Raw genomic sequence first — 72,089 nt, 5'->3', positions numbered from 1 at the left:
TGTACCACGGGAGGTATTTCAGAGACACTTCGCCCTTAGCCCGATCTCGTACACAGGTATCTAACTTCAGGGTTTGACATTCATTCCAGATTCTCCGAACGGATGCTTCAGGGAACTGCCCACCAGGTCCAATTTCAATCACCTGGCTACTGAGATCTTCTTCCTTCGGGATTACTTGGTATCGTCCCAACTGCCTCAACACCCTGCATGGTGCGTAGGGCTGGATACTTTGGAGACCCATCAACAGCAAATAAGATTCGGTGGCCGCCATGTGTATGACCTCATCTAGGGGTAGCCACTCGAATGCCCACTCTATCTGGTTTGCTGAAACAGAGCGCAGTAGCGTGACCCATTCGGCGACCCCTTCCGGCAATCTGAACCCGTCGATCCTGGTGGGAAACTCTTCTATACAAGTCTTTAGTGATGACCCATACTTCAGAAATTAAGGGCGATAACATAGATGCTCTATCATCCACATTTGTAGCAGTATATTACATCCTTCAAAGAAATTTCCTCCGGTTTTGCAAAAGGTGAGCGCGCGGAAAATTTCCGCAATTATCAGTGGTGCCAGCGTGCTATTTTCTTGTCTGATCAAAGTATTGACGACCCCAGCAATTTGTATGTTAATTTTTCCGTCTCTTTTAGGGAACACCAAAAATCCAGAAAGGCTATCATAAAAGTAATACATCTATGCTTCTCCCATTCCAACCGGTTCTCCCCACTACAGATCTTACTCTCGGGATTGTTGAACCCTCCCAGATGACCGTATCTGTCGTACAGAAATGCAAAACTACAAAACCCTTTTGATAACTCTGGGTTATGTACCATTCTGCGGATCTTTACAATATCCAGGAATTTGTGTATGGTTACGGCCCTTGGTGCAATGAGATACTGCTCTTTCATAGGGATGTTAGGACATCCAATGTACCCTTCCAACTCCTCCAGTGTCGAGGTGAGTTCGAAATCTGAGAAGTGAAATACGTTGTGGGTCGAGTCCCAAAATGAAATTAGAGCCCTGATAATGTCCCCTAGCGGATCGATGTCCAGCAATCCAACCAAATTTCCCAAGTATATTTTGATCGTATCTTGCCCTGATCCTCCCAAGTCGCTCCACCACATGCGTAAGCCCAGGGGAACTTTGTTTATAATGGCCTCAGATGAACTTCTCCTTGTGCTCATTCTGCACATTTATTAAGGTGTTTTTAGACAAGAAAGAAAAGATTTTTTTTTTTGAAAGAAATAATATGTGTATATACATACATGGGTATATGTATATATATATATAATTTTTGGTAAACAAAATCGGGGAGTTGGACCCGATAAGGGTTGCCTACGTATCCCACATCCGGTGGGAATCAAACCGACGTAGTTCGGGTAAAAAATTTATCTAAATCACGAGTTTTCTAAAAATGAAAAATATTTGGACATTGCTTTTTTTCATTTTTATTTATGCTATCGAAACTCTTGTTATCACCCGCCGGTCAACATGCAAAATTTGAAGCAAATTAAATGCGATAACAGACAAAATGCCACATGATGGTCTCTTTTTTTTGTTTCAGGTTGCTATTCCTGGACGAGCCCAACCCCTGTGTTAATCCCCCTAAGTCAAATGCAACGTGATGCAAATAAGCGTTTTCCTACCAGGGATCCGGCATGAAGTTATGTTTTACTAAGCTTCAAACTGGGCTTTGTTCTAGACCTGGCTTACACGAGCGGACAACTCGAGTCGAGGAGGGGGCTACGTACCGGGGACCCGCGGGGTCGTCCGGCTTTGTAACTTATCCGAGCCTCTTTCTACTTGGGATTGACACTAACAGAATAGGGAGTCTCGACCAGCGAGCTTCTCCCCGGAGGTAAGAAGAGAAGGGTTTCGGCACAGTTTATATGTACAGTTCAAATAATATCAAAGCAGTAAAAGCAGCATTTAACACATTAGGCTCAAACATGTAAAAATCAGATAAAACCAAATGTAACAATTTATCTAAGCTCGAATTTCTAACCCTGAACCAGTGGTTCTGGGTCTCGAATTCCCCAGCAGAGTCGCCAGAGCTGTCACACCTCCTTTTTCTGCACCCGTAGGAGTGAAGGGAGTTTTTCCAATTAAAGTACAATCGAGACGGGATTTGTTTATTTATTTCAGAGTCGCCACTTGGGAGATTTATGGTGTCCCAAGTCACCAATTTTAATCCCGAATCGAGGAAAAGAATGACTCCATATTACAGTCTACGTACCAGAAATCCGGATAAGGAATTCTGTTAACCCGGGAGAAGGTGTTAGGCATTCCCGAGTTCCATGGTTCTAGCACGGTCGCTCAACTGTTATATTCGGCTTGATTATCTGATTTTATACAAATATGAATTCATGTGCCAATCTTGTCTTTTAACCGCTTTTATCATTTAATGTTATTTTTTATCAAGAATTGCAACATCGTGGAAAACACACCTCGAACCACGTTACAATCAATGTACCCGTGGTTAGAGCTACGTTTCAATTCTGTTGAGATTGGGATTTGGGTCACATAAATGTGCACCCGGGTTTGGGAAGATAACATTATTAAATACGCACCTAAAGTGGCTAGCGTATTGTTATTTTGGGAAAAGGCCGTGAAATTCGCTAAACGGCCTGTCCCGAATTCTAAGTATTTTAATATATACATTTAGAGGGCCCCGCAACTTGTGCATTTTTGTTTGTCGAGGCTCGTCTCATTCATTATTTTTTTAAAAGGAATTTGCAACGTCATGGAAATACATCTCAGACCACGCCACAATCAATATACTCGTGATTAGCGACACATTTCGATTTCGTTGAGACTTGGATTTGGGTCACATAAATGTGCACCCAAGTTTAAGGAGATAATATTATTAATACGCGCCTAAAGAGACTAGCGTATTATTATTTTGGGTAGGACCGTGGAATTTGCTAAACGGTCCGCCCCAGAAACTGAATGCTTTGACATATACATTTAACGAGGGCCCCGCAGCTTGTGCGTTCTTTATTTGTCGAGGCTCATCTCGTCTTTATTTTTAAAGGATATCCTATAGCGGCTATGTTTTCTTGTCGCATTTGTCTCTACTAATTGAAAGTAAAAATTATCCTACTCAATTACATGCTTGCAGGTTATTTATAACGGAATTCCGAGTGCCTTTGCAGAATAAGAAAACATGGCCATGCACGTGGGCAGCTAATCGAACATTATGGGCCCAAACCCAGCCCACACAGTATCGGCTGGGCCTGGGCCACTGCCTTTCTGATGAAAGCCTGCTGGGTTCGTTTGATTCGGGCTCGACCTTCGTGAGGTTGAGAAGTGCATACTTGCCCTGTTTGTTTTAAAGCAATGGTTTGCCAATTATAAGGAGGCAATTTATCAAAAGGAAATGAAATTAACTAACATGGATAGTTTTATGCATTTAAGGACATGCTAAACGTAATTAGATAAAGTCTAATATACAACCTACTGCATTGGGAATACTTTTATCTATCAGCCTACATATACAAACTAACATTCAATCACCATACATTGATATCTACTAGGCATGCAGGCTACCTTCAGTATCTAAACAAGAATGTAAACTATTATACATTACATGAGGTTCAATATAACAGTCTATGTATGAAATAAACATCTTCAGCTCTTCTCTTTTATATTTATGCTCAACTTTCAAGTTACATTGACACTATTAATCGTGTACATGGTATAGCAAAGCAAAAGAAGAAGGAGAATGGTCAGCTGAGTAGTATGCAGCAAATACAGCAACAACAGATAAACATCAACAACACAGCAACAGCAACCAACCACAATGATGAAGCTCACAAGTGGTCGAGCAACAAACAAGCAGTCCCAGAAACAGAATGATGAACCAACAGAGAACCAGAGTATTCAATGTAACAGCACCAGCAGTTCAACAATCACAAACAGCTCGGCAAATAACCAACAACAATTAGCAAAGACAGCTTGGCCAACTTGAACTCCTAAGTAGTTTTCAGACAGTGTTTGGTTACAATATTCTGAAAATTTCTTTATGTTTCTTTCTTTCTCTGAAGACTAAAAAATGTCCAGCCCTTTTTCAGCTAAAAACAGCTCTATTTATAGTTTTTTCCAGAGAACCCCTAAGGTCTGCCTAGAACTTCACAGCCTCAGTGACTGCCCATCCCCTTCATTTCCCATGCCTAAGCATCTTCTTGATGCAAGTCATTTTGTTCCCCACGCCTGGCCTATTGCTCTATTCAAGAGTCATGGGTTCATTTAAGTATTAAACTCTCATGCTCTTATGTTTTGTCCCCAATAATACATTAGTTTAATCCTAATTCAGTACCCTATTTGTCAGCTCACTTAAACTAATTATTTCTGTTCTTGTTAACACCCAAACTACCCTTGTTAACCCTGGTTATTACTGTATTAACTCATTGCAACAGTAGGGCATTTTTGAACTTCTGAAAGTTCAAATTCAGAGCTGCCCTGGACTGAATCTTTTCAGTTGTTTTGCAATGCAAACAAACTAATTTCAAACAATGTCGGGCATCCAGTCAACAACAGGGTTTGATCAGTCATGTGAAGTTGTTAGACCATTTGATCATTCAGTCATAGAAAATTAATCGACGACGTTTATCAGGTCGACTATACTAATTATAACATGAGATAATCAGTCGATCAATCAAACAACACGAACAGGGCAATCGACTGCCTTCAACAACTTTGCACAACACAGAGAATCTATATGAATTATCTACTCGATGACTAATCTAATTGACAAACATGTACATCACAAGACGTGTTCAACATATATACAGAAGAACAAGCGACCAAATAAATGGTCTTTACAAAGACGGAAGAAATTGAAAGGAAAATATCAGAAATAACAAACAACTACAACAAAACATGCTAACAAATTCAGACAATACTCAAACAAAACTAAAAGGAAAAAGGAAAACTTACTGAAAAATGTTTAACTAAGAACAGGCCACGCCTGAATTAGATTTGATCATTTGAGGCCGAACAAACTTTAATCGAGGTATTCTCAACCGAGAACACCTTGATTAGAGTCTATTAGACCCCAAACCCCCTATGAAACCGGTCGGATTCCAAGGTTCTTTTTGTTCTAGGGTTCGAATTTTCAGATTTGGTTTTTTAGGACTTGTGGGTATATTCGGACCAAACCAAGCTTGGTTTGGTCACGAGGGAGGTCAGGGGGTTGTCTAGTGTGAATCTGGGGTGGTTTGGTGTAGATCGAGTTTTGTCTCGAATCTTCAAATCAAGATTCGAGATGATGGAGTGTGATTCGAGGCCAGGGGGTAGCATATTTGGGTTTGGGGTGGTGAGATGCATCAGGGGTGTTAAGGGGGTGGTCACCGGCGTCCTTGCCGCCGGCTTTACGGGGAAGGTGAAGGGGGCGGCTAGGGTTTGGGACATTAGGGTTGGGCTCTTGGGGACGATGGAACCGGGGGTGTTTGGATAGGGGGCGTGGGGTGTGATGGAGGGTTTATATATGGAAGGGGAAGATAGATCAGGGCCGTTAGATCAAGTGATCTCAACGGCTTGGATCTACTGGTGAGTGACAGGACGGGGTCGTTTGGTATGGGAATGGGGTATTTTTGGTTTAAGTGAGGGGTTGGGTTGACCGGGTAAGGGGGATGGACCGGGTCATGTTACATGGATCTGGGGTATGATCCTGGCCGTTGGATTGGACTGGTTGGAATGGCTGAGATGAACCGTCCCTGAAACGACGTAGTTTTGGGGTTAAACTACGTCGTTTTGGTGGCCTGAGGATGGGTCTTGGGCTGGCTGACTTGGGCTGCTTCTGGGCCTCAAAATTTTGAAACAAATAGGCCCAATCCGATTTTCTAAATAATTTGCACTCTTTTCTTTTGTTTTCTAATTTTAAAATACAACTAAATTAAAATGAATTTAAAACACCCATTAATCGACACTTAACACAATTATCACACACATATTAAAAAATTTTAAATGGTTAAATCACAGCCTAGAATAAAATATGCATATTTTTAGGAATTTTCTTTTAATGACCGAATTATGGCTCAAATACATGGCATACATTTTTTGTATTTTGTTCGATAAGATTCAATGAAAAATGGACATAAACACAAATGACTACCAGCACATCTCACGTAAAAATTGTACCGCGATGCCATTTATTATTATTTTTGATTTCTTTTGGAGTGATTGTTCGTGGAGCAAAAATCACGTGCTTACATTAATGACTCAAATGCTCCTGGCTACCAAACGTATAATGCTCAACCATCCCATTATCAATCACCCCCTACACGCCAAAATTTCCCTAGACCCCGACCTAATTTTGATCGCAGACCTCCAAAGCAATATACGGCCATCGCCGAACCCATCGACCAGCTGTATGAGAGGCTCAAAGCTGCTGGTTATGTCACCCCCATCCCTGTTGCAACCCCTGAGAATCCTTCTCAGTGGGTTAATCCAAACAAGTCCTGTGCATACCACTCCGGCATGAAAGGGCACACTATCGATGAATGTCGCTACTTGAAAGACAAGATACAGTCTTTGATTGATAACAAGATCATTGTGGAAAAGGAACCCACTCTAAACATCCACAACAACCCTCTGCCAGACCATAAGGGTGGAGGTATCCACATGATTGAAATACAAGATAATGGGGATCTGGAAGGATCAATCGGGTTGATCGCAGAAGGTGATGACCCAAAGAAACCAATAATTACTCTCAATCCAATCATAGTCCAGATCCAACCGTCTGAGGACGCTGAGGTGAATATGTCTATACCTCTTGAGTTTGAAGCAGCACCATCCGCAAAGGCACTGGCACCAATTGAGGTTGAATTCGTGTCTCCAACAAATGCACATGCATCATTTGAGGTTGCAGTCTTGCCACCCAAGGCACATGTTCCATTCGAAGTAAGGATAGCCGCGCTGGCCCCAGTAGCGATGTCAACCATGCCACCATTCTATACAAATGTTGTACCCTGGGACTATATAGCCGAGGCAAGAAGGAAAGGCAAGGTCAGGATTGAAGAAACTATCGCAGCACAGGGTATGACAAGAACTGGTAGAGTCTATACCCCTGAACATCTAGCTAAATCAAGCAAGTAGGCCTTCAATCAGCCACCCCTCATTGACACAAGTCCGGACAACCTTTAGAGGAAAATACAGGCCAAGGAATATTCGATCATCGACCAGTTAAACAAGACGCCAGCACAAATATAGATTCTCTCTTTGCTGCAAAATTATGAGACGCATAAAAATGCTCTGTTAAAGGTGCTACATGAAGCATACGTACCAAGTAACATCACTAGCGGGGAAGTGGCTAATATGGTAGGACAAGTGCTGGAAAGCCATAAGATCACCTTTTATGAGGACAAGCTGCCTCCTGAAGGGCTGGGGCACAACAAAGCACTGCACATCACCGTGCAATGTGAAGATTATTTCATCACCAAAATCTTGATCGATGGAGGTTCCAGTCTTAACATTTGTCCGCTGGAAACACTCAAGAAGTTGGGTAAAGGGCTACATGAGATAAAGGATGGAGCAATCAATGTGAAAGCCTTCGATGGTTCTTAGAGGTCCACCATTGGTGAGATTATTCTATGCTTGCCGATGGGACCAACCTGGTTTGAGGTCGATTTCCAGGTGATAGATGTACCAATGTCTTACAACTTGTTGTTGGGACGGCCATGGATTCATGTTGTTGGGGCCATAGCATCAACGCTTCATCAGGCAATAAAGTTCTAATTGAATCACCAGGAAGTGATCATTCACGGCGACGGTAGCAATCCTATACACAGCCGCCAGACCATTCCGACAATCGAGGGAAGAAGGAAGCTGGGTGGAGAAACTTATCACCACATTGAATGGGTCAATGCTATCGACAAAGACAAATGGTGGGATAGCAAAATTAAGAGTATACTAAGTTTGAGTGGGTACGAACTTGGCAAAAGGCTCGGAAAGAACCTCCAAGGGATCTCTAAACCCATAAAACTCAAGAAATATGGCACTACCTTCGGTTTGGGATATGAATAAGCCTGGGAAGAATTCGATAACTAGTCGCTACCATGGCGCGGTCTTTACTATCCACTAGAGCAGCCAATACCCCATCTAGAGTAGACCTTCCAACAGGCCGACACTATTTATAGGTCAGAAGAAGAAGAAGCACTTGCAGTAGTGAAGAATCTGTTTTAGAGGATAGTGATATGGACTGTTGCATTATTCTCGAGGAGGAGGGGGAGGAAGGCCCTTCCATACATGTTATGAGCAGAGGGGTACATCTCAAGAATTGGACAATCATGACAACCAAATCCCGACGTGCCTTGGGGTAGCAAGGATAAAACAAGCATTATTCACTGTTTTTACTAAATGAGTTTCTTTTCCATTTTTCAATTCCCACAATAAGATCTTCGATTTTCAAAACAGTTATTCAATCTACCAAAAGCATTTTTGATTTTTTCTTATCAATTAGTAATATTTATTGCTACCATTTTCTCTCCTTACCAATACAGCATTACTATTACTTATCTTGATGAACCAATGACTGTGACATGTAATGAGACAATGCAACAAACGAACATTGATTCAGAGAAAGATGACATACCTGATGAGATTGTCAAAGAAGTTGAGAACTTTGAGAACATACCTAAGTCCAACTTGTACGAGACCGAGATTGTCAATTTGGGAGATGCAGAAAACATCAAGGAAATGCGAATCAGCATTTACCTATCGCCATCGGAGAATAAAGAATACACAGAATTTCTAAAGGAGATGAGGACATATTCGTCTGGTCGTATGATGACATAACTGGTATGAGTACGTCTATTGTGGCTCACAAATTGCCAATCGATCCAATGTGTCCACTGGTAAAGCAAAAGCTCAGAAAGTTCCAGCCTGATATGAGTTTAAAAATCAAGGAACAAATCACCAAGCAGATCAAAGCTAAGGTTTTCAGGGTAATAGAATACCCAACGTGGTTAGCCAATATTGTGTCGGTGCCAAAGAAGGATGGGAAGGTCAGAGTTTGTGAACACTACCAGGACCCAACCGGGCCAGTCCGAAAGACAACTTTCCTTTGCCAAAAATACACATCCTAATTGACAATTGCGCCAAGCATGAGCTATAGTCATTCGTAGATTGCTTTGTTGGTTATCATCAGATCTGGTTGGATGAGGAAGATGCTGAGAAAATGGCTTTCATTACTCCGTGGGGAGTGTACAATTACAAGATGATGTCATTCGGCCTGAAGAATGCAGGGGCCACCTACATGAGAGCCATGACTACTATTTTCTATGATATGATACATAAGGAGATAAAGGTATATGTGGATGGTATTATTATCAAATACAAGAAGGTCACTGACCACATAGAAGATCTGAGGAAGTTCTTTAATAGACTGCGGAGATACAACCTGAAACTAAACCCCACAAAGTGTGCATTTGGGGTTCCTGCTGGGAAATTGCTTGGGTTTATTGTGATTCACCGAGGAATAGAATTGGATCCATCAAAAGTCAAAGCCATTCAAGAGCTACCACCGCCAAAGAACAAGAAGGATGTGATGAGTTTCTTGGGAAGGCTTAACTACATCAGCCGATTCATAGCATAGTCTACAGTTATCTGTGATCCAATCTTCAGGATGTTGAAGAAGGATACAGCCACCAAATGGACCGATGTCTGCCAAAAGGCCTTCGACAAAATCAAGGAGTACTTGTCAACACGACCAGTATTAGTCCCGCCCGAGCTAGGTAGACCCTTATTACTCTACCTTGTAGTGTTAGATGGTGCTTTCAGCTGCATTCTGGGGCAGCACAATGAAACAGGTAGAAAGGAACAAGCCATTTATTATCTCAGTAAGAAGTTCACCTCGTACGAGGCCCAGTATTCTCTATTGGAATGCACCTGTTGTGCATTAACTTGGGTAGCTTAGAAGATGAGACATTACTTCTGTGCATATACTACATATCTCATATCGAGAATGGATTCCTTAAAGTACATCTTACAGAAGCTCATGCCCACCGACAAGCTAGCCAAGTGGCAAATCCTGTTGAGTGAGTTCGCCATTGTTTACGTAACTCAGAAAGCGGTCAAGGGACAGGCACTGGCAGACCACCTTGTTAAAAATCCCGTGGATGGAGGATACAAACCCCTGAAAATGTATTTTCCTGATGAAGAGGTATCGTTCATAGGAGAAGACATTGCGGAATCCTATGACGGTTGGAGAATGTTCTTCGATAGAGCAGCAAACTTCAAAGGAGTTGGCGTAGGAGCAGTCCTAATATTAGAAATCGATTAGCATTATCTGATGTCTGCCAAACTCAGGTTCCCCTACACCAAAAACATGGCAGAGTTTGAAGCCTGCATATTAGGACTCAAAATGGCCATTGACATGAACGTTCAAGAACTGCTAGTGATTGGAGATTCAGACTTACTTATACCTCAGGTACGGGGAAAATGGATTACCAAGAACTCTAAGATACTCCCTTATTTACATCACGTACAGGAATTGAGAAAGAGGTTCACGAAGACAGAATTCTAGCATGTTCCCAGAATCCAGAATGAGTTCGTCGATGCATTGGCTACCCTATCATCTATGATACATCATCCAAACAAGAATTTCGTTGATCCCATTCTGGTGAAAATCCATAATCAGCCAGCTTACTGTGAACATGTTGAAGAAGAAGCAGACGGAAAGCCTTGTTTCATGATATCAAGGAATATTTGGCAAAAGGAGAGTACCCAGAGATTGCAAATCCTATTCAGAAATGCACACTTCGGAGATTGTCCAACAACTTCTTTCATAATGTAGGAATCCTGTATAAGAGGACTCCGAATTTGGGATTATTAAGATGTGTCGACGTAAAGGAAGCATCCAAGATACTAGAGGAAATTCATGCTGGGACCTGCAGTCCACATATGAACTATTTTGTCTTAGCAAAGAAGGTACTCCGGGTTGGTTACTTTTGGATGACTATGGAAACATACTACATCCAGTATGTCCGGAAATGTCTCGGCTATCAGATACATGTCGACATGTTCAAGGTACCTCCAAGCGAGCTTAACACAACAAGCTCATCGTGTCGTTCGCCGCCTGGGGGGATGAATGTTATTGGACCAATCGAACCTGCTGCTTCCAACGGACACAGGTTTATCCTGGTAGCCATAGACTATTTCACCAAATGGGTCGAAGCAGTATCTTACAGAGCAGTGACTAAGAAAGTTGTGGCAGACTTTGTCCGCAACCGCATTGTTTGTCGATTCGGGATTCCAGAGTCAATCATTACTAATAATGGCTCCAACCTCAACAGCGACTTGATGAAAGCTATATGTGAAACTTTCAAGATCAAACACAAGAATTCCATAGCCTACAGGCCTCAGATGAATGGAGTTGTAGAAGCCGCCAACAAGAATATCAAGAAGATATTGAGAAAAATGATAAAGAAGCATAAGCAATGGCACGAGAAGTTATCATTCGCTCTACTGGGGTATCGCACCACAATCCGCACATCAACCGAAGCAACTCCCTATATGCTGGTTTACGGTACAGAGGCTATCATTCCCGCTGAGGTAGAAATTCCTTCCCTAAGGATCATACAATAAGCTGAGCTCGACGACGCAGAGTGGGTAAAAAGTCATTATGAGCAACTAGCCCTTATAGATGGAAAGAAAATGAATGCAGTTTGCCATGGTCAACTCTACCAGAACAGAATGTCGAGAGCCTTCAACAAGAGAATCAAGCCAAGATAGTTCACATCGGGGCAGCTGGTATTAATGAAAACTTTTCCGCATCAAGATGAAGCCAAAGGGAATTTCTCTCCCAACTGGTAGGGTCCCTACATGGTTCACCGAGTTTTAATAGGGGGAGCCCTCATACTTGCATAAATAGACGGAGAAGTCTGGCCAAAGCCGATCAATTCAGATACAGTCAGGCGTTACTATGTGTAATCTTTGTGCTTTCCTTATATGATGTAAATTGAACTACGCCTGACCTGATTCCTGTTTAAGAGGGGATACGTAGGCAGCCCTATGGGTTCGGTCACAATTCAATAAAAATTTCATTTCCCCCCGCAATTGGAAACTGGGGCAGAATTTTAAGGAGGACCCTGAAAATTCCGAAGTAATTGCAGCCAATCGCCGCACGAGCAGTAGTCATAAACGTCAACCCATCAAAGTGGGGCATAATTTTGATGAGGACCCTCAAAATTCCGTAGCAAAAGAGGATGCAATGTCCCGAGCTACGTCACGGTCGTCGGTTCATCTAAAAGTTATTTTTAATTTATGTCATACTTTTACAAAATCATGCATGCTTATTATTGAAACTTCTTTGTTTAGCAACGCTACCCCAATAATACAGACGATATCACCATATGAAAGCCGAACAAGTAAAGCAAAAGCCAACGGGGATATGAACTAGCCTCCCCCCTACAAAACTCACGATTTTCCTTTGGATGCAGGCACTCGGATTGTGAAATCATTAAACACACTGTACGCCTATGGGACAAACATTGTTCAAAATATGACTCTCAGAACCGTGGCACTTTCTAACATTTGCTATCAGCACACACCAGTGATGTTCCATATATCACAATGCTCCCAATAATCACAACACTGCAATCTGCTATCAACTAAGAAAACTCTACTGTCAGTTGTTATCTTATTTCTTGCATAAGGCTACCATTCTGCCTTCTGAGGTTAAGCACTACCTCTATCTGCATCTGCATTCTTGCATAAGGCTACCATTCTGCCTTCCGTGACTAAATGTTGTCTCCATCTGCATCCGCATTGCATAAGGCTACTATTTTGCCTTCCAATCTGCATAAGGCTACCATTCTGCCTTCCGAGACTAAACATTATCTCTATCTGCATCCGCATTGCATAAGGCTACTATTCTGCCTTCCAAATTTCACATAAGGCTACCATTCTGCCTTCCGAGGTTAGGATCTACCTCAACCCACATCTGCATTGCATAAGGCTACTATTCTACCTTCCAATCTATATAAAGCTACCATTCTACCTTCCGAGACTAAACATTGTCTCCATCAGCATCTGCATTGCATAAGGCTACTATTCTGCCTTCCAACTTGCATAAGGCTACCATTCTACCTTCCGAAACTAAACGATGTCTCCATTTGCATTTGCATTGCATAAGGCTACCATTATGCCTTTCGAGGTTAAGCTCTACCTCCATCTGCATTCGCATCTTTGCATAAGGCTATCATTTTGCCTTTCGAGGCTAAGCTTTGCCTCCAATTTTCTTCGAAACTAAGCGCTGTCCCAAACACTATTTATCTCGCCTCTCTTACGGGCTAAGCTCTGCCTTTCAATTCGCAAGACTAAGCTCTATCTTAACTGCATCATACTATTGCATCCTTCATGGGCTGAAATATTGCCAACTCATCCAAAGGCGTCATCGTTTGGAGGCACCATCTTCATAGCCCGAGAACACCATGTCATGGCCTGAGGATCTCTTTTGATCTCTTGTATATCATTATTCAAAGGCATCATGGTTCGGAGGTACCATCCTCATAGCCCGAGAACATCATTGCATGGCCTGTGAATCCTTCATCATAAGCTTCATAGCCCAGGACATCATGGTCTAAGGACGTCATCCTCATTGTCCGAAGACAACACTCATGGTCCAACGGGAATTTACATCATGTTTAAATTTATGCACAGTATACGCTTGTATTGCTTATATTTGCAAGTAAGAAGGCAATTAATGGCTACCCTAGCAGGAGCGATCCCGCTCCAATTCCCTCAGCCATATCAAACCTAACCATTCCTGTAAACCGTCCACTCACCCAGCCCTAGATGTTGCGTCCGTTCTTGAAATTGCTTCATCGGTATACTCCGCCGGTGGATCCTGAACTACATAGGTCTGATTCCTGTATAACCATGGATATGTAGGCAACTCAAAAGCCAGGGTGCGGCCTAAACCTCTTCAAACTGTTTCGCTCAGTCAAAATTGGCCATTATATCTTTATCCGACAACTCTTTCATCCTTCCCGAATAAAGAGGAGCAGCTGTTGATACCCAATTTTTCTCTATATTTTAAATATGCAAAATACCTTCAAAATAGCATATATATGCATATATAAGCATATCCAAGGTTTTTATTATTTTTTCCATAATTTTAAGATTTTAAATTAATTTATCTTCTCCCTTTTTATCCATAAAATCCCCAATAATTATTTTCCAAATTATTATCTTTGATAATTCATCTATTGGATTTCTATATTTATGCCAAAATATGGCTAAGGTAATTTTCATATATTTTTATAATTACATTTAGTATTTTTAAAGCTAAATTGCACATAATTGCAATATTAGTCCTTTTAAGATTTAATTATGTTTTATATGCATAAAATTGGATCCTATATTTTAAAATTGCTAATTATGTATTATAAATCATTTTAGTATTTTTAAATTGTTTTTTAGAAATTATATAATTTTTTATAAAGTAAATAGGAAAAATGGGCTATTTAAATTTTGGCCAAATTGGCTTTCAAATCTAGCCTAAATCCAACGGACCCCAACCCAATTAAAAAACCCACCAAGACCAAGCCCAAACCCAAACCAAACCCGGAACCCACCTACCCATTTAATCTCGACCGTGGATCTCCCAAATCAACGGTCCCCATTATTCCCTTCCATAATTAATCCCAAACGACCCCCCCCCCCCCAAACCCTCTCATTTTCACCAAACAGCCACCCTGAAACCCATTTCCTCTCCAATTCTCTCTGAGACCTAAACCTAACCCTAGCCACTGCCACCTAAAACCTGCCCTAATCACTTCGATCCTCACTCGATCCATGGATTCCCATGGTTGTTTGAGACGTATACTTGTCTTCTACGTCTCTTGGTTGCTTGTTTTTTGTGATTTTATGGAAGGATCTCGAAGAGATCTAGACCAGAGCTCAAAACTCTCCAAAAGCCTATCTATGGTCTTTCATGCCATTTTCCGACCATCCATGTCTGTTCGAGTAAGATCCATGACTTTTTCAGCTAAAACCGTTAACGTTCTAAAGTTTTCTCATCTTCTTTGGGTTCTCTGAAACCCTAACTCTTGAAATTTTTCACTTTCCTTTAGATTTGTCTTAGATCTAGGTATATCCATGAGTTTTAACGGATTTTTCCTCATCTTTACTATCTTCTGAAACCCTCGTTTGCTACTGCTCGATTCTTCTCAGATCTTTATAGATCTAAGATGATTCAAGTATTATTAAGCATTTTCCTCAAAAAATCTCCTATTTTAACTAATTATTTCGATTTTATTTATTCTTTTCTAAAACTATGGTTTCTTGGAGTTCTTTTACGCATGTTCTAACTGATTTCGTTATGATTAAACCCTTTCCCTTGTTTGTTTTGACCGATTTTGTGCTCTTACTGTTTTTAACTTGACTCTGTTAAAAGCCTTTTTTTAAAGATTTTCTTTACTTTGTTTCTATAATTTTCCTTACTTTGCTTCTCTGAGTGTTAGCATGCTTTCTTTACTTTGTGTCTGTGTGTTAGCCTGCTTACGTGAGTCCTGTGGTTACTTTGCTTCGAATATGTTTTCCTGAATCCCTAGCCTACTTATGTCACTTTTGTATGACTATGCTCACTTTGTTTGTTCATCTTTTTCTTCTTTCTGTGACTATGCTTCAAATATGTTTTTCTTGCTATATCTGTGGACCTCCTCCATTTATTTGATGAAAGTATAGAGTCATGACTCCCTTTGATCAAGTCCGGTTTCCTTAATCGATGGTGGTTGAAGATTTTCTTTTAAAAACCCTAAAAGTTTTGCCCCATCTGTTAGGCTGACTGATTTCCTTACCCTATTTTGCTATGATACTTATTTTTTTCTACTAAGTTGTGTCCTTAATTAGGTCTTTATGAATTTGGTCCTACTCTATGCTTCTGAATCTCAAACCGTAATTTGATTAGTTTCTTACCTTAATTAATTCTTCTTGCCTTGTCTGCATTACTACTGATTGTCTCCTTAGTTTGAAAACTTTCTGAACCTAGCCTTAATTACCTGTTCTGTACTGGTACTATTTCTCCTTTGAACTCGGCTATTTATCCTGAAAAACTCTACTTTACAAACTTGCCTGCCTCCGCTCAACCTTTCTGCCCTTGAAATCTTTCCTTATTTGTTATACTCCAGTCGTGTATGATTTCTTCCCTTATTTTCACCTGCCCTTTACCATTCACACTGACTCCCTTAATCAAAGGGAGATTCGAACCAATTTTCTATGCTGAGTTCTATAATTACTGAAGAATTGATTCTTTCCTTATTTTAACCAGTTTTTAAACTACTATATAAATAACTCTCTTCTACAGTCTTAACACATGAACACAATTCATAATACACACACACACACTCAAACTCTCTCTCCTTTTCTCCACTACTTGTGCTACTGCTTGTGTAGCCGGCTGAAAGCTAAGGCTAGACTGTGGAACTCTTCTTGCTTTACTTTTTCTGCACTTTGTTTCCTTAACTGGTATAATCCTAGTTCAATTCTGAAACTCAACTCTATATGTTCCATTGTTTGTCAATCCCTGTCTCTTTCTGCACCGACTTAATGGCTCGTGTTTTTTAATTGCCCTTCTTGTTTACTGCTTTATTCAGCAAGTTCTGCCCTCTCTTGTTCAAATGTAATCAGCTTGTCTACTTGAGTTCCTGTTTATGTCCCTCAACTAGTATGTCTCCTAATGTACTTGGTTAACACTAAGTCATGACTAATTATGTATAATATACCCCTGCATGACTACTCCCATACCATGTCCCTATGTCTTATTACTATTCTAATTTCAAGCATGATTCCCCTGTTAACTCTTTGAAGTAGTAGTTGGTAGGCCAATCAGTTGCTACTTGTTCTTTGTGCTTGCTGGTCTATATGTTTCTCTTCGCATCCATGTTTATGTGTTTCTGATTTGGGCCCTCTATGTCCCTAACCTCTTACTTCCCTGCTTGTGAATGTTGAAATGATACTACAGTTTGAGTTTGTTCTGTGTGTGCTGGCTTGTTCCAAGTTATTATTGCTTCTATTCCCTTCTCCTTTTCAAAATTGTTCTGTTGTTTTTGCAAACATATTTCAAACATGATGTTTCAAAACTGTTTTCCAATTTAACCCTTTTTTTAAACCATGACGAGCACTCCCACATATATTCTTAGACTACTAGGTTTTGTCCCTTTTGTGTGAACCTTGCCTTGGGACCCTTGAGCTCCCTCTGAACTTGGACACATAAAAGTTGGCCTTTTCCGCACTACACTTACTCTGTCTTGGCTATGATATATATGTGTGAACACTTCCCAAGATCCCTTGAGGTCCTTAGGTAACTCTGACACACCCAGATGCGAGAAAGACTATGGAACAATCTTGGCACCTGAGGTGGTTTATTACATAACTCAAGGAGGAAGTCCAAATCAGGTGTTGAAAAGTCTGGGCCTGTTTCAGATTCTCTATAGTATAATTTTTACTTTTCTTATGTAAATCATTCACATGGTTTGTAATAGTTTGTAAACGAACATTGGGGTTTGGATAGTGAAGTGGGCATAGCTATGCATGTTATAGATATTAAAAGGGGTAGAAGCCATGCTTTAGGTCTATATTTTTTGTATGTGCAGTAGAAACTATGCTCTTAGGTCTCATGTATACTGTTTCAACATCTCATTTTTTTCATTCTTATCACTTATAAATCCTGCTTTAGGATAAAGGGTCATTAAAACAAAGAATGCTACTCTTGCACACTTGACAGCATGCTCTATAATGTCGTAACCTTTTTCTGCATTTAGAAATCCTGCTTTAGAAAAATTCTGCAATCCTATCGTGTATTTAGAAACCCTGCTTTAGGAATTCTGCATATAAACCATCATGAGCTTTATACATTCATCTTAGATACCATATTTTAGGATCTCATTCGTACTTGCATCCATACTTAGTGTAAACTGCTGATTATAAAAGAGGTAAAAAGAGCTTCATATTTGATTATCCTGTTTTAAAAAAACTGGTAACAATTCCTGCATTTTATGACACCTAGAACAGCATGTTGTTAGGCAAAAACGACTTCTGAACTTCTAATGGTTCTAGTAAATGCTTAGGCAATCCTTAGGTATCCAATCTCTTATAAAACTGGAAACTGCTCTTTGTGTGTACTGCTTAATGATTAACAAGCTTAAAATCAGTAGGCAAGCCTGATTCGGACTTCTTTTTTGAGTCATGTAATAGATCTGGTTCTGTTATTGTCACTTAGATATCATGCTTAAGATCTGAATTTAGAACTTAATTGTGTATGAGTCATGTTGTCTATGTGCATTACTTGTGGAGGTGTATTTGAGCCTTCTATCTGTTTCTGTATTTTTTCCCCTAAACACAGTCTTATGTGTTCTTATTTGACGCCTAGTATTTTGCCTTTAAACCTGAAGGTCCGCCTAGAACCTTCCCCTTTTTAGGTTAGGAGTCCTAAATTCCTCCGGGACTGATTGGAAGGGACGGGTAACAACATGCAATAGGGGTCGAGACTAACCCTCGCTTTAATTACCTTCACGGGGTGGGAAAGGGTAGATATAGATATGATGACTGGTGCATTAATATCACGTGTAGCCCCTCTTTGAGGAGTGTCATATCGGGTATTGCATTGATGTGATCCATATTACAAACAAACCTAGGACACCCCCTTTACATTCATAAGCATGCTTAGATTGTAACTCTTTTCAAAATCTCGCTTTCTTCTCTAGTTGTTTTTCAAATACTTGTGTATTTAAACTTAAATCTCCTACTATTTGAGCCATACTTATTTATTTGCTAATTGTACAATTCACAAAAAATGTTTGGCCAGGAATGAACCCTTTAGGTGCCCTAACGCACCTTAAAATCGTTAGGTGGCGACTCTCCAAAATGCAACCTATTGATACCCAATTTTTTCCCTATGTATTTTTCATATACAAAATACTTTCAAAATAACATATGTACGCATATATAAGCATGCCCAAGTATTTTAGTATTTTTTTCCAGAATTTTTAAAGATTTGTTTAATCAATTTATTGCTCATTTTAGCAGTATAAAAACCAATAATTATTCCCAAAATTATAATTTTGGTGGATAATTTGTTTTATTTCCCATATTTATACCAAAATATAGTTAAGTTAATTTTTATATATTTTTACAAATTTATTTGGCATTTTTAAAGCTAAATTGCACCTGGCCCAACCAATTAACCCACCTGGCACTTTCTTTCAATCCAGGTCGTTGATCATTTAGATCAACGACCACGATTACCCCTTACCTTTTTTAATTAACTAACCCTACCCTAATCCCCTCATTTCCATCTCTCAGCCGCCTTTGAATACTCTCCCTCTCTCCAACTCTCTCGAAGGTTCCTGAAACCCTAGCTTCTCTCACCCCCTTCAACCGCAATCTCACCGGAACCCATGGCTTCTCAGGCCATGGATGGCCTGTACTAACCCTCCTCCACCATTAAACCCTGGGTGTTCAAAATTTTGAGGTCCGACCTCGATGGTGTCCTTTCATATCTCTACAGATCCAAGGTTCTATGGCCTCTCCGGCCTGGCTCCGATGTATTCAAGCATCAGAAACCTATTTCTGACCTCTCCGACTCAGGATCGGACCTTATTCAGAGCCTTTCTCATTTCTAGGGTTTCTCTGAAACCCTAAGCTATTCGAGGTTTTTCTACGGTTATTTTCTTATATCTCTGCTATGTTTGTTCTCTACTTGAGTTCTTAAACGTTTTCCCTAATTTTCTTTCAAAATTACTTCTCTTCAATTTAGGGTCTCTGAAAAGGTTTTAAAATGTTTTCTGACTCCTCTTCTTCTTCTCTTTGTGTGAATTTGTCTATGCTATATTTTTCTGTTCTCTTTTCTACCTCGCATGTCCTTCTCCTGTGTTCTTAGGTTTGCCTTATTTTGCATGTCCTTCTATTGTGCTCCATTCTTTCTTCTACTAGTTTCTATATCATGCTTTCACATTTTTATTTTATGTGTTCGTTTACCCCTATGTTCCTTTACTGTATTTTCTACTAAGCTTTTAGGCCTCTAGTTGCTTTCTTCTGGATTTTGTTTGAGTTCTTTGTTAAACATGTTTCCTCTACTGTTCTTTTAGGTGCTATACTATCTCGTTTCTCTTCTGAAACTTGTTTAAGTTCCAAGCTTTCTTAAAATGTGTTCTTTATGCTTCAAATCAGTTCTTCATTCTATTTGCCTTGAACCTGTTAATTTATCTTTTTGTTTTCACATGAATCCCTGAAAGAGACCTCTGAGCCTATTTCAGTTATTTGTCTTCTCTTCTCTGTATCTGACTCGAGTTTAAAACCCTGGGATTTGGGGATTTTTTGGCGAGTTTGATCTTGTATTTTGGACTAAGGTTCTATTTGGGACCCTGGACACTCTCAAACTCATTCTGAGTCTATATACTGGATTTGAGCCTCTTTGTTATGACTCAGAACTCTTCTATACTAGGCTTTTTTGCATGATAGTTCTTTCTTGTTCGATATGTCTGTATGTTTTATATATGAGGAATTTTACCTTCAAAAGGTTTTGTCAACTTGTGATTGATTTGGAATTCCTCTTAATAAGGTTTGATTGATTGCTACTGATTTTCCTTAAGTAAAACCCTTTCCTCATTTTTCCTGACTTGGTTCATTCGAACAAAGCTTGCAATTTTGATTTTACTAGCTATTGAGTGATCGCCTTTCCTTATTTGCACAAACCATGTACCACTGGACTTTTGCCTTAAATAACTTCTATGTATTTACCCTTCTTGTGCTACTTTGGAAAAGATTTTGATCAAACTCTTTCCTTAATTATCTTACCCGTTTGAAATCAGAATCCCTTAATTGAAGGGAGACCTTATGTGATTGATTCCGAAACTATTTTCTTACTTGCTTTCTGCACTATAAAGGGCACGACCCTTCTGCACTTTTACACACTTCCAATTCAATACTCTTTAAGACCTTGAGTTCAATACTTAGACAACACTTATTGGACACTTCCAATTCAATACTCTTTAAGACCTTGAGTTCAATACTCTAACAACACTTATTGAACAATTCAAATTCAATACTCTTTAAGACCTTGAGTTCAATACTCTGACAACACTTATTGAACACTTTCAATTTCAATACTCCTATATTCTCAATTCAACACTCTACTCTCTTCTGAAATCTTCTGGCTGTGTGTTTGCAATTTGGCTTTACTACTACTCTTCTTTTCGTATTTCCCTGAAACTAGTATGTTCTAATTTAACTTTTAGCTTCATCCCTATGTGTTTGCATTACAGTTTCAACAATCTTGTCTACTTTACTATTTATGTTCTGTATTTAATATGTTGTCTCTTTGCATCTGTTGCTGTGTGAATTCCCCATACCCTTATTCCCTTCTATGTGTTTGAGTTAAAGTTCAAAGCATGGCAACATCCAAATTATTGCTCATGTCTGGACTTGATCCTTTAATAGATCCTAACTCCCAAACAATGTGGCTAACAGGCTGGTTGGGGCGTGCCAGCACTTCCAGTTGCTGGGTATGACCACCAGCCTGTCTTGGCTTTCCCCAAAATCCCCTCTATGCACTTGCACTCTCTCTTAGATTCTAAGTTCTGCCCCCCTCCTATGAGCCTTGCTTTGGGACCTTGAGCTCCCTCTGAACTTGGACATTTGAGGGCTGACCCTTCCACACTGCACTATAATCCAATTCTGCAATATATTTGGGTATAAGCATTGCCCGGAGTCAACTTGAGACTCTTAGGGAACTTTGACACATCCTAAATAGGAGAAAGGCTTTGGAATTTGATCTTTGGAGTTGGTTTACTTCATGCTTCAGACAGAAGTCTGAATCAGGCTCTCCTTAGTTGGCATTTTTAGCTTTATAATGTAATTTTATTTTACTTTTCTTTATTCATTCTGGGCTGTAATAATTTGTAATAACTTATGGGGTCTTAGTGAAATGGGGAGGGTCACTCATGTATGCATAAGGGTAGATATCATGTTCATAGGTATTTACTGCTGCAATCATGTCCAGTTTTCACTTCTACATTTTTCATATAGAAATCATGTTTACAAGTCCTGCACTTCTGCGTTTTTCACATAGAAACCATGCATACAGGTTCTGCATTTCATATAGAAATCATGTCTATAGGTTCTGCATTTCATACGTAGATACCATGTCTATAGCCTCTGCATTTCATACATAGATACCATGTCTATAGCTTCTGCATTTCATACATAGAGACCATGTCTATAGGTTTCTGCGTTTCTGCCTATCACATAGAGAACATGTCTATAGAGTTTCCTGAATTCTGCATATGCATTTATTACTAGGCAAACGCATTTATAGGCTTAAATAATAAAAATCAGCGTTTTAAGCACCATGCCTATAGGATTTCTGCATTTTTGTAAAGGTTAAACTCAATAACGCTTAGAAAGCATGTCTATAGGAGTAACCAACTGATCTGAATCGTTTACAAATCTAAAATCAGTAGCAACGTTACTCAATGTCTGTAGAACTTATGTTTTCTATAATCAACAGGCCTTCTTCTTGTAAAAATCAGTAGACTTCTGCATTATTAGATGTCATGCTTGTAGGTTTCACTTAGGCAAGCTATAAGGTAAAATTAGCTAATTGAATCAGACTCTGTTAATTCTAACTAGCAGGCAGGTCTGATTTCTGTTTCTTATCTAAAGTGTGTAATAGACCAGTCTTCCTCCTTAACGTTTAAGTTTAATTCAGATCATAACCAGTATCTGCAAGACATGCTAAACAATCTGTCTTTAAGTGAAGAGGCTCATCTGAGCCTTTTAAATTGTTATGTGTTTCCCATAATTTGCCTTATGTGTTTTTTGTTTGTCGCTTTATAATTTTATCCTTTTAAACCACACAAAACCCACATTTCCCTTCCCTTTAGGACTAGTAGTCATAAATGCCTCTGGGACTGATAGGATTGGGGCGGATACTAGCATGCAATAAGTAACGAAACCATTCCGCATTTAAATACCTCAACGGGGTGGGAAAGGGTAGATATGGATATGATGACCGGTGCGCTAATACCACGTGTAACCCCTCTTCTGAGGAGTGATTACCGGGTATTGCATTGATGTGATCCATATTATTTATAAACCTAGGACCCCCTTCCCTTTACTTGTTTATTTTATCACTTTCAAAATTTCAAACTCCTTTTTCTCAAATTTCAACTTCCTTGTTTCTTCAAACTTTAACTTATTTGCAATCACAATGTGACAACCCCTCATATTTGAAACCCTTAATTGCTTATTTATTGTTTGTACTTAAGTCACAATTGTAGCATGGCCAGGAACCACACTAGTGGATCTTGAGGGGTGCCTAACACCTTCCCCTCGAGACAATTTCTAGCCCTTACCCAAACTCTGGTTTTTCTAAACAAATTATTCCTAGTGTCCTAATGCACTTAATCATTAGGTGGCGACTCTTCAAATCAAAAAACCCAATTCCCAAAAGGGACGAGTTGTCCTCCAAATGTCATAAACCCAATTTCGTGAGAAAAAGAGGGCGCGACAGCGTGGCGACTCTGCTGGGGATTTCTTTAAGGCTTTTACCATTTCATGCTATTTGTGACTTTACCCTTCCTTGAATGTCTTTAATGCCTTTAAGTATTTATTTTGCTCTCCTACTTTGAAAACTGACTTGGCTCTTCATTTCTTCTCTTTATTTCTCTTAATGCTTTCTTTTACCGCTTTCCTTTAATACTGTTGTAATTTTGAGCAATTATTGTAATTATTACCTTATGAATGTGAAAATACATTACAATTTGTTTAATTATTGTAACTGCATATTCAATATCATATTCCACTCGTGCCAAACAAAATGTCATAGCAACGCTTATAATGAGTGGTTGCGCCCTTTCGATATTATTACCCCCTAAATTTGGCAAAGGTGTATTTGCAATAAAACCAGTCGATCAATGGTGTAGTCGACGGTTCCGTGTCTTTCCCTCTTAAGTTGTCTTCTTAAAAACCCTACTCTGTTTAATACCCCATAAAAACCCCATAAAACCCCTACTCTGTTTAATTGTGCATGCATCACTTTCAAAACCTAGCTGAGTTAGTTATGTTGTCCACATAATGACTCTTTAAGATAGCCTTGTCCAAAGTCCACTGGGTTTCCTTGGAACCCAAACGATCATTACCACGTTCTGTGCATTTATTTGGAGAACTAAATGCTGCTTATGCCAATTATTGATAGTTAAATAGTCGAGTCCGGCGGGGGTAAGGGCCTAACACTTTTGTTTTGCAGAAATGAGGCACGAAGTCCCCAAATTCGGCATGGTCACCAACATCCACCCAAAATTGCTAAATTGGTGGGAAGACTTGCATTCTAGTGATCAGGCCCTCGTCCGAAAATACTTGGGAAATTTACCTTCCCTTCTGGAAATCCAACCCAACAACAAAATTATTGAAGCTGCAACCCTATTCTGGGATTGCGATAGGTCTGTGTTTCGCTTCGGGGAGATTGAGATGACACCCTTACTGGAGGAAATAGGAGAACTCGCTGGTATACCATGGGAGACTCCGAGTTTGTTAATGCCAGAGAATCGCAAAGGTAGAGGTTTTCTCAAGATGATGGGTCTATAGAAGAATCCAGATTTAACTTACCTAAATGAGTCGTACATTCCCTTTGATTATTTGTACGAGAGGTACGGTCACAGCAAATCCTACCGTAACTATCCTGATGAGTTCGCCCTTACATCATTAGGACATATCCATCGAAGGGTCTTCGTCTTTATGTTCTGCTTTTTGGGGATGATAGTATTTTCCATGAAGAAGGCTAGGATCCATACCAGACTAGCCATGGTCACCAAGACCTTAATAGAGGGAATTGGTGGGCAACCATTCAGCATAGTGCCCATGATTATTGTAGAGATGTACCGAGCCCTAGAAAAACCCCACACTTTGAGGGCTGCAACTTGCTACTCCAACTCTGGCTCATGGAGCATCTTCAAAGGGGTGAATATCGGCAAGAGATTCAGCGTAGAGACTGGGATGATCATATAGCCTTCCATCAACCAAGGCAAATGAACTACATACCCAACATGTTTGCTCAGCTAGGAGATGCTAAGAGGTGGGTGGAGCTGTTTGAAAATCTAACTGAGGATCAAGTACAATGGATGTTCGAGTGGTTCCCTACTGATGAGTTCATCGCCCGATCCAGGGATGCTCCATTTCTGATACTAATCTATTTGAGGGGAACATACCCTTATATCCCTCTCTGAGTTATGAGACAAGCTGGTAGAAAACAGGTTGTACTAAGGGTCGACAAGATAAGTCACTTCCGGGCCGACTTCCAAGTTGATGACAGTCCTTATAAGTGCCAAGCTCAGCATAAGTGGCATTGCAAGATCATCATGGGGAGAGATACTATCGAGCCCGACAAATACCATGCTGGCTGCACACCATACTATTCAGGCTGGCTGGAGGATAATTACAATGGTCTGGGCCAACCCGGGTTTGTTCGAGGTCACAGAATCATCGATGAAAGGGCAGGAGCACAGGTCAAATACAACCAACTACGCAAGAGGATTCGGGAATGTGAAAGTGAGTATGGGATATACAAGAAGCCAACCAAAAACTAATTGAAGAATGGAAAGACATGGCTGTCAGTGCCAACAAGCGATTAGGATACTTGGAGCGGGGTTTAGTGGAGCTGGAAAGAAAGTTTCTCAAAAGGATCGAGGACTGCCAGAATGCTGAGGGAAACGAAGGTGGACACCTGGCCAAAGCCTACTTGTTGTTGGGACTTCGTGAGCTGGTGAAGCTGTTCGATGGAGCCAAAGATGCCGAGTCTGGGGAAGGTCCTTCTGGGACCAAGTAGTTAGGATTCCTTTTCTTTTGCTTTAAATGTAATAAGGCCAACGGCCAGTAGTGACATTTTATCTTCTGCTATTTTCGTGTCGTTTTTGGGATTCGTCTTATTTTTATTAATAAAATGAGGCATTTAGCATTATAAGTTCTCCAAATCAACTTGTCGCTAAGCCTACCTCGGGCACAACAAGGCTCCCAAATTAGGACACAGTTTATATTCTCGCACTATGTGTTTAAATATCGCAACATTTTTTCCTTATAATCTGCACTAACTTGCTACCTTTTTGTTTTTACTTTTGTTTTATTCCCCTCCCCAAAGGTTAGTTCGTGCACTCTGGCATCGTCATCATACTCCACAATATCCAAGGGCCCTCCACCCACTCCTCCTCCTAGTCCCGTCAGAAACAAGAACAAGGAAAAAATGGAAGATTTGAGCAACATCAGAAAGGAAAATTCGATTGAACAGGTAGAAATCACTCAGGGTACTCATGTCGCCAAAGAAGGTGCATCCCAACTCGAGCAGAAACTGCTAAAATTTCAGGAGGAACTCGATCAAGTCCGGAATTTGGCAAGCTTGTCGTTTTCCCTCACCACCCCAGATGTCAACTTTTCTAACACTCAAGACCCCACACGTCCACAAAACACCCCTAAACCACAAAACCATCTCGCTCCCCATCACCACTGTAATACTTGCCACACTTCCAACAACGCATCGCTACTCATCCCTGAACCACCAAACTCCACAAATGATCATCTCTATCCTCACCATAACCCCCCATCTATGTGGAAACCATGCCACCCTCTACCCAACCTGTCTCAAGCACACCCGAGTCTGATGATAAAGACTCCCTTATCAGGAACCTGGCCGCAGAACTCAAGAAGTTGACTAGACGAGTTCAGGGTATTGAAGGAAGCAAGGGAATCGAGGGATTGAACTACGAAGACCTCTGCATACAACCAGATGTCGAACTACCCGAGGGGTACAAACCTCTTAAGTTCAAAATGTTTGATGGTACAGGGGATCCCAGAGTCCATTTAAGGACATACTGCGACAAGCTGGTCGGAGTAGGGAAGGATGAAAAGATTTGCATGAAGCTTTTTATGAGAAGTCTGAAAGGAGATGCTCTGTCTTGGTACATTAGCCAAGACTCGAATAAGTGGTCGAATTGGGTAAGTATGGAGTTAGATTTCATGGACAGGTTCAGGTTCAACATGGAGAATGCGGCAGATGTGTTCTACATCCATAATCTAAAGAAGAAACCCACAGAAACTTTCCACGAGTATGCCACTCGTTGGAGATCAGAGGCTGCTAAGGTCAGACCGACTTTAGAAGAAGAACAAATGAACAGGTTTTTCATCTGAGCTCAAGACTCACAGTACTACGAAAGGTTGATGCTGATTGAAAGCCAGAAATTTTCCCACATCATCAAGCTGGGGGATAGGATCGAGGAAGGTATCAAAAGTGGCATAGTCACAAACCTTGAAGCTTTGCAGGCTACCAAGAAGGCTCTACAGTCTGGTGGCACGTCCAAGAAAAGGGACGTAAGTGCCGTGATGGTTGCACAGAGAACAAAATCCCCAATCAAATACGAACCTACCCAATACCTCCACTTACATATCAACCTACCCCAAATTACCAAGCACCCTCGCCCTCTTACCAAACTCCACCACCTACTTACCAATCACCTCCACCACCCACATATCAACCTACTTCACCCAGATACTCCCAACTCGCACACGTCTACCAAGCCTACAACACCCAACAAGCCCACTATAAATCACCTCCCCCTAGCCAAAACTTTCCTAGACCCCGACCAAATTTCGATCGCAGACCTCCCAAACAATATACCACCATTGCCGAACCAATTGACCAGCTATATGAAAGGTTCAAAGCTGCTGGTTATGTCACCCATATCCCTTCCATAACCCCCGAAAACCCCTCCCAATGGGTCAACCCAAACAAAACTTGTGCATACCATTCCGGCATGAAAGGGCATACAATTGATGAGTGCTTCTCTCTAAAGGATAAGATACAAGCTTTGATTGACAACAAGATCATCGTGGAAAAAGACCCTGCCCCGAACATCCGCAGCAACCCTCTACCAGACCACAAGGGTGGAGGCATTCACATGATTGAGACAGAGGATGATTGGGACCCCAAAGGATCGATCGAATTAATCGCAGAGGGTGACGAGCCAAAGAAATCAACAGTCACCCTTAACCCGATCGTGGTCCAAATTTAGCCTTCTGGGGACGCCAAGGTGAATATGTTTGTACCACTTGAGTTTGAAGCACCACCCCCTGCAAAGACGCCAACACCAATTGAGGTCAAGTTTGGGTCCCCAAAGGCACCTGTACCATTTAAGGTTGTTGTATTACCTTCCAAAGCAAGGGTGCCCATTCCGGTAGTAATGACAGCCATAACATCGTTCCACACAAAAGCCATACCATGGGATTACACAGCCGAGGCAAGAAGGAAAGGGAAAACCAAGTTCAGAGAAATAGTTGCGGCACAGGGTATGACAAGGACAGGCAGGGTTTATACTCCAGAACACTTGGCTGAGTCGAGTAAGCAGGCATCTGGATGGCCAGCCATCACTAAAGCTGGGCCCGACGACCTCTGGAGGAAGATACAGGCCAAAAAGTATTCAGTCATTGATCAATTGAACAAAATGCCAACCCAGATCTCTATCTTAGCTCTACTACAAAGCTCTGACGCACATAAGAATTCCTTATTGAAGGTGTTGAGTGAGGCGTATGTACCAAGCAACATCACCGGAGGAGAAATGGGAAATATGGTAGGACAGGTATTGGAGAGTCACAAAATCACTTTTCATGAAGATGAGTTGCCACCTGAAGGGTTGAGCCACAACAAGGCATTGCACATCACCGTGCAATGCGAGGATTATTTTATCACCAGGGTCCTGATCTATGGAGGGTCCAGCCTCAATATTTGTCCGCTGGTACCACTCAGAACATTAGGGAAAGGGCTGCATGAGATCAAAGACGGGGCCATTAATGTCAAAGCCTTCAACGGTTCCCAAAGGTCCACTATTGGGGAAATCAGCCTGTGTTTACAGATGGGGCCTACTTGGTTTGATGTCTACTTTCAAGTAATAGATGTGTCGGCATCTTAAAACTTGCTCTTGGGACGACCATGGATTCATGCCGCTGGAGCTGTAGCATCAACCCTACATCAGGCAGTGAAATTTGAGTGGAATCACCAAGAGGTGATCATCTACGGTTACGGTAGCAATCCCATATATAGTCGCCAGACCATCCCAGCGATTGGAGAAAGAAGGAAGATAGGCAGAGAAACCTATCACCACATCGAGCGAGTCAATGCCGTTGACAAGGATAAATGGTGGGACAAAAAGAGAGAAAGCATATTGAACTGGTGCGCATATGAGCCAGGCAAGGGACTTGGCAAGAACCTACAAGGGATCGCTAAGCCTGTCAAGTTGAAGAAATATGGTACCACCTTCGGTTTGGGATACGAGTACACCTGGAAAGAGTTCAATGAATGGTCGCCTCCATGGCGTGGGACGAATTATCCACTAGAGTACCCGATACCTCGCTTGGAGCAGATTTTCCAGCCAGCTGATGTTATATATGGGTCAAAAGAAGAGGAAGCACTGGCAGCGATGAGGGATTTGTTTTTGGAAGAGGATGACATGGATTGTTGTGTCATTTTCGAGGAGGAGGGGGAGGAAGGACCTTCCATACAAGCAGTGAGCCGAGGAGCTCACCTCAACAATTGGTCCATCAGAACCACCAGAGCCCGGAAAGCCTCGGGGTAGCAAGGCTGAACAAGCATCATGCACTATTTTTTCATTTTGACTTTTTGCCTTTTAATTTCGCAATAAGATCTTCAATGTTCAAAATAGTTATGGAATTCTTCAAAGCATTTCGATTTTTCTTATGAATCTTACTCTTATTACGTTCTCTCATTTACTTTATTTACAGTATTACTATTACTTATCTTGATGAACCAACGACTATGACATGTAACGAGATAACGTGACAAACAGACTCGGAGGAAGATGATATACCATAAGAGGTTATTAAAGAGGTTGAGGATTTTGAGAACAGACCTAAGTCCAACCTGAACGAGACCGAGATTGTTAACCTCGGAGATGCAAAAAATGTCAAAGAAACTCGGATCAGCGTTCATTTGTCACAGGCAGAAAAGGAATAATACACAGAATTTCTGAAGAAATATGAGGACATATTCGCCTGGTCGTATGACGACATGACTGGTTTGAGTACATCTATTATGGCGCACAAGCTTCCAACTGATCCGACATGCCTACAAGTAAAGCAGAAGCTCAGGAAGTTCAAGCCTGACATGAGTTTGAAAATCAAGGAAGAAGTCACCAAGCAAGTCAAAGCTAAGGTTCTCAGAGTAGTAGAGTATCCAACATGGTTAGCCAACATCGTGCCAGTACCAAAGAAGGACGGGAAGGTCAGAGTCTGTGTCGACTATCGGGACCTCAACCGGGCCAGTCCCAAAGACGACTTTCCCTTGCCAAACATACACATTCTAATTGACAATTGCGCCAAGCACGAGCTGTAGTCATTTGTTGATCGTTTTGCTGGGTATCATCAGATCTGGATGGATGAAGAAGATGCTGAGAAAATGGCCTTCATTACGCCGTGGGGAATGTATTGTTACAAGATGATGTCGTTTGGATTAAAGAATGCTGGAGCCACCTACATGAGGGCCATGACTACCATTTTCCATGATAGGATACACAAGGAGATCGAGGTATATGTAGATGACGTCATCATCAAGTCCAAGAAAGCCACTAATCACATGGATGATTTGGGAAGTTCTTCAATAGACTAAGAAGGTACAATTTGAAGCTGAATCCCACAAAATGTGCATTCAGGGTTCCTGCCGAAAAACTACTTGGGTTCATTGTGAGTCACCAAGGAATAGAACTGAATCCGTCAAAGGTCAAAGCCATTCAAGAGTTGTCATCGCCAAAGAACAAGAAGGACATAATGAGTTTCTTGGGAAGACTCAACTACATCAGCTGGTTCATAGCTCAATCTACTGTCATCTATGAGCCAATCTTTAAGATGTTGAAGAAAGTCGATGCTGCTAAATGGACTGATGACTGTCAAAAAGCCTTCGACAGAATCAAGGAGTACCTGTCCACACCGCTAGTCTTGGTCCCGCCCGAGCCGGGTAGACCCCTATTGCTCTACCTTACACTATTGGATAGAGCATTTGGTTGTGTTCTGGGACAACATGATGAAACGGGAAGGAAGGAGCAGGCCATCTATTATCTCAGCAAGAAGTTCACCCCATACGAGGCCTGGTATTCTCTGTTGGAACGCAACTGTTGTTCTCTGACTTGGGTAGCTCAGAAGTTAAGGCACTATTTCTGTGCCTATACTATGTATCTCATATCAAGGATGGATCCGTTGAAGTACATCTTTCAGAAGCCCATGCCCACTGTCAAGCTAGCCAAGTGGCAAATCCTGCTGAGTGAATTCGACATTGTCTACGTGCCTCAGAAAGCTATCAAGGGACAGGCTTTGGCAGATCATCTTATCGAGAATCTCGTGGATGGAGAATACGAATCCTTAAGGACATATTTTCCTAACGATGAGTTATCCTTCATAGGAGAAGACATTGTAGAATCTTATGATGGTTGGAGAATGTTTTTCGACGAAGCAACAAATTTCAAAGGAGTTGGCATAGGAGCAGTTCTAGTATCAGAAACCGGTCAGCATTATCTGGTGTCCGCCATACTCAGGTTCCCATGCACCAACAACATGGCCGAGTACGAAGCCTACATATTGGGACTCAAGATGGCCATTGACATGAACATCCAAGAGTTACTAGTAATCGGGGACTCAGACATGCTTATACATCAGGTCTGAGAAGAATGGGTAACCAAGAACTTCAAGATACTCCCTTATCTGTATCATGTACAGGAGTTGAGAAAGTGATTCACAAAGACAAAATTCCAGCATGTTCCCAGAGTCCAGAATGAGTTTGCTGATACATTGGCTACCCTGTCCTCTATGATACAACATCCAGATAAGAACTTCATTGATCCTATTCCGCTGAAGATTCATGATCAGCCAGCCTATTGTGCTCATGTCGAGGAAGAAGCAGACGGAAAACCTTGGTTTCATGATATCAAGGAATACCTAGCAAAAGTAGACTACCCAGAGCTTGCCAACACCACTCAGAAGCGCACACTTCGGAGGTTATCTAACAATTTCTTCCACAGCGGAGGAATCCTATATAGGAGGACTACTGATTTGGGATTATTAAGGTGTGTCGGCGCAAGGGAAGCATCCAGGCTACTAGAGGAAATCCATGTTGGGACCTGCGGTCCACATATGAACGGTTTTGCCTTAGCCAAGAAGATACTCCGGGCTGGTTACTTTTGGATGACTATGGAAACGGACTGCATCCAGTATGTTCGAAAGTGCCATCACTGTCAGATACATGCAGACATGATAAATGTGCCCCCAAATGAGCATAATGCAACAAGCTCGCCGTGGTCGTTCGCCGCTTGGAGAATGGATGTCATCGGACCTATCGAGCCCACCGCATCAAACGGGCATAGGTTCATTCTAGTGGCAATTGATTATTTCACCAAATGGGTTGAGGCAGCATCATACAAAGTAGTGACTAAGAAAGTTATGGCAGACTTTGTCCGTGATCGCATCATTTGTCGATTCGAGATCCCAGAATCAATCATTACTGATAATGGTTCCAATCTCAACAGTGACTTGATGAAGGCCATGTCTGAAACCTTCAAGATCAAACACAAGAATTCTACAACTTACAGACCTCAGATGAACGGAGTCGTAGAAGCTGCCAACAAGAATATCAAGAAGATACTAAGGAAAATGATAGAGAAGCATAAGCAGTGGCACGAGAAGCTCTCATTCGCTTTATTGGGATACCACACCATAGTCCGCACATCAACTAGGGCAACTCCCTACATGTTGGTATATGGTACAGAAGCAGTCATACCTGCTGAGGTAGAAATTCCTTCCTTAAAGATCATACAGGAAGCAGAGCTCTACGACGCAGAATGGGTGAAGAGTCGTTACGAGAAACTAGCTCTTACAGATGGAAAGAGAATGAATACAGTTTGCCACAGTCAGCTCTATCTGAACAGAATGTCCAGAGCCTTCAACAAAAGAGTCAAGCCGAGATAATTCACACCGGGGTAGCTGGTGTTAAAGAAACTTTTTCCGCATCAAGAGGAAGACAAAGGGAAATTCTCTCCCAACTAGCAGGGTCCGTACATGGTTCACTGGGTTCTGACAGGAGGAGCCCTCATACTTGCAGAAATGGACGGAGAAGTTTGGCCAACGCCAATCAATTCAGACGCAGTCAAGCAATACTATGTGTAACCTTTATGCTTTTTTTTATGATGTAATTTGAACTACGCCTGACCCGATTCCCGTTTAAGAGGGGATACGTAGGCAGCCTTATGGGTTCGGTCACAATTCAATAAAATTTCCATTTTCCCTGCTATTGGAAACTGGGGCAAAATTTTGAGGAGAACCCACAAAATTTCAAAGTCGATTCCAGCTATTTATCATTAACAGCCGTCAGGAGCAGCATCCTGGTAAACTGGGGCAGAATTTTGAGGAGGACCCTCAAAATTCCGGAGCAAGCAAAGTTGCAATGTTTTGAACCACGTCGCAGTCGTCGGTTCATCTAAAGAAAATTATTCTTAATTATGCACTTATATTATGCTTTTACTAAATCATGCATGTCTGTTACCAAAATTGCTTTGTTTAGCAACGCTACCCCAATTATATGCACAGTATCACCAAAACAGAGCTTAGCAAGTCAAGCAAAGTCAGCGGGGATACGAACTAACCTTTCCCCTTTACAAAACTCACGATTTTTCTTTGGATGCAGGCACCTGAGTTGGAAAATCATCGAATATACTCTACACTCATACTGATCAGGAATACAACTCTCAGAATTGTCACCTACTCACAGTTGCTATACGCACACAATATCCCCAACAGCCACAATATCGAAATCAAATATCAGCTAAGAAAACTCTGCTGCCACCTTCCCTTTATTTCTTGCATAAGGCTACCATTCTGCCTTCCGAGACTAAGCTCTGTCTCCATCTGCATTCTTTGTATTGCATAAGGCTACCATTATGCCTTCCGAGACTAAGCTCTGTCTCTATCTGCATTCTTTGCATTGCATAAGGCTACTATTCTGCCTTCTGAGACTAAGCTCTGTCTCCATCTGTATTCTTTGCATTGCATAAGGCTACCATTCTGCCTTCCGAGACTAAGCTCTATCTCCATCTTCACTCTTTGCATTGCATAAGGCTACCATTCTGCCTTCCGAGACTAAGCTCTGTCTCTATCTACATTCTCCGCATTGCATAAGGATACCATTCTACCTTCCGAGGTTAAGCTCTACCTCCATCTGCATTTCTCTGCATCGCATAAGGATACCATTCTGCCTTTCGAGACTAAGCCCTGTCTCCACCTGCATGGTTGAAATATCGCCACTTTATTTATGTCTCGCATGGCTAAAAGATCTCCACTTTCATCTACATCTTGCACGGCTGAAATTCACCACTTTTATTTTTCTTGCATGGCTGAAATATCGCCACTTTCTATCTTGCATCGACTAAAATACCGCCACCTCGTTTACATTTATTGCATGGCTGAAATATCGCCACTTTCTATTTACATATTGCATCGGCTGAAATACCGCCACCGCATTTACATTTTTTGCATTGGCTGAAAGATTGCCTCCTTCTGCATCTCATGGGATGAAAGATTGCCAAATTGTCCGAAGGCATCATTGTTCGGAGGCTCCATTTTCATAGCCCGAGAACGCCATGTCATGGCCTGAGGACCCCATTTTATCTTTTGCATATCATTATTCAAAGGCATCATAGCTCGGAGGCATCATCTTCATTGCCCGAGAGCATCATTTCATGGCCTACGAATCCTTTATTATACGCTTCATGGCCCAGGACATCATGGTCATCATATCTTTACCCGACAACTCTTTCATCCTTCCCGGGTAAAGAGGGGCAGCTGTTGATACCCAATTTTTTCCCTATGTATTTTTCATATACAAAATACTTTCAAAATAACATATGTACGCATATATAAGCATGTCCAACTATTTTAGTATTATTTCCCAATTTTTAAAGATTTTTTTAATCAATTTATTGCTCATTTTAGCAAGTATAAAAACCAATAATTATTCCCAAAATTATCATTTTGGTGGATAATTTGTTTTATTTCCCATATTTATACCAAAATATAGTTAATTTAATTTTTATATATTTTTACAAATTTATTTGGTATTTTTAAAGCTAAATTGCATATAATTGCAATTCTAGCCTATTTTAAGATTTAATAGCATTTTTATAAGTATAAAATTGGTTCCAACATTTTTAAATCAATATTTATATATTATTAACCTATACAGTACTCTTAATTTACTTTCAAAATGATTTTACTATTTTTTATAAAATAAAAAGGGAAAAACTGGCTATTTAAAATCTGGCCCATTTTTATTTCAATCATAGCCAAATTGACCCCCCTAATTGACCCAATTTTGAAACCCAATTGGACCGGCCCAATTCTAATCTAACCCGACCCCCGACCCAACCAATTAACCCGCCTGGCCCTTTCTTTCAATCCAGGTCGTTGATCATTTAGATCAACGGCCATGATTACCCCTTACCTTTTTTAATTCACTAACCCTGCCCTAATCCCCTCATTTCTATCTCTCAGCCGCCTTTGAATACTCTCCCTCTCTCAAACTCTCTTGAAGGTTCCTGAAACCCTAGCCTCTCTCACCCCCTTCAACCGCAATCTCACCGGAACCCATGGCTTCTCAGGCCATGGATGGCCTGTACTCACCCTCCTCCACCATTAAACCCTGGTGTTCAAAGTTTCGAGGTACGACCTCGATGGTGTCCTTTCATATCTCTACAGATCCAAGGTTATATGGCCTCTCCGACCTGGCTCTGGCGTATTCAAGCATCAGAAGCCTATTTCTGACCTATCTGACTCAAGATCAGACCTTCTTCCAAGCCTTTCTCATTTCTAGGGTTTCTCTAAAACCCTAAGCTATTCGAGGTTTTTCTTCGGTTGTTTTCTTATATCTATGCTATGTTTGTGCTCTACTTGAGTTCTTAAACGTTTTCCCTAATTTTCTTTCAAAATTACTTCTCTTCGATTTAGAGTCTCTGAAAAGGTTTTAAAATATTTTCTAACTCTTCTTCTTCTTCTCTTTGTGTGAATCTGTCTATGCTATGTTTTTATGTTCTCTTTTCTACCTCGCATGTCCTTCTCCTATGTTCTTCGGTTTGCCTTATTTTGCATGTCCTTCTATTGTGCTCCGTTCTTTCTTCTACTAGTTTCTATATCATGCTTTCACATGTTTATCTTATGTGTTCGTTTACCCCTATGTTCTTTTACTGTATTTTCTACTAAGCTTTTAGGTCTTTAGTTGCCTTCTTCTAGATTTTGTTTGAGTTCTTTGTTAAACATGTTTCCTCTACTGTTCTCTTAGGTGCTATACTATCTCGTTTCTCTTCTGAAACTTGTTTAAGTTCCAAGCTTTCTTAAAATGTGTTCTTTATGCTTCAAATCAGTTCTTCATGCTATTTGCCTTGAACCTGCTATTTTATCTTTTTGTTTTCACATGAATCCCTGAAAGAGACCTCTGAGCCTGTTTCAGTTATTTGTCTTCTCTTCTCTATATCTGACTCGAGTTTAAAACCCTGGGATTTGGGGATTTTTTGGCGAGTTTGATCTTGTGTTTTGGACTAGGGTTCTATTTGGGATCCTGGACACTCTCAAACTCATTCTGAGTCTATATACTGGATTTGAGCCTCTTTGTTATGACTCAGAACTCTTCTATACTAGGCTTTTTCGCATGATAGTTCTTTCTTGTTCGATATGTCTGTATGTTTTATATATGAGGAATTTTACCTTCAAAAGGTTTTGTCAACTTGTGATTAATTCGGAATTCCTCTTAATAAGGTTTGATTGATTGTTACTGATTTTCCTTAAGTAAAACCCTTTCCTCATTTTTCCTGACTTGGTTCATTCGAACAAAGCCTGCAATTTTGATTTTACTAGCTATTGAGTGATCGCCTTTCCTTATTTGCACAAACCATGTACCACTGGACTTTTGCCTTAAATAACTTCTATGTATTTACCCTTCTTGTGCTACTTTGGAAAAGATTTTGATCAAACTCTTTCCTTAATTATCTTACCCGTTTGAAATCAGAATCCCTTAATTGAAGGGAGACCTTATGTGATTGATTCCGAAACTATTTTCTTACTTGTTTTCTGCACTATAAAGGGCACGACCCTTCTGCACTTTTACACACTTCCAATTCAATATTCTTTAAGACCTTGAGTTCAATACTCTGACAACACTTATTGGACACTTCCAATTCAATACTCTTTAAGACCTTGAGTTCAATACTCTGACAACACTTATTGAACACTTCCAATTCGATACTCTTTAAGACCTTGAGTTTAATACTCTGACAACACTTATTGAACACTTTCAATTTCAATACTCCTACATTCTAAATTCAACACTCTACTCTTTTCTAAAATCTTCTGGCTGTGTGTTTGCAATTTGGCTTTACTACTGCTCTTCTCTTCTTATTTCCCTGAAACTGGTATGTTCTAATTTAACTTTCAGCTTCATCCCTATGTGTTTGCTTTACAGTTTCAACAATCTTGTCTACTTTACTGTTTATGTTCTGTATTGAATATGTTGTCTCTTTGCATCTGTTACTGTGTGAATTCCCCATACCCTTATTCCCTTCTATGTGTTTGAGTTAAAGTTCAAAGCATGGAAACATCCAAATTGTTGATCATGTCTGGACTTGATCCTTTAATAGATCCTAACTCCCAAACAATGCGGCTAACAGGCTGGTTGGGGTGTGCCAGCACTTTCAGTTGCTTGGTATGACCACCAGCCTGTCTTGGCTTTCCCCAAAATCCCCTCTATGCACTTGCACTCTCTCTTAGATTCTAAGTTCTGCCCCCTCCTATGAGCCTTGCTTTGGGACCTTGAGCTCCCTCTGAACTTGGACATTTGAGGGATGGCCCTTCCACACTGCACTATAATCCAATTCTACAATATATTTGGGTGTAAGCACTGCCCGGAGTCCACTTGAGACTCTTAGGGAACTCTGACACATCCCAAATAGGAGAAAGGCTTTGGAATTTGATCTTTGGAGTTGGTTTACTTCATGCTTCAGACAGAAGTCTGAATCAGGCTCTCCTTGGTTGGCATTTTTAGCTTTCTGATGTAATTTTATTTTACTTTTCTTTATTCATTCTGGGTTGTAATAATTTGTAATAACTTATGGGGTCTTAGTGAAAAGGGGAGGGTCACTCATGTATGCATAAGGGTAGATATCATGTTCATAGGTATTTACTGCTGCAATCATGTCCTGTTTTCACTTCTGCATTTTTCATATAGAAATCATGTTTACAAGTCCAGCACTTCTGCGTTTTTCATATAGAAACCATGCCTACAGGTTCTGCATTTCATATAGAAATCCTGTCTATAGGTTATGCATTTCATATGTAGATACCATGTCTATAGCCTCTGCATTTCATACATAGATACCATATCTATAGCCTCTGCATTTCATACATAGATACCATGTCTATAGTTTCTGCATTTCATACATAGAGACCATGTCTATAGGTTTTTGCGTTTCTGCCTATCACATAGAGAACATGTCTATAGAGTTTCTTGAATTCTGCATATGCATCTATCACTAGGCAAACGCATTTATAGGCTTAAATAATAAAAAATAAGCATTTTAAACACCATGCCTATAGGATTTCTACATTTTCGTAAAGGTTAAACTCAATAATGCTTAGAAAGCATGTCTATAGGAGTAACCAACTGATCTGAATCGTTTACAAGTCTAAAATCAGTAGTAACGTTACTCAATGTCTGCAGAACTTATGTTTTCTATAATCAACAGGCCTTCTTCTTGTAAAAATCAGTACACTTCTGCATTATTAGATGTCATGCTTGTAGGTTTCACTTAGGCAAGCTATAAGGTAAAATTAGCTAATTGAATCAGACTCTGTTAATTCCAACCAGCAGGTAGGTCTGATTCCGGTTTCTTATCTGAAGTGTGTAATAGACTAGTCTGCCACCTTAACGTTTAAGTTTAATTCAGACCATAACCAGTATCTGCAAGACATGCTAAACAATCTGTCTTTAAGTGAGGAGGCCCATCTGAGCCTTTTAAATTGTTATGAGCTTCCCATAATCTGCCTTATGTGTCTTTTGTTTGTCGCTTTAGAATTTTATCCTTTTAAACCACACAAAACCCACATTTTCCTTCCCTTTAGGAATACTAGTCCCAAATGCCTCCGGGACTGATAGGATTGGGGCGGGTACTAGCATGCAATAAGTAACAAAACCATTCCGCGTTTAAATACCTCAACGGGGTAGGAAAGGGTAGATATGGATATGATGACCGGTGCGCTAATACTACGTGTAACCCCTCTTCTGAGGAGTGATTACCGGGTATTGCATTGATGTGATCCATATTATTTATAAACCTAGGAACCCCCTCCCCCTTCCCTTTACTTGTTTATTTTATCACTTTCAAAATTTCAAACTCCTTTTTCTCAAATTTCAACTTCCGTATTTCTTCAAACTTTAACTTATTTGCAATCACAATATGACACCCCTCATATTTGAAACTCTTAATTGCTTATTTATTGTTTGTACTTAAGTCACAATTGTAGCATGGCCGGGAACCACACTAGTGGATCTTGAGGGGTGCCTAACACCTTTCCCTCGAGATAATTTCTAGCCCTTACCCAAACTCCGGTTTTTCTAAACAAATTCTTCCTAGTGTCCTAATGCACTTAATCATTAGGTGGCGACTCTTCAAATCAAAAACCCCAATTCCTAAAAGGGAACGAGTTGTCCTCCCAAATGTCATAAACCCGATTTCGCGAGAAAAAGGGGGGCGACACAACCCCCTTTCCAAAAGGAAAGAGTTATCCCAACCAAATGTCATGAACCCGATTCCGCGAAGGAAAAAAGGGGGTGCGACAGACATGTATTAAATAAATTAAATCCTAAATAATTAAGGTGTCCTACTACAACTTTAAATTAGTTTTCCAACATTCTCCTGAAATTCAAAGTTGTATACGTCTGACTTGTTCATTGTGCAGTTATGTTAGAGCACTTCTCTCCAACTTTCACTTTTAATGAAGCACGTGTTTTTATCCGTCAATTTGTTGAAGCACATGTCTCCAACTCATGTTGATGCACTATGTCACCAACCCAATTTTATTGAAGCACCTGTCTCCAACTCACGTTGATGCACTTTGTCACAAACCATTGATGTACTTTGTCACCAATACTTTGTTGAAGCACATGTCTCCAACTCCCATTGCTGCACTTTGTCACCAACCCAATTTTGTTGAAGCACCTATCTTCAACTCACGTTGATGCACTTTGTCACCAACCGCTGATGCACTTTGTCACCACCACTCAATTTTGTTGAAGCACCTGTCTTCAACTCACGTTGATGGACTTTGTCACCAACCGTTGACGCACTTTGTCACTAACACCCAACTTTGTTGAAGCACATGTCTTCAACACCCGTTGATGCTCTTCGTCACCAACCCAAATTTGTTGAAACACATAATCAACTTACAACTTTTTTAAACCTCTTTCCAACTTTTAGAGAAGAGTTTCTTCCTCTTGTTCCATATTTATTTGCACCTTTTTCAACTTGTTTCTTCTTTTTTTCTTGAATTTGTCTTGAAACTTTTCATCGAATAGTCTAATTTTGTTGACAACTATCTATGATTTTGCCAACATATGTTTTAGCCAGACGGGTAGCATACATTAGCTAATGCCACCCGCCGGCAACAGAAGCAACTTGATTCTCTCCCAAGATCATAGAATCTCTACCAATATGAAGGAAAATATTTTATTGTAAATCTCTAATTGATCTCTACAATATTCTTTCTTTTCTCCACTCATAAAATAAGTTATCAATACCCTTATTTATAATAGTACGAAACCTATTTCAACTAGAAACAGGAAAGCATATTCCTAGATTTATTCTAACTGTAAATCCTATTTAGATATGTATTAAATAAATTAAATCCTAAATAACTAAAGTTTTCTACTACAACTTTGAATTAATTTTCCAACAGGATATTGTTTGACCAAAAGATATTGAAACCCTTTTGATTAAATCATTAACGAAGATGAAGAGGTAAATCTCAGCCAAGTATGATAAAATCTAGATTAAATGGTGAAATAGATGAACAAGGTGAATAATGCTTCGTAGTATGTCGAAACCAAATGATTAAGCGTAAATACGATAACTTCAAATGTAGAAAAATATTGCAATGAATGCGATCATCCAAGATAAAAGATGATGTATGGATCTCAGACTATATTGAGAAAAGTTGTCTTTTTTTGTATTCACTTTCCAATCCCCTTTTACAAAATCTTCTCCCCCTATTTATATGGGACAATGCCCTTTTAAACCCTAAAAGGTATAAAATGAAGAATATTCGAAAAGCATATTCCTAATATCTCCTACTACGCTTGCACTACTGCAAACGTCGTACGTTCGCTAACCACTGTTGGTTGTCACCCTTTATAACGACCAAAAGACGTGACATCGTAAGGCTCTAGTTCCTCTCCATACTCGATATCTATTTGTTGTTACTAGGAATGTTAAAATGGTTAAAAGAAAATAGTTATCCATCCATATTAATCATTAAAAAATAGATTGGATAATGAACTTTTTAAAAATGAATCAAATATGGATAACAACTATATTATGCACTTAGAAAAGGATAACCAATGGCTAACTAATAGGTTTAACTTTTACATTTGTAAAACCTCAAATCGGGGGTTCCTCAAGTTTGGGAGACTAAAAATTCTCCCAAAAGTGATCATATTCAAGAAGTCATGGATAATATGGATATCCATATTATCCGTCGGTTACCTATTTTTTATCTGTATTAAATATGGGTCGGGTCGGATAATTTATTCATTTTTTGCGTTACCTGTTTTTTTACCCGTCCTTATCCAACCCAACCCGCCCGTTTGTCGCCCCTAGTTGTTACGCTTTTTTGCTAAATACTTTGATGAAAATAGCACGGGCTAGCCAGATTTCGGACTGGTAATTGAAAAATATTCAGTGTTTGCAAAGTCATTGAAAATAGCCACTATTTTGCTGCAACACGAAAAGTTCCAGCATAATATACTGGAGATTGGTGCACCTGATTATGCTGGAACTCCAACACACGGAAAGTTTCAGCATAATATACTGGAGATTGGAGCACCTATGTTGGACCAGTATATTATGCTGCAACTTCAGTATATTATGCTGGAAGTCCAGTATATTATGCTGGAATGCTGGAATATTTTTTAGATTTTGAACAGTGTTTTCTTTCAAATTTATCTTTACATAAAAAATATCTAAATGTCGATTACTTTTAAAACTGTGACTATTTTTCAATTACCATTTGTAAATCAGACTATTTTTAAATTTCACTCAATACTTTGTGCACGAACTTTCCATCCCGAAACCAAAACCCAAGAGGGGAAGGAGCAATTAGAAGTATAATACAACAACTGACCTGGCCGGATCCATAACTTTTACTTTGTACTGTATGTACAATATTCAACAATTTTAGAAATATAAATACAGTTACACTAAGTTCGTGCGCACGTACTGTTAATAATGGTGATGGTGGGTTCATGTGGTGATATTCTATACCTTCTAACTTAAAATCTTGAATTTGTTCTCAAAACAAGTCCATTGGAAAAGAAAGAAATAATTTTAACAAAAAAAATAGTTACTGGCAAATTTGGGCATGTTCCAATTTGAAACAAATTATCTAATTATGGAATTGACAAGGCAAATTCTAGCAATATTTTAGTGAACAACTTTAAGAATGGCAGGATGGAACCACCAAACAATGACTATTTGCTGGCCATCTGTCGGATTTTGATTATTAAAACCTTTACGCTCATTTTCTTCCGATAATATACAATATGGTTAAGGATAACAAGAAAACGACATAACAACAGACATCTTTATATACGTTTTACACTACGCCCGTCGCCCCGTACCGTAAAAGTAAATGTTTTCGCTAATCCATAACGTTGAAGTCCCACCTCCATCAACATTGACGCTATTATTAGTTTCAAGCTGTTTCTTATTTGTTCGTCTAATATTCAGTGCAGCAAAAGTACAAATGCTGCAAATGTAAAGCATCTTAACTAGTATTTGTTGCTATTGTCATCAATAGGATTAGTGTAAGGTTTTTTAGTTTGTCGTTGTTCAATATTAGGACAAAATAACACATCCTTTGGGCAAAAATCCTAATTATTTGACCATCCAATCGTTAAGGATGCATAACTCAATTTTGACAAACACTCAAGCAAGACTTTGAGATTTAACGATCATATCAGATTGCTCTTAAGTTATTCGGTGCGTTGGTACAAGAACTGTCACTTTAATGGTGTGGCACTAATTTAATTAAACTTGCTGTTTCTTTTAGAAACTTTTAATTAATTGAGGTTAAGAATCATGCTAACAATGGTCTAAATGACCATTAAAATTAAGTTGGCGACTTAAAGTGAGGCCGAAGGAATAACAATTTTATCCTAATTTAAGAAGTACGTTACAATTAACTATAAGTAGATTACTAGTAATTTGTTTTCACTTCGAGATGAGTGATCAATTCTCCGCGACAAGTTGAAAACGAATGCCAAGCAATAAGTTCAACGAATGGATTAATTTTTGGAATGTATAACGTGATGCGTACGTGTATTTGTAGAAAACAAAGCTTTTTTATATATGAGAGCTATTATTTGATGTGATTTTTATATCCAAATGGCTAAGTCATCCATGACATATGCAATGCCGCGTAGAGTTTATATAGGTCAAACAGCCTTGTTGAATTCCTATTGTTTGGATAAGTTATGCAAAAACTTTGTCACGTTGAAGCGATTAATGTGGTCTATACTATTTGTTTCCCCGTAAAAAATCCTCAAAGTTACATTGTAGATCTAATTTCTTAAATGGTCTTAGAGCTTACATCATTTTTTTAGAAGTCATTAAACTTCTTTTATCACTTTAAAATTATTCAATGTATAAGTTACTATTACACAGAAGTTACTAAGCTAATTTTTGTCACTTTAAATACTAAACTTATGGATGGTTACTCAGAAATTAAATGAGTTTACAAAAGATGATTAAAAGACTAGTATAAATTAGTCAGGTCTCGTCAACGGGTACACGTAAGCCCAAAATTCAAGCTATTATGGGCCCTCAATTCATGCCTTTGCTTTGGGTCGAAGAGAAAAAAGAGCATGTTTCGTGCGTTTACGAACACAGCGTTAAAAACCCGCACGTTTTGCTCACGTGACTTCAAAGTCCACCATTGTTTTCTAGTCTTTCCCCCTTATAAATATAGCCATCCAATTTTCTCTCTCCCCATTGTCCAAAGCAGCAGAGAGTATTCAAATCTCCTCTCAACTTCCTCTATTTCCGTGCCTCTCTTTTGATTGCTTCCTTTTCGGCTTATATTAAACAAAGAGTTGTTTAACGAATAGTACTTTTCTATTTCCACCATGTCTGCATTTGGAAAACTTCTTGTGATTATGGCTATGGCTATTTTAGCCATTAACTTAAACAAAGTTTCTGCTGGAGATCCAGACATGCTTCAAGATGTTTGTGTTGCTGATCTTACTTCCAGTAAGTTCAATTTTCCCATTAGTTAGCACACTTTTACTTCTTTTTCTTCTTTTTTTTTAAAAAAAATATATATATATTTTTAGTTTCTTTTAGATTGAGAAAAGTATATTCTTGATCAGTGTCTTGTGCTTCAATTTGGGGGTTTTGGATCTCTTTGGCTCGTTCTTAATTTTTTTGGTTTTCTTTGTCTTAGTTATCATTTGTACTGGATGTTGACATTTCTCCTTGTCCAATTTTTGCTCTTTCTTCTTCCTTACATTTATCATTTAGGCGTGTTGAAAATCAAGATCCAACTATATTAGCTGGCCAACAGTAGAAAATCGACCATATTAAATGTTACAACTTGTACCATACATAAGATATAGGAGTCTTGAATAGAATTAGGTAGTACTATTGATTAGCTGGCGAAAAATAGAAAATCGACCATATTAATATATATTAATGACCAACTGGTGACAATGGCCACCAAACATAGTTCCTGTATGCTGTCTTTTCACCTGTTTGTTTTTTTCAAACTTAAGAAAATATTTAATACTACCATTAATCATAAAAGGGTATTTGACAAAAAAATTCTTTATCTCTTTCTTAAATGAGTAATTAATGATGGAGTACAGTAAATGTAAAGAAAAAAAATTGGCTAATAAATTGATTTTCTTGACTGATATATATTTTGGATCAAATTTTTGTCTATACAATTTATCTTCGTCTCAGTTGGGAAAAGATGTGTAGCTTTTTCAGGGGGTTTAATGTCTAGTTGGATTAAAAACAGTCACACATAATGATTTAATCATTATCTTCATGATTCAAGTAAACCATGCTGCTTATTTATTTCGGTGTTCTATTTGCATTCCCTTGGTGTTAGTTCTTTTAGTATTTTCACTTTGGTGACAGAATTAGTTTGCTTGTTATTGTCCTTCCATTTATCTTTTACATTTTACACTCCTTAGACCCCACTTGTGAAAACTACACTGGTGTTGTTGTTATAACATGGTGCTTATTCAATTTTCTATTTATGTACATGATATAGGTTTTACCATAAATGGATTCCTTTGCAAGAAGAACTTTTCAGAAATAGACTTTTCATCAATGGTCATAGCCAAGCCAGGAGCAACAAACAACACATACGGTTCCGTAGTCACAGGTGCCAATGTTATGAAAGTACCTGGTCTTAACACACTTGGTGTCTCACTTTCTCGTATTGACTATGCTCCTGGTGGCATTAATCCACCTCATACTCATCCTCGTGCTACAGAAATGATCTTTGTTACAGAGGGTGAATTAGATGTTGGTTTTATTACAACATCTAATGTTTTGATTTCGAAACATATTGTAAAAGGTGAAGTGTTTGTTTTCCCTAAAGGACTTGTTCATTTCCAGCAAAACAATGGCAAAGTTCCGGCAGCTGTTGTCGCCGCCTTCAACAGCCAGTTGCCGGGGACTCAATCTATTGCTACAACGTTGTTCGCTTCCTCACCAACTGTTCCCGATCATGTCTTGACTAAAGCATTCCAAATTGGAACTAAACAAGTGGAGAAAATTAAGTCAAGGCTTGCACCTAAGAAATAGACTTTTCGTTAATTGCTCGTGACTATTATTTTCTTTGGTGAGGTTGTTAATTGATAATGATTTGTGTGGGTTCAAATAGGAAAGAGAATGGATACTTTCATTTGTTTTTATCCTTTCTAAATTTATTTCCAATAATGTTGTATTTACCTTATGAGAACTTCGTTTCTCTATTCGTCAGCAATAATGTTATCTTTGTGTATTTTTCTCCTACTCTAACGACTTGAATATAAGAAAATGATCATACAAAAGATTTTTTGTGCTTTATTTGTATCTTCTTTGTTGTTTTTTACTTATCTTGTGTGAAAAGGATCATATAACTAAAATAATATTTGTAATTGACTGCAATCCGAATCTCCCTATTGGTCAACAATAATGTAATCTCTGTACGGATTTTTGACTTTTTACTAAAAGGGGAAGGGTAAATTATCTCCAAAGCTCATCTAATAATTTGAATATAAGAAAATGAACATAAGAAAGATCTTTTATGTACTATCGAAACATGTCTTTTATTTTTATTTTTTACTTATCTTGTGTAAAAAGAATCATGTAACTAAAATAACATTTGTAATTTACTAAAAATTATATCTCCCGAAGAGAAATTCTTTAGTTCTTATTTGTCTTCAGAGGAACTCTTTTCTTAATCCTTCCAAAAATGTGTCGACAAAGTACGTACCTTACAGAAATTTGCAGAAAACGATATCAAGTAACTGGTCGAGCTTAATGATCTTCAAAATAAATTGGGAAAATGAATAAGTACCCCCTGGCCTATACCCGTAATCTCAACTATACACTTTTTCTTTGCGGGAATTCTATTAGCCTCCTAAACTTATTTTAAATGGAATTATTTGCACCCTTAACGCTGACGTTGACGTGGCAGAGTGTGTGTATTTAACTCTCCCAAAGGAGAGTGAGAAGCAAGAAAAAATAATTTTCGGATTATTTTACTCTTTTTTATCATTTTTTTCTTACTTTTTTTTCCTTTTCCTTTTTCTTTGTCTTTTTTCTTTTACTTTTTTTCGTTTCTTCTCTATTTCCGGCAAATATTCATTCACCGTCGACTTTGTCTAACCGTTTTTTCTTCCATTTTTTCTTTTCACACAAATTAAACTCTCAAAAAGATCTATTCATAAGCAAAGCAAAATACATTCAGATTTGGGGGAAAAATTCATCATCGAAAAACCTTCCCACGCCGGAAGAAAATGATGTATTGAAATTTTAACTGAAAAAAATTTTCTCATCTTATATTCGTTTTTATTTCTTTTGTTCTTCCTCCCATACATAAATTACACTTTCAAGAAAAATTTATATATATATATATATATATATATATATATATATATATATATATATATATATATATAACAAAACACACTTAGATCGGGATAAAAATCTGTCGCTGGAAAAAATAGTGTTTGTGAAATTCCGACGACCACCATTTTATGCCGCCGGTGACCAAAACAAAAGGAAAGAGAATGAAATCACCAAAAAAAATTAGAATAATAAGAAATAAGAAAAAAGGACAAGAAAAGGAAAAAAGAATAAAAAAAAGTGCTAAAAATATATGTGGGACGCGTGTAGCTCACCACTTGCCAAGAGTTTGGTTGTCAGCGTTAAAGGTGCAAATAATTTTATTTAAAATAAGTTTAGAGGAATAATAGGATTCTCGCAAAGAAAAAGTGTATAGTTGGAAATCCGGGTATAGGTCAGGGGAACTGATACATTTTGCCAAATAAATTAGGTAATTCATATCTTCAAAAGGGGTTTCGAAAAGAATAATGAATGTCATACATGTCTAATTTCTTTACGCGACCAAGTAATTAGTGTATTAAACTAACTAAATAAATTGCCAGTTCTGAAGTCACTTTCGTCTAAAGCAACTTAGATTTGACAAATTTGTTCAGAAAAGGAGGGCAAAATGGAATGATTCTATCATCAGATGAAAATAGGATAATGGGATGGGACTGAAGAACGAATGTAACAATTATGGTTTTTCAAATCAGGTTTTCAAATATGTTATGATATGGATGATGACAGCGTAAAAAGTGGTATAGTTTCCACATAAAAAAGGAGGGTTAGGTGAATTATATTGTTCAGAATTTTTGTAGCCTGTTTGGCCAGGCTGGAAAAATCAGCTTATTTTGAGAAGTATTTTTTTTAAAAAGTATTTTTTTCAAAAGTTATTTTGAAAGAACAGTTTGTGTTAGGCTAATTAATTTAAAAAACACTTTTAAGCAGCAATTAGGGTTTGACGAAACTTTTAAAAAGTGTTTTTAAGTACTTTTCTCAAAAGTGCTTCTAGGAAGAAGCTGCTTTTTTTTTCTTCTGTTTTTCCTTAAAAGCATTCCAAACAATTGAACTTTGGAATTAGTCGAGCTACCTCATTTGGCTCTGTGTTTCAAGCGAATAAGATTTGCTTAATAACTACTTAACCACTCAAATAATGTTGTCTAAACTTACCCTTTTTAGTAAAACTAAAAGCCTTTGAACGCCTCGTAATCTAGAAAACATGCGCAAAAGCTCATTGTTGGTTAGAGTAAGTTTCTGCACAACTCAGATCTGAAAAGGTTCAGATTTGGACTAAATCATTTTAAAAGATGTTTTAAGGCAATTATAAAATGTATTGTGCCTTTGGATGGCGAAAATTACTGTGAGCGTACAAGAAAGAAAACCTAAAAGATGGTTAAGATTCTAATGTGAGGTGATTCTTGATATTGCTATGAACTATTTCTGAATAGCCAAAACCAAAATACGTTATGAAATTAAAGCACCATGTTTAACAAAGCGTAAACCAAAGTCATGGGAACATAAATATGGTGCTTTGATTTCATAATGTATCCCAGAGAAATTATATTTAAATAGTTTCAAGGTTCTAAAATAGTGCATAACTGGTCTTCACTAAATAAACCAAAAATATTGGGAATAGAAATGTACTTGATGAACGAAATGGACAACATAGTTCCCAAGTTCTGCTATCCTCATGCCCTTTGTGATATAATACAGAAAACGTAGTCCTTCCTATGTAAATTTGGTTTCAAAAACGAGACAATCATATAAAACCATGGGATTCCTCTGTAAGCAATGAAAACAACTAGTAGTTTCAGCGAAGGCACGACATAATTAAAAGAGAACAGAACTCGATCAGGCAAAAACTGAAAATAGGTAACCTTAGTTTTATGATTTATCCAAATGACAAACTAGGGCAACGAGGTATATATCACATGTTTCACATCTGCAGCCAAAAGAATGCCACAACTATGTCTGCGACACAACAAAAAACTAATATAGCTAGTAAAGACTTCTAAAACAAGACAATTAAGGATTGGTAATCTAATCAACTTGCATTAGAAGGATTTCAGTCACTTCTCAGTAATCCAGCACTAATGTATCAAACTGACTGTCTTCATTTTGTTTTGCCATCTGAGCCTGCAAACCGCAACACTGGTTGTTGTCTACCATCTGGGATGGCAAAAAGAACAACTGATTTTGTTGGTCTTAAGAAAGGAACATCACATCTGAAGTAGCCCTTCCTCTCCAGCTGCAACACGTCTCCACGCTTCAGGTTTCTCATGTTGGAATCACCAAGTGCCGAAGTCTCCTTTCTTGTGCAAGGATTAACAACATCAACAAAATTCTCATCTTCCTCGAGCTGCAAGACAAAAATTTACAATTCAATACATGATTGGTACCAACTACCAAGTCCTCTCCAAGTCAGGTGGAAACAAATAAACAGTCCAAAACAGCACATCAAGAAAGGTATTATATAACTTTAAATGTACATTGTTAATGGGCCAAAGGGTTTGTTCCATTACACTGTAATGGATTATAAACAAGTAGGGAGAGCTCATAGTACTCTCTGTACTTTTATTACTTTTTTGTTTTCCATACCATCCCTATCATCAATACTTCCCCGAAATTTGAACGCAGCATATAACAAAGTTCATATTCTAAATCAATATTATTATTGAGGGGGGCTCTCTTTACCAATGTATGCAAAAATATCGTTTCTACCATTGTGTAAATGCTTGACAAACCAACAGTAAAAATATACTCATCGTTCATAAGTTCTACAGTAATATTTTTCATATAGACAACCCAAAGAATTCGTATCACCAATATTTCCTAAAGCTCCATCAAAACCATATAATATGCACTTATATCTAGATCAATGATATTATTGAATCAAAAGTAATAGCTCTTTCTTAACATTATATAGAAAATTGTATCATTTTATAATCTCCTAAAATGCTTGACATTGTTGACCAATATAGCATATCGTAAAACATTTAAAAGTTCTAAGAAATCAACTACTACATTAAAAAACAAATTTATCTGACCATGTGGAGGCAAGAAAGACTACAGTTAGTTTACTAGAAGGATAGGCTAGAATTTCATGCTTTGCAGTAATAGTATGTGAACAATAGTCTTTACGATATCTTACATTACAGATCTCTACACTAATCGAATACTCATGATTCCCAAGTTCGAAGTCAATTGTGAAAGAAAACTCAATCATCCTTATTACCAATACTTCCCAGAACTCAATCCAAAAGTCAAAAAGGCACACTTCAATTTCTTTGTATCAATCTGATTATTCAAGACGAATTAGCCCCTTCTTACCCATCAAATAAAAAGTAAATAGCCCCTTCTCACTGTTACCAGGGAACAATAGTATTTTTCAGTTTTACTTCACATAATTCAACAATATGGTATACCATAAAACATTCACAGGTTCCAACAATTTGACTACATTAAAACTCCAAATTTAATTGGAAATGTGGAGGAAAAGACTATAGATAGTTTAGTAAAAGGAAAGGCTGGACTTTGTAAACCCATCTGAATATAAAACCTATTTAAGTGAAAAAAGTCATACCTTCTTTTTTGTAATTAAATAGTCAAAATCGACCAAAGAGAGTTTAACAAGCTCATCACTCTCTGGCAACCAAGTGAGCTTCAACTTCGTTGTTTTAACTGACCCTTCAAGGTGCAGAATCCCAGACAGATGAGTAACATTACCCTCTTGGTCCTTCTGTATCTCTTTCACTATTGCGTTACCCCAATCCATCAATGTTACTTCCTCGTTGACAGAGATTGATACAGCATCATCATAGTCTATCCAGATTCTTTTGGAGTAAGTTGTTGCCTTTTCCCCAGCACCTGCATATTTTTTATGCTTGGGTACAATACGTACAAAAGGATCATCTGGCCCATTACTCAAAGTCAATAGGACTCGTCTTTCTTCAATGACTGCAGTATGCCTAGGACATACAGGATCAATGAGCTTCTTGTTAATGGCCCACAGCTTGTCCCACTCCATTAGATTGAGATTCTTTGATGCTCCCTAAAGATTTCGTGAAGAACATTCTTTAGGCTTCAAGATACAATATCAAACATATAAAAAAGAATGCTTCCTAATTCAGAATCTCAGATTAGTCAAAGGACTTGCTTTGGACTACAAATGCAAGTCCTGTACGCAATAAAGGAAAATAAGTTTTTGCCCCCCTCCTTCACCTAAAAGAAGAGGGAGGGGTATGAAAAACAAAAACAACAAAGAAGCGAAGAACCATCTCTTATTTCAGACTTATGACAGAAAATACAGAGATGGTTTTGCTTAGTCAGATTATGAAATAAACGGTTATTCCAAAGGGACGCCTTCCTAAGTACGCATTGATATTCTGAGTGATTTAGAAAACATGAATTTGTGTTGACAACATTCATTGTACTTCAAGTTAACAATAAAGCAACACCGTAGCTATCTTACTTGTTCAAGAATGAACTGTATCAGCGCCTCAATCTTCAGCCCTCTGCGCACTATCCCTTGTACAGTCGGAAATCGAGGATCATCCCACCCTTCAACCAGTCCATTTTGCACAAACCACAGCAGCTTGCGCTTACTAAGAAGTGTATAGACCAAATTCAACCGACTAAATTCATAAATATGAACTTTTCTGAAACCCATATCAGTTTGAATCCTATAGTACTGGTCATTCCTGTCATGATACTCACTAGATCGAAGAGCATGTGTAATACCCTCAACAGCATCTACAAATGGGCATGCAAAATCATAAGTAGGGTATACTTTATATTTAGCACCAATCCTGTGGTGAGGAGTCTGATTGCAGCGGTAATATACTGGGTCCCTAACTGACTTGTTAGGATCCTGCATATCCAATTTCCCTCTAACACAACACATTGTTCCCCTCTCTGAGCCAGCAATCATCTCCTTCCATAATTTCAGATTCTCCTCCACACTGTTGTTCCTACACCTTGATTCAATTCCATCCATTCTTTCTTTTTGCATTTGCTCCCTTGGTGTATCATCCACATAGGCTTTACCCTCACGAATCAATTTCTCAGCCATCTCCATCAATTTTGGAAAGTAATCAGATGTATATGTCACAGTCCTATACTTAATTCCTAGAGTTTCAATATCTTTCAGTAGATTATCCACAAATTCATTGCTTTCCTTATCAGGATTCGTGTCATCGAAACGAATAATAACTTCCCCTTTATATCTTTCAGCAAAATACTGGTTCAGTAATGCTGCTTTTGAGTGACCAATATGGAGATAACCACTAGGTTCTGGTGCAAACCTCAAACGCACTTTTCCAGCCTCTGCCTCTGGAAGATCTACCTCAAATGTTGGTCTGCTACCTGATTTTTCCTTGTCAGTGGAATCACCATTTACTTTGGCCAAATTAGCATTTGAGCCATCTTGCTCTTTCACTTTAGATACAGTTGGCTTTCCCGAGCCTTTCTTTCCCATATATGTTGCTGTGACTTCATTTAGAACACCATCATATTCAGCTAATATTGAGTTGAACCACCTTGCCAGATTTTGGTACTTCTTAGAAGATCTTAGGCTTTCCCATCTCTTTCCAGTACCTGTGCACAAGGAAGTTAAGCATCAATAAGCAAAATAGAGCATGGCACTGAATAATTATAAAACAAGCACAAATTCATATCAAATTAATCCAACTAAGGGTCGATTTCTAGCCGGAAGATAGACAGATTTTGGCAAAAATGCAACCTTCCCAATTGATTTTCAGTGATGAGACCACTTGTAAGAAATTCATGATGTATTCACAGGGCCTTAATTATGATTTAGTTCTTGTGATGCCCCAAAAATGGAACAAAACGCAAAATATTTTTTCCCAAAGACAAAGCAAAAATGTGCTTCGAGAAGCAATAATGCTAATTTTCTCAACCAAAAAAATGGAAGCATAGAGGTTAAAAGTCCCAAGTTTTTATCAGCTTTGCGTCCTTTTTAAAAAGTTACCATCGGTGCAGTTCAGGCATATTACACTCTGCTTCACTCCTAGAATTTTCTCCTAATGCAATTGAAAATAGATCCACCTGCACTAACATATCACCAAGCACGGACAACCAATTCCCAACGTTAACTGACATTTCCAGCTCAATTGGAATTAGAGCTCCAGCACTGCTTTAACAGCAGAAAGCGCAAAAAGGAACATTGTTTACAGAGTGAAGCACATAAGTTCTAGAATACAAGAATTAGCTACCATATGGGAGTTTAGCACTTATAACACTGTTTTACAATTGAAATCATTAATTTCAATATCCAATATAAAGTCAATAAATCTTTGACCTCAAAATCGATTTTTCGTTCTCAATTAGTCAACAAATAAGATAAACTAGTTTGCATTTCAATTTCTATTAGTTGCTTCAAAACTGCTTTAATAATTAACTTAAATGCAAGAGTCACTCTTTTGATGCAGGGCTTTACCTTCTAGTGGTACTATACCAGCTATCTATTTCGTATTTAGTATTTCGTATCCTGTATTTCATATTTCATATCTCTTACATATTGTTGTTATTTTTATTACGCATTTTTATGGTACTAATATATCATCTCCTATTGCTTTTTTGAGCCGAGGGTCTCCTGGAAACAGCCTCTCTACCCTTCGGGGTAGGGGTAAGGTCTGCGTACATATTACCCTCCCCAGACCCCACTTGTGGGATTACACTGGGTCGTTGTTGTTGTTTGCAAGAGTCACTCTTTTATTTCCTAACAAATAACAAAGGGATTTGATCAAAAATTGGCTATTGCTACGAACAAGGATACGTTGCCCCATAGGTTAGTGCAACAAACAAGAGACGGAAATATATCTTGTGGAAAGGAACTAATGAAAAATATAAAGGCCAAAGTCATTGCAGTCTCCTAAAGTGCTACATTGAGCAATTTTGTGAACCTTTCTAAAACAGAACTTGCCACCATATTTAATATTTATGGAATCAGTCCTTCCAAATAGAAATCAACTGGCGGATCCAGGATTCTGAGCAAGGGGGTTCAACATTTGTAAAGAAGTGAATAGTAAAAAAAATTGTCAAACGGGTTCATCGAAATTTTTTATATCTATATGTAATGTCAAACGGGTTCATCAAAAAAATTTGAATCTAGATGAAACTTAAACTATTTGTCAAAAATCATGCTAACAATATTATGTTGGATTAATTTGTTTTGAAGTAATCTATTTTCCAAAAGAAAAAAGTAATATGCTAGTAAAAAAGGGCATTCTAAGGAAGAAAAGGCACAAAAATATAACGTATAATAAATAATAAACAAGAAAATGAACAAAAGATGATTATTTAATAATTAAGTAAGACTATACTTAATTTAAAAGAAGTTCAGACTTGAAGGTAGACAATAGGAGTCTTATTTGACTCAATTTCTGCATGATGTAGCGTTCGAAACAGAAGGAAAAAAATATATTTGCGTCATCTGGGAACTGGGAATCGAACTTGCAACCTTAAGGAAAGTTTGAACCCCCTTGACCACAAAACTAAGCTTTAGGCTTGTGTCAAGGGGATGCAACATTTAATATATATATATCCATTAAAAAATAAATCTAACCCTATCCACACAGTGTAACTTTCCGGCGAAACCCCCTTCTGCCCCCCTAGATCCATCCCTGGAATTGGATGAGGATGAAAAGGTAGATATGATTACATCCAAAATGAAAGGGAATATTGAAACAACAGTTTTGACAATGGTGCTCGGCAACTCTAGTTTAGTTCAGAAGGAATTCAATTACACTCGAACAATTAATAAGTTAACTATCTAAATTTAGTTCCCTTAGCTTAGGAGAAAATGAAAGATTTCTGTGTATCCTTTTCAAACCCACCACTAGCTACACTTTTTTTTCCTGCTCAAACCATTGCACACTCTCCTTTCCGTAAGCAACCGGAAATCTCAGTACACCAGTAATGATACTCATCCACAAGCTCGTCATACATATATCTTATTTGGCTAGAAAAGCTTAAAATGCAACATCAATCATGTAAATTCCTCAAATTAAGATCTACACAGTTTTTTGTACTTTTAAGGAATCAAAACAGACCACAGTGCTCATTTCTAACACACAGCAGAGTTTGATAGTCAATCTATGTTCAATTCTTGCAGGTCATGCTGACAGATTTTGGACTGGCAAAAGAGATTGATGAATCAAGCAGATCAAATTCGATGTGTGGAACTATGGAATACATGGCTCCAGAGATTTTACAGTCAAAGGGCCACAATAAAGAAGCTGACTGGTGGAGCGTTGGGATACTTCTGTATGAGATGCTGACTGGTCAGGTAATCTAAGTGTTTGCATTAGAACACTAGAATCATTCATTTTTGTAATAATGCAAAAAGCGTAGAGCATTGGACATTCTATGGAGCTTATTTGTTGTGAAATGTACTATTAATTGCATTATTTTTTAGAAAGATTTTTGTGGGGTCGTTGGAACACTGTTGACTCTCATTTCTTTCAGCCACCATTCACACATTCAATTAGAAAGAAGCTTCAGAAAAAGATCATCAACGAGAAAGTGAAACTTCTACCACGTCTGACCAGTGAAGCTCACTCTCTGCTGCTCAAAGAAGTATGTACAAATTATCAATTGACTGCTTGCCCAGACTTTCTTAGAAAAATGCTTGTAAGTCACCTGAATGACAACTTCCACTTTTTTCCTTTAGTTGCTGCAAAAGGACGCATCAAAAAGATTAGGCAGTGGACCAAGAGGAGGGGATGAGATCAAAAGTCACAAGTGGTTCCGGTCAATCAATTGGAAGAAATTAGATGCCAGTGAACTACAGCCTAAGTTCAAACCAGATGTAATTGGCAGAGCTTGCACTTCCAATTATGACAAATGTTGGACTACGATGCCACCAGATGACTCACCAGCAAATACTCCGACAGCAGGCGAACACTTTCAAGGTTACACTTATGTAGCACCAAATCCTTGGCTCTCCTCTAGTTGATTAAGACTGACAATAATTCCAACTCCTTTTGTTTGCTAGTGTAAGCTCATTATTTGTTACAGAGAGGATCATGAGAAATATATGGATTAGATTGTATCTTGATAAAAGCAAACTCTTCCAACTCTTTTGTTTACTATTGTAAGCTCATTCTTCTTAGGGACAAGATGTGAGAAATAAACACATTTGTCTTTTCGCGTAGCTCTTGCGTTTTATATGTTCCCTCTCAAGCCTATTTGATTCTGCTCTCGCGAAATTGTATTTTCTTGAAAAAATGTTTACTGCAAGTGCAAGAGAGTGTAAGAATGTGTTCACAGACGAGCTTTTCCACCACAATCATGTTGCACCATTGTAGGATCACATGATGGAGGATGGTAATTGCGAGTTTGATCAAAAAAAGGATAGAGGATGGTAGCTATGGTCTACACTCTAAAATAGTATCTCTAGTTACCGGGGATGTGGGATTGTACTTTGCTTCCTCATCAAAAAGTATCTCTAATTAACCAAGTTAACTGGACATCAACTTGCCTAAATTTTCACTTGAGGTATTGAGAGAGTGCATGTGAAGGCAATCTTAAAACAAGAATCTTTGACATTTAATTTCATGGTTGATATTCAGTGAACATGGAACTTTAGCTGCCAATATTCCAGACTGTACGGTCATTAGTTCTCACTTATGTGATGAGTTCCTACATTTCAATTTCAAATTGCAGTTTTCTGCCATCCAAGTAAAATCTAGTCTAACACAAGAATCTAGTTGCAATGCCTAACAGCAGCATCACAAATAAAACGCCAATACTTCTTCAAAAACGCTAACCAAGTTTAATATAAAGGCACTGATTTGTTTTATGTCCAAATCATTTACCTGCAAGGCTAGACCAAACTGCAATATCCGCAATTGAGAGGATATGTCCAACAAGAAATGTGCACTGCAGAAGATATCCATCAACATAGCCACATGCTTCCTCAAATTGAGGGCCAGAAGCAAAAATAGGAGCATACTCTAGCCATTCATCTATCTGCAACAATGACAGAGAAAAATCAGAACACAGAGAAGCATAAAAATCACGTATAACTCTTAAAATGGCAAAAAGCTCTTTTGATTGTGTTCCAAAGTTCTCATTTGAACTTTTGGAGAACAGCAAATAGCTCTAAGTCAATGCTTTGGACAGCAGAGTTTAAAAGGCCACCTGACAAGACTCAAAGGCGTCTCGCTGGTATAAATCAGGAATGTTTGCAACCCGACTAATGTACCTTAGAAGCACAGAAGTTCCCTGCAGCTTCAATCTGCAAAATAGGTTGAGTTAAGATACTAGAGGAGAGTTGGATGACGGAAAGCTCGATCATTTTAAAAAATAGCTTAAGATCATTTTCTTGCATTTGGTATTACAACAAAAACCTCTAGCATAGCTAAAAAATGACATGCCTTTTTTGGAAGAAAAAAAGAGTAAAGAGCACATTACAAAAAACACAGAACGACACACCCAAGAGCAACGGGAAATAGATACATAAATTTAATTTTTAAAGATGGTCAATTGGTTATTCTAAACACCATGGAATCAATATGTAAATTACATCAAGGGCTATATCACTATTGACTATTGAGATTCATCTAATAACATGATTGACAGATCAATTTACAGAAATGCATTTCTTTAATGTTTGTCAACCCAATACGTATTAATGGAGGATGTCACATGCACCAACAAAGAAGTAGAAGCCTGGTGGTCAAACCTGACACTACTTTTTGCATAACGTAAGTAAATGGTAGCACGTGAATAATTGAACTTGAGGGTCTTGGATATTGCATGTAAAACAACAGTGGAACACCAGAAGATACATAGAAATAAACTGAACCATCCAATACAATTTCATCCTAAGAAAGTGTACAATGGATTATTTGGCTCTGGACGATAGGTTCAAACAACACAAGCCACCAAGAGACCTTCATCACGTCAATTAATTGGCACCATTTCCGTTTTTGACCATTTGTCTGACCCAAAAGACAGTCTAAAACACGACCCAACCATAACAATGTTCTAATATTTCACTTCAGCTGAAGTTTATGTATCACCATTCTCAAAAAGGAAGAAAACAATTCTCTGTACAGACAACTAACTGATCTACAAAGCTGCTGCTATATGCATAATTAAGTTCCGACAATACCATTGAAACCTACAACCAAGGTTAACTTACCCTATCTGGATCAAAAAAGATGTGTCATTTTTATTATTTTATGATCTAATTCTTGCCTGGTCCATGACTCATAAAAAAGATTTACAAAATAGTGGCAATCAAAATATGTGCAGGAAAAAGAAAACAAACATCTATAGTTTTGCAAGTCAATTATTGCGAAAAGTAAGGCTAAATATCGGAGAAATTGAGAAATTACCCATTAGGGAGAAGGATAATAGGAGGAGAACCAGGAGAAAGAGTTGGATCAGTAGAGAGTGGAACTCCGGCAATCTTCGCCGCCGCAATAACAGCCAAAGGCGGAGTATCCGCGGGGAATGCTAGCTTCAGCTCCATTGCTCGCCGACGCTACCCTACAATTCTCCCCACAGCTGAAAGATTATATATAGAGAGAGAGAGAGAGGAGAGCAAATGAAACCAGCGGCTAGTGATGGCAATGGTTTAATGACTGAAACCAGCGGATAGAGGGGCAGGGCAAAAGCAGGGCGGGGCAGGGTAATGGTTAAACGGGGCAGGGCAAGGGCGGGGTAGGGGCGGGTCAAAACTGAAATCTTTGAAAAATTAAAGAGGGCAACGCCGGTAGTAGGGCAAGCTTTCCGTATAATCTGGTTTAATGCTTGATGAGTACGGTGTACAAACCGAACGGAAAACCTTACCAAACTTGTCACGACCCAAACCGATGGGCCGCGACGGGCACTCGCTACCTTACTCGACCGAGTACCAACATAACGTATCGTTCTTATTACATCATCATATACACATGATATATGGGCCTAATAGGCCAACATGATCCTTTATAAACTCAAAACATAGGCCGACAAGGCCGTGCAATCTTTCACATACAAGACATATATCTACAAACCTCTAAGAATACATAAATGTAATAAAGGTCGGGATAGAGTCCCGCCATTCCAAACAATACATGTCTAAATTATACTAACCAAACGAGCAACTCCGAAGCAAATGGAGCGCACCAACATCTTTTGCTGAGATGATAGTCTACCTGGAGGGCTCTCGACCTGTCTATCGGGACCTGCGGGCATGAAACACAGCGTCCCCAGGCAAAAGGGACGTCAGTACGAATAATGTACCGAGTATGTAAGGCACATAAGTAAGTACATCAGAGACATGGAAAAAATATAGAGTACATGACTCAACCTGCAAGTATGAATAACTTTGTAAATCATAAATTACTTTTAGCGTCATGCATGTGCGTATGAATGCCATGTCGTGCGTAGGTACATGTTTCATAACATCATCAGCCTCTTAGGGCATTCCATTATATCATACCGGCCACTGTGGGCAAAATTATCATTGTATACCAGCTGATCAGAACGTCGTAACCTTTTCCCATATCCCATATACATATATTTTCATATATACGTGTATATAACGTCGTTTGAGTACATACATATATATGCGTATATAACGTCGTTTGAATAATATTTCAGCCACTGTGGGCAACATTATCATCATATACCAGCTGATCAGGTGGTGATGCGTATATAACGCCGTAACCTTTTCCCATATCCCATGTACATATATTTACATATATACGCGTATATAACGCTATCTGGTCATGGGTCAATGCATATGAATGCAGTACATAAAAAGTACGTCAATAAAATCATTCGGAATGTCATAAGACCATTTTGCCTCTGAGTAATATTATAAAGTAAACTCTTTTCAACTTTCGTATTTTTCTGAAACCCATGAACAGATGATAAGATATTATAACACACGGAAATTCAAGAACACAGATATCTCTAATACTTGTATGAATAGAGTCATTCATGGAATTTGTGCATTTGCACATTCTGTTCGTATCGTATGGATCATGCCAAAAGAAAGAAGGGATAGCCTTAACATACCTGGAGTATGGAAAAATTCGTGTGATATCCTTGAGGAGGTTTACACCGTATTCCCTTAAAATTGCAAAATCTCTGTTCAATTTATTACATACCCGCACCCTTCTATTATTTCAGCTTGCTTTCAATCGTTGGCCTTTGGTTTCATTTTTTTAGCTTCAGATTGTGTCCATGAAGAGCTTTTTCTCATCTCTCAAGTATTGATGATATGAATCTTCTGAGTTGTAAGAAAGACATATAGCCTTTTTGAAATTCAAGGCTTGTCTTTTAATTAGTTGCCACATAATCTCACATGGCTAATGAGTCATTAGATTAAGTTGTGGCTTGCTGCCACGTGGGTTAGGGTGGGGAATTTAATCTTTATCCAAAATTAGTTAATTAGGTAATATTCCGTTACCCGGTAATTAACCAATTACCCACATAATTAAAGATTATCTTAAATTATTTAAAATACTACACATTTTTAACATACCTTATACACCTTACCATCATGGTCATGTGGTACCTTGTATGGTACTAGTCCATAAATATCGCATATTTTAGTTCGGGCCATATTTTATCCCAAAATGTCAAACCTCGACGAAATTCATTTTCTTCCTTTTGCTTACCCTCTCATCTTCACGAATTTACTTATTACTTGTTTGAAATAGCATAAAATGCTTATAATCTTGAAATTATCTCATTCCTGAACTTACATCGATTAACGTACGACGAAACTTTAACGTACGAAATATGCAGGATGTAATATCTCATTTTTGAGCTTTCATCAATTTACTTAAGGCGTACTGTCACGTACGGAAACATACGGTGTAACAAACCCGAAAAGTCAAACTAAACCGATTAAAAAACCCGACTAGGTTTGGTTTGACTTGGTTTGGTATTGAGTAAAAAATCCGAACCAAACCGACATATAAATATATATTTTTTATATATAATTTTAAGATTTTATATAGAAATTTTCTTTAAAAAAATGTCAAGAAATATTTGGCATTCTCTTACGGGATACAATATTTAATAAAATATGAAGTGCTCCATATTTATTTACCTTAAATAATGGGTTATATAATCACTTTCTTTTCAAGTGTTACCGAAATGCGTCAATACCTTTGTTCTTCCATATTCATATATCAGCATCTATTAAATTCTTATATCTTTTTCGAATTTGACAGACGCGTTTAAACTCTCTCTCTTCGACGCTTTTGTGTAACGGTCACTGACAGCCACCACCGGCGACCAGCAGAGGCACCGGCGACCCCACCCCAGCAGGTAAGCAACCCCCCCTCCCACGTCTCTCATCCCCTACCACCCCCCTTCCCTTCTCCTCCCTTACCCTTACCTTATTTGCGGCCGCCGACCACGCCGTTGGTAACCACTTCCGGCGACCCTTTTCTTCTTTCTTTGCCTCTTATCTTTCCTTCACCAAATTCTCATCTTCTTTTTATACCTATTTGTTTTCATAGTTTGTCTGCAAACTGCAAAGCAAAACAGCGATTCAAATCTCCATTATAATTTCCGGACGTTTTACTGTGCTGGTTCCCAATTCACAGTTTCCGGTCACCAGAAAACCTGGAAATACAAAACTTCTCGAGAAAATTTGATTGAATTGGACTGTTGTGGAAATTGATAGCATTTGATTTACAATACAAACTGATTTGTTTCTTCATGTTTCTTTCATCACCCCTTTAAATCTCATTTTAATTACTATTTCTTTTTAGGTTTTCTTGATCAGATTGTATACTGAGCAATCTTTTAGGATTCTGAGCAATATACTTCTTCTTCTTCTACCCTTTGGCTTCTATTTCATTAGCTTATAAAAAAAAACACAAACCCAAATACAAAGAAACGTTAATTAGCTTTGTGGAATGGAGAGACCTTTTATTGGTTAGTAGTTTGTTTTTTGCTTTCTACTTCTCTGTTTTTATATCCTTTTATTCTGTTTGAATTGCTAAGCTCTTATTCAACTCATACTCTCCTCTCTCCACCTACAAAAGCCCTCTCAGGTTTCTCCTTCGGGTTTTCTAGCCATTTTGTTTTTCCTTTGAAGTTCTTTTGTGTTTCTGTACTTTGTATGATTTTTCTTCAGTTAATTCCGGCTGCTAGTTACTTTCGGTGCTACACCAGTGGTAGCGGTGATAGCCCTTTTTGGTCTTTGGGTCGTGGTATTTTCTGTGTTTTCAGGGAAATTCTCGAAGTGGTTGGAGAGAAGTTGGGCGCACGAGCACTAGCAAAGTAGAGCAACCTGGACGAGCGTCAGCAAAGGGCGGTGGGAAGCGGTGCGAGAGCTTGCAAGTATATCGAGGGCTGCAAATCATCACAGGTTTGGTTCTCGGGAATTGGTACCTCCCGTTCTACTGTTTTCCTTTTGGTGTTAGCTAAATTGATGTTACTTTAGTTCACAATAGTTAAATCATTCAATAGGTGTACAGGTAGTCACTTGTTTCCTTCTAGTATTGTCGTAGCGAGTCTTTTGTATATCAATAGGTGTATATCATTCAATAGGTGTACAGGTACCTCCCTTACTTTAGTTCGTTGTGCACTAGCGAGTCTTTTGTATATCTGTCGTAGGTGTAGTGGTGGCAGTCTGGGATGATAGATTAAAGGCATGTCCTCAGGTGGGGCAGAGTGTGGGGCAAAGAGTGGGCCCGGGGTCAGGGGGTGGGTCGGGAGACAGGGGAGGTAGAGGGGGCAAGGGAGCCTATAGATTGAGAATCGGGTCATGGAAAATAGGATCGCTAACGAGTAAGTCTATAGAGTTGGCGAAGATCCTTCAGAAGAGGAAGATTACTATAGCGTGTGTCCAGGAGACTAGGTGGGTCGGATCGAGGGCGAGAAACGCGGATGGGTATAAGTTGTGGTACTCTGGAGTCGTGAGGGGTAAGAATGGAGTGGGTATCCTAGTAGATAGCCATCTTAGGGAGTCGGTAGTAGAGGTCAGGCGTATGAATGATAGACTAATGACTATTAAATTGGTGGTGGGTGAGTGTACTTTAAACATCGTTAGCGCGTACGCACCGCAAGTAAGTGGTGATGAGGAGACTAAAAGGCGTTTTTGGGAAGGGTTGGATGACATTGTTCGTAGTATTCCACCTTCCGAGAGGTTATTCACAGGAGGGGATTTCAATGGCCATATTGGGTCGTCTGCAGGTGGTTATACTGAGGTGCATGGCGGCTTTGGTTTCGGGGAACGGAACGGAGGGGGCATCTCACTGCTGGATTTTGCCAAGGCATTCGATCTAGTGATTGCAAACTCGAGTTTTCCAAAGCGAGAGGAGCATTTGGTTACTTACCAAAGTTCGGTGGCGAAGACTCAAATTGACTATCTCCTCCTCAGGAGATGCGACAGAAGGTTGTGCGAGGATTGCAAAGTTATCCCAGGTGAGACCCTTGCAACGCAACATAGGCTCTTGGTGATGGACGTTAGTATTATGATAAGAAGGAAACAGAGGTCAGTACGAGGCCACCCGAGGATTAGGTGGGGCACCTTGACTAAGGTTAAAGCCCAGGAGTTGGAAGGAAGGTTGTCGGCAATGGGAGCTTGGAGAAGTAGTGGGGACGCAAACACTATGTGGTCGACAACGACGGACTATATAAGGAAGGCGGCGAGAGAGGTGTTAGGGGTATCTTCAGGCCGCACCGGTGGCCACAAAGGAGACTGGTGGTGGAATGCAGTTGTACAAGGTAAAGTGGAAGCGAAGAAGGTGGCTTACCTGCGGTTAGTGGGGAGCACTGGAGAGGAGGAGAAGAGAGCGAACATTGCGAGATATAAGGTAGCTAGGAAGGAGGCAAAGATGGCAGTGACAGAGGCAAAGACGGCAGCTTTTGCTAGTTTGTATGAGGAACTAGGGAACAAAGGCGGGGAGAAGAAGTTACTCCGACTCGCTAAGGTGAGAGAGAGGACGACTCGTGATTTGGACCAAGTGAGGTGCATAAAAGACGAGGACGGCAAAGTTTTGTTGGGGGATGACCAGATAAAGAGGAGATGGCAGACCTACTTTCATAAACTTCTAAGTGAGGAAGGGGATCGGGATATTGTACTAGATGAATTGAGGAACGTCGAAAGCCCCCATGTACTAAGTGATTGTCGGGACATTGAGGTCGATGAGGTCATGGAGGCAATGCGTAAGATGAGAAGGGGCAGAGCTACCGGACCAGATGAAATTCCGGTTGAGCTGTGGAGGTATGTGGGTAGAGTAGGCTTGGAATGGCTTACTAAGTTGCTTAATGTTATATCCAAGACTAATAGGATGCCCGAAGAGTGGAGGTGGAGTACAATGGTCCCGTTGTATAAGAACAAAGGCGATATTCAGATCTGTAACAACTATAGGGGTATTAAATTACTAAGTCATACCATGAAAGTCTGGGAGAGAGTGGTAGAAATGAGAGTGCGAAGGACGGTATCTATTTCAGACAACCAGTTCGGATTCATGCCCGAGCGATCTACCACGGAAGCTATCCACCTTATTAGGAGGGTGGTGGAACAATACAGGGATAAGAAGAAGGATCTCCACATGGTGTTTATCGATCTAGAGAAAACGTACGACAGGGTTCCTAGGGAGGTCTTATGGAGATGATTAGAGGCTAAAGGGGTCCCGGTTGTCTACATTAGGGTGATTAAGGACATGTATGATGGAGCTAAGACTCGGGTTAGGACAGCAGGAGGCGATTCAGATTATTTTCCGGTTATTACGGGGTTGCACCAAGGGTCTGCATTCAGCCCTTTCCTATTTGCCCTGGTGATGGATGCTATAACGCATCATATTCAGGGGAGGTGCCATGGTGCATGCTATTTGCTGATGACATAGTCCTAATCGACGAGACACGACGCGACGTCAGCGAGAGGTTAGAGGTTTGGAGACATACCCTTGAGTCCAAAGGTTTCAGGTTGAGCAGGACGAAGACGGAATACCTTGAGTGCAAATTTGGGGCAGAGCCGACGGAAGCGGGAGTGGAAGTGAGGCTTGATTCTCAAGTCATCCCTAAGAGGGGTAGTTTCAAGTACCTGGGGTCGTTTATTCAGGGGTTCGGGGAGATCGACGAGGATGTCACACACCGTATAGGGGTGGAGTGGATGAAATGGAGGTTAGCGACGGGAGTCCTGTGTGACAAGAAAGTGCCACTGTTACTGAAAGGTAAATTTTATAGGGCAGTGGTTAGGCCTGCTATGTTGTATGGGACTGAGTGTTGGTCGGTGAATACCTTACACATCTAGAGGATGAAAGTTGCAGAGATGAGGATGTTGAGGTGGATGTGCGGGCATACAAGGAAGGATAATATTAGAAATGAAGATATCCGAGAGAAGGTGGGGGTGGCCCCCATGGAGGACAAGATGCGGGAAGCAAGACTCAGATGGTTCGGGCACATTCAGAGGAGGAACACTGATGCACCGGTGAGAAGGTGTGAACGACTGGCGGTGGTAGGTACGAGGAGAGGTAGAGGGAGACCTAAGAAGTATTGGGGAGAGGTGATCAGGCAGAATATGGCGCGACTTAGGGTTACTGAGGACATAGCCCTAAACAGGGAATTGTGGAGATCGAGCATTAAGGTTGTAGGTTAGGGGAAATTGTGATGTCTTTTTACAGCGCACTAGAGTGAGACTAGCCAGTTAGGAATTAGTCTTAGAATGCCATTGATCAACTACTGATGATGGGCTTTATCTTCTGTGTATTAATACCTTACATCTTTCTCGTATTTCCTATATCTCTTATATTGCTGTTACTTTGTTTTTTATGGTATTTATGTTATGTTATGGATTTTATGGTATTTTATGTTGTTTATTATGAGTATATTGATAGTACTAATATAGTGTCCCTTGTTGCCTTTTCGAGCCGAGGGTCTCCTGGAAACAGCCTCTCTGCCCCTCGGGGTAGAGATAAGGTCTGCGTACATATTACCCTCCCCAGACCCCACTTGTGGGATTACACTGGGTTGTTGTTGTTGTTGTTGTTGAAGTGATTATTATTATTTAAGTATCATATTGATTTTTATGTTGAATTACTAAATTCGATTAACCTTGAAAGTGTATATCAACGAAAAATTATTGTAAGACGACTAAAAATATTAACTACCATGTGTTACTAAGTAGATTCTCCTATAATAATATTTAATAGATAATATGTTTGTCCATTTTTTAAATTCTTACTAAACATATATTTATTTAGAGAAAATTTAATAAAATAAGATTGAAATAATATTTAAATAATAGAAAACCCGAAAAATGCGTCAAAATCGAACCAATCCAAACCGATATAGTTGGTTTGGTTTAATTTTGATAAAAACCGAACTAACCCGATCCATGTACACCCCTAAGTAACCCTAATGGAAATTTGGTCTTTTTTGTTACAAAACCCATGCGTACATCTTATTCTCATTGGGTTAACTTGGTCATGATAGATTTTATTTTACTGACTAAGTACTCTAAAGATCAATGGTTGAGAAAATATAATGTTACAAGCCTACAGGTCTATTGAGGTTGAAGGTACTTTGTTTTATTTCAATTTCTATAATTTTCTTTTAGGCCTAATAGTTAATTATAGGTAAAAGCTTCAGTTTTGGTTAGAAAAATATTAGATGGCTATTACAAAAGCTGAAAGGACAATCTTAATTTTTCTTTTCAATTTGCGTAGTTTATTGACTTGCTGCAGTAATTATCAAATGTCATGCGAATGGATATGGTTAATTTCTCATTATGTTATTGTTAACTGAATTGAAAATTGCAATACTCCGGTGCTAGAAATGCAATGGTACCATGAAAATTAATTTTTTTGGTTCTGAAGAAAAGAAACGGTTTCGAAAATGTCTTTAAATAGTTTACCCATTTACTTGAGTTGAAGCATTAATATAAGGGAATTTACTCTTTAATAAACTACTATATAACATTGATAAAAATCGCATTTTATTCAACTGATATACATAAACAACTTTCATTGACGTGTCAACTGCAATGTCTCAATAGAGTCGAAATAATTTTTTTTAAACAAAAAAATACAATATTGCAAGATGAATAACAAAATTAAAAATTAAGAAATATATATATATAAACGGGATGGGGTGGGGCGGGGCAGGATAAAATTTTGAAAAATTGTTAACCGGTGCAGGGCATGACAGGTTAAAATTTTAGCGGGTCAAAGTTTACCTTGTCCCGCCCTATTTGACATCCCTACCAGCGGCCTCCATTAGAAAAGAGGAGAAAACAAAAGATAATGGAGACAGGAAGAAGGTTTTCTGTATAGAGGCTCCGACCCATGGTTTTTACTTTTACGGATAGAATGATAATTTTTCCTTTTCCTTCTTAATTTTCTCTTTTGACAGGTTTACGCAATTGCTCTAATATTTCTTTTTTTGAGCAATTTTCTTTTTGAATTTGAGAAATAATATTTCCTTCACCTTTTAAATAGGACAGATCTATTCTATTTTTATTTTCTATACTATAAGTGGAGTCCGAAACCTAAATGCCAATATTTTGGATTTAAAATACCTTTCTACAACAAAAAAAAGTTACCTTCCTATATATAACGCCATATTATATCGCGCTATACTTTAACAGTGTTTCTGCCGTTAAAGTACAACGCGGTATAATAACGTGTTATATATAGCGCGGTTATAACGCGTTATATATAGCGCGGTATAATATCGCGTTATATATAGCGCGGTATAATACCGCGTTATATATAGTGTGGTATTATAACGTACTATACCTGCTCAATAAAGAGCCCTTCTTCTTCCCCACGCCCCATTTTTAAAATACGAAACAGCGGTCCCCCCCTCCCCCCCTCTTTTTCTCCAAAAAAATTTCGAGTGAACCCCACCCGTCACACAAAAAGATAAGATTGTAGGTCTTGCATCCAACCCAAGCCTTCTATTGTTGTGGTTTCCTCGTTTCGGGCTCAAAATTTCAATTTTTTGACTTTTCTAAAAATATAAATCGAGGTATTCCGATTTAGTTTATGTCAAAACTCGTATAATAATGCATATTGGTTGTCTTGAACGTGTTTCCATGTTGTTTTGTGTTTTGTTTGTGATTAAATTATTATGTTATTTTTATCCGGATTAAGATATTAGCATTTTAAAAAAATAGTTAAAAGTTGAGAAATAATTTTTCTTGTTAATAAAAATGTTCATAAATTTCTTTTACTGTTTTATATGTGATTTCGTGAATGTTATGTTATTAAAATATGTTTGTTATTTTTATTTAGTTTAGATTATTTATTTGCTTAAAGACTAGTGCCCTTATAACGTAGTAAAATTTAGAACCTTTTAGCATAGAATCTCTGTAGTTTAAGTATCTACTATATTGATAGATCAAACACAAATTCTATCCAATTATAATTTAAAAAAATTAATTATTTAATTTATAAAACAAACACACAGAATTATGAAAAATATTGAAATTGACACACATAAGAATTCAGGATAACTTGATGCTACTGGGCCTCAAATAGCGAGCCTGAAACCCATAGGTATATACTCTGTCCAATTAAAAATTAATTATTTAATTTTCAAAACAAACACACAAAATTATAAAATTATTGAAATTGACACACATAAGAATTAAGGAAAGCTTGGTGCTACTTGTAAGCACGTGATTTTTGCTTCACGGACAATCGCTCCAAAAGAAAATAAAAATAGTGACAAATGGCTTCGATGTACAAATTTTTTCTTTTCGTGACATGTGTTGTTAGTCGTTTGTGGGTCTGTCCATTTTGCATCTAGTCATTATCAAACAAAAATACAAAAAATATGTGTCGTTAAAAGAAAATTCAAATAAATATAAATATATGTGTGTCGTTCGTTCTAGGTTGTGATTTAACTTACTTAAATATTTTTGTGATAATTATGTGGAAATGTTACAGTGTTGTTGATTTTAATTTCACTATTTTATTATTATCTCATTTTTGTTTAAAAGAAAAAAAAAGCAAAAGAGTGAAGGAAAATCGGTTTGGGCCCAAAGGAAATGAAACAAAAACAGGCCCAAACCAGCACTCAGACCCAGTCCAGGCCTGCCCAGGCACCTCCTGAAACGACGCCGTTTCAGGCAAATCAATCTGAGCCGTCTGTCCAGGCCAATCCAACGGCTCAGGATCTCTTTCAGCAACCCATTTTCAAACCCGACCCAGGAACCAATCCGACCCAACCCCTCACTTAAACCAAACGACCCCGTTTAACTACCAAACGACCCCGTCTCATTTCTCACCCTCAGATCCAAGCCGTTGAGATCATCTGATCTAACGGCTCAGATCCAATCCCATAGACCATATATAAACTCAACCCTTCACCCCACGCCCCCTATCCGAACCCCCCCTTCAGTCATCTCCTTCCCCGAACCCTGAAACCCCCAAACCCTAACGCCGCCCTAGTTTCCCTTTCACCTAAAGCCGGCGGCACGAACGCCGGTGACCACCCCCTTCACACCCCTAAAGCATCCAACCACCCTGAACACGAATCCACTAACCACGAACCTCGAATCACCTCCTATCGTCTCGAATCTGGATTTGAAGATTCGAGACAAAACTCGATCTATGCCAAACCACCCCATCTTCATACCAGACACTCCCCTGACCTTCCTCGTGACCAAACCAAGCTTGGTTTGGTCCGAATCTACCCACAACTCCTAAAAATCCAGATTTGAAAATCCAGAACTTGAAACACATGCACCTGGGGAATCCGGCCAGTCTTGACAAGGGTTTGAGGTCTAATAGACCTTAATCAAGGTGTTCTCATGTGAGAACACCCTGATTAAAGTTTGTTCGGCCTCAAGAGTTCGAAGTTGAGTCAGATTTGGGTCATTTTGATTTCAAACTCTTTTGGTAAGTTTTCCTTTCTTTTGTTTTAGTTCTAATTAAGTTGTCAGCATGTTTCGTTGTGTTTGTTTGTTATTTTGTTATTTTTCATTCGGATTTCTTCCATCTCTGTTAAAGGCCTTTTTATTTGGTCAATTGTCTTCTGTTTGTGTTCTGAATATACCCTGTGATATACATGCTCATCAATTAGATTAGTCGTCAAACGAGTTTAATTCATATAAGTTCCCAGTGTTTGAACAAATTTGTCTGAAGTCATTCGGGACTCTATACGTGTTGTTTGTATGAACGATTGATTGTTATGTGTTACGATTAATATAGTCGAGTCGATATATGTCGTCAATTAGTTTCAATCGTTAATGGTAACAACTTGATTCGTATTGCTTATTTCTGTTGTGATCGTATTTGAGTCCTATTAGGAACTGAATTGTATTGCTTATTGATTTTGTTCAAATTGAATTAAAGAACATCTAGGGGAAAGGTTATAATGGCAGATTCAGACTTTGATTTTAAAACACGATGCCATTTGGTTTAGACCGTGGGCAGCATGTGTATGGTTAGCTTTAAGGAATTAAAATAATTGGACAGCATGTGCTGTCAGATTATATTCGTACTGCCCATACTTTGGTTAAATAAACAAGTGATTAGTACATTTTAACAACAAAAGAGAGAGGGGCTGTCAGGGATTTGATGGGAGTTTTGTTTATTTAAAAGAAGTGAGTGGAAAAACAACGAGGGGGGGGGCAATTTTGAGTTGTAAAACAGACTGTAAAGTGTTAAGGTTAGGCGATAAAAGAGGCAGACCTTCCATTAGAAAGGGGGTTCATTTTTTTTGAGTCTGGAGAGATCTTGGGAGTAAGAAAAAACTGAAAAGGAAAAACAGAAATAAATTTCAGAACATTGTGAATGAGTATGGTCTAGAAGAAACTGTGCAAGAGTCCAGTTTGATCAGGTTTTCTGTGGGGTTTTGCTTTTCCTGATTGCCAAGCTTTCTTGTGGTCATTGGATTTCTGTTGCTGTTACATTCAACATTCTGGGCTGTTGTTTCCTACTCTGTTCTTTTTCTGGGATTGTTCATTTGTTGCTCGACTCCTTGCTGAGCTTCACCATTATTGGCTGGTTGTTTGTTGCTGTGTTGTTGCTGTGAATCTGCTGTTGCTGTTGTTTGCTGTGTGCTACTCAGCTGATCTTTTTCCTTCTTCTTCTGTTCCTCTACATCAGGTACACAACCAAGGCACTATCAAATGTAATTGGAACATTGAGCATGAATGCAAAAAAAAAAAGGAAAAGACTTGAAGTTGATTTTCATACATATATTGTTATATTAGATATCATGTATTGTATGATAATTTTCATTCTTGTGTTGACAATAGAAGCAGCTTGCATGCCTAGTGTATATCAATATAGGTTAGCTAAATGGTAGTTTACATATGTATGCTGATAGGCGATAATATGCTCAATAAGATAGGTTGCATCTCAGATTTTAGTTTATTTTGCAGTATATGTTGTAATGTATGCAAACTGTACATCATGGATTAAGTTCTTCCTTTTTAGATTGATGGTCTCATATAACTAGTAAACCACCTGTTAAGACAAAGAACACCAAACTTGCAATCTCAACCTCATAAAGGTCGAGTTCAGGCCAAAACAGGCCAAGCCGGCCTGCTTCGAGCAAGCAGCGGCCCAGATTTGGCCCATCACGCGTGGGTTGGATTTGGGCTCGTAATTATTTATTCAACTGACTGTACATGCCGCCTCATTTTTGATTTTCAAATTTTTTTCTGAATGTTGTTACAAACAACTTGCAAG

General features: G+C 38.9%; 3 protein-coding genes across 3 annotated transcripts; 2 read left to right on the top strand and 1 right to left on the bottom strand.

Moving 5' to 3' along the window:
- The first annotated feature begins 44,340 nt into the window (after positions 1 to 44,340).
- Positions 44,341 to 46,412, top strand: LOC107829814 (nectarin-1). Its single transcript, XM_016657282.2, has 2 exons — positions 44,341 to 44,598; positions 45,626 to 46,412. The coding sequence occupies exons 1-2, from the start codon at positions 44,475 to 44,477 to the stop codon at positions 46,162 to 46,164; spliced, it is 663 nt and encodes a 220-aa protein (XP_016512768.1). The 5' UTR covers positions 44,341 to 44,474; the 3' UTR covers positions 46,165 to 46,412.
- A 2,902-nt stretch (positions 46,413 to 49,314) lies between these two features.
- LOC107829795 (glutamate--tRNA ligase, cytoplasmic) lies at positions 49,315 to 59,080 on the bottom strand. Its single transcript, XM_016657264.2, has 6 exons — positions 58,818 to 59,080; positions 57,616 to 57,712; positions 57,291 to 57,444; positions 51,923 to 53,046; positions 51,035 to 51,502; positions 49,315 to 49,810 (listed from the first exon to the last, which is right to left on the bottom strand). Exons 1-6 carry the CDS (start codon positions 58,952 to 58,954, stop codon positions 49,565 to 49,567), a joined length of 2,226 nt encoding a protein of 741 aa, XP_016512750.1. The 5' UTR covers positions 58,955 to 59,080; the 3' UTR covers positions 49,315 to 49,564.
- Positions 54,681 to 56,428, top strand: LOC107829804 (serine/threonine-protein kinase AtPK2/AtPK19-like). The gene is made up of 3 exons (XM_016657273.2): positions 54,681 to 55,759; positions 55,939 to 56,049; positions 56,144 to 56,428. Exons 1-3 carry the CDS (start codon positions 55,589 to 55,591, stop codon positions 56,426 to 56,428), a joined length of 567 nt encoding a protein of 188 aa, XP_016512759.1. The 5' UTR covers positions 54,681 to 55,588.
- Positions 59,081 to 72,089: the final 13,009 nt, after the last annotated feature.

Source organism: Nicotiana tabacum, chromosome 7, assembly GCF_000715075.1.
Source record: "Nicotiana tabacum cultivar K326 chromosome 7, ASM71507v2, whole genome shotgun sequence".
NCBI lineage: Eukaryota > Viridiplantae > Streptophyta > Magnoliopsida > Solanales > Solanaceae > Nicotiana > Nicotiana tabacum.
This window is presented reverse-complemented; position numbering and strand designations above follow the sequence as displayed.

Coding starts and splice junctions, on each gene's coding strand:
- LOC107829814 (XM_016657282.2), top strand. CDS start 44,475: ATGTCTGCATTTGGAAAACTTCTTGTGATTATGGCTATGGCTATTTTA. Junction 44,599..45,625: donor TGTTGCTGATCTTACTTCCA/GTAAGTTCAATT, acceptor TACATGATATAG/GTTTTACCATAAATGGATTC.
- LOC107829804 (XM_016657273.2), top strand. CDS start 55,589: ATGCTGACAGATTTTGGACTGGCAAAAGAGATTGATGAATCAAGCAGA. Junction 55,760..55,938: donor ATGAGATGCTGACTGGTCAG/GTAATCTAAGTG, acceptor CATTTCTTTCAG/CCACCATTCACACATTCAAT. Junction 56,050..56,143: donor ACTCTCTGCTGCTCAAAGAA/GTATGTACAAAT, acceptor TTTTTCCTTTAG/TTGCTGCAAAAGGACGCATC.
- LOC107829795 (XM_016657264.2), bottom strand. CDS start 58,954: ATGGAGCTGAAGCTAGCATTCCCCGCGGATACTCCGCCTTTGGCTGTT. Junction 57,713..58,817: donor ATTATCCTTCTCCCTAATGG/GTAATTTCTCAA, acceptor CCTATTTTGCAG/ATTGAAGCTGCAGGGAACTT. Junction 57,445..57,615: donor ACGCCTTTGAGTCTTGTCAG/GTGGCCTTTTAA, acceptor TCATTGTTGCAG/ATAGATGAATGGCTAGAGTA.